The 72,089-nt window shown below is 34.8% G+C and overlaps 1 protein-coding gene across 1 annotated transcript; it reads left to right on the top strand.

Moving 5' to 3' along the window:
* The first annotated feature begins 41,036 nt into the window (after positions 1-41,036).
* LOC139849961 (protein FAR1-RELATED SEQUENCE 7-like) lies at positions 41,037-42,857 on the top strand. The gene is made up of 2 exons (XM_071839568.1): positions 41,037-41,439; positions 41,518-42,857. Exons 1-2 carry the CDS (start codon positions 41,037-41,039, stop codon positions 42,855-42,857), a joined length of 1,743 nt encoding a protein of 580 aa, XP_071695669.1.
* Positions 42,858-72,089: the final 29,232 nt, after the last annotated feature.

Raw genomic sequence — 72,089 nt, 5'->3', positions numbered from 1 at the left:
TTTTATTTACTTGTGTCTATTTCGTAAAACATTTATAAAATTGCATGTATTCTCATCCCAAAATATTAGATTTTAAAAGTGGGACTATAACTCACTTTCACAGATTTTTACTTCGTCGGGAAGTAAGACTTGGCCACTGGTCGATTCACTAACCTATACAAATATGTACATATATATCAAAGTATGCTCAAAATATATTTACAACATTTTTTAATACGTTATAATATTTTAAGCTTATTAAGTCAGATGTCCTCGTTAATAACCTACAACTAGTTGTCCATAGTTAGATGTACAGAAATAAATATAAATTATCTTGGATCAATCCACGACCCAGTGTATACAAGCCTCAGGCTAGATCACAACTCAAACTATATATATTATTTTGGAATCAACCTCAACCCTGTATAGCTAACTCCAACATTACTGTATATAGAGTGTCTATGGTTGTTCCAAAATATATTATATAGATGGGTCGATATGATATGTCAAAACATTGTATACGTGTCTATGGTATCCCAAGATTACATAATATATATTAGAATACATGAATAATACAATATAAGTTTGTTAAGTTATGATTTGTATAGAATTGTTACAATATTTCCTGTAGCTACAACAATCAAAAAATATCCAATCTTGTTTTACCCATAACTTCTTCGTTTTAAATCCGTTTTGAGTGTATCAAATTGCTATGGTTTCATATTGAACTCTATTTTATGAATCTATACAGAAAAAGTATAGGTTTATAGTCAGAAATATAAGTTACAAGTCATTTTTATAAGAGGTAGTCATTTCAGTCGAAAGAACGACGTCTTGATGACCATTTTGAAAAACATACTTCCACTTTGAGTTTAACCATGATTTTTGGATATAGTTTCATGTTCATAAGAAAAATCATTTTCCTAGAAGAACAACTTTTAAATCAAAGTTTATCATAGTTTTTAATTATCAAACCCAAAACAGCCCGCGGTGTTACTACGACGGCGTATGTTCGGTTTTACGGTGTTTTTCGTGTTTCCAGGTTTTAAATCATTAAGTTAGCATATCATATAGATATAGAACATGTGTTTAGTTGATTTTAAAAGTCAAGTTATAAGGATTAACTTTATTTGCGAACAAGTTTAGAATTAACTAAACTATGTTCTAGTGATTACACGTTTAAATCTTCGAATAAGATAGTTTTATATGTATGAATCGAATGATGTTATGAACATCATTACTACCTTAAGTTTAGTAGGTAAACCTACTGGAAGTGACAAGAAATGATCTAGCTTCAAAGGATCTTGGATGGCTTGAAAGTTCTTGAAGTAGGATCATGACACAAAAACAAGTTCAAGTAAGATTTTTACTCGAATTAAGATAGTTTATAGTAATAGAAATTGAATCAAAGTTTGAATATGATTATTACCTTGAATAAGAAAGATAACCTACTGTAAATAACAAAAGTTTCTTGATCTTAGATGATTACTTGGAATGGATTAGAAAGCTTGGATGTAAACTAGTAAACTTGAAAGGATTTTCGAAGTGTTCTTGAAGTGTTCTTCCTAAGATGATTATAGCTTGATTCTTGAAGTAATTTTTGATGAAGATGATGATTAGCTACTGGAAAAATTCGTTCATAAGTGTGTGTGTGTGTGTGTGTGTGTGTGTGTGTGTGTGTTGAGAGAGAATTAGAAAGAGAATTGGAAGTGAAATGGAGTGAATGATGAGTGGTAAGTGGTGAGTGGTGAGTGGGGTTAAAAGGAGTTCAAGTTAGTTGACTAGTTCATGGTAGAAGTTAAAATTGATTAGTCATACATGACATAATCAAGAGTGGAATCCCATGCTAGTTCCTATTGGTATATACCCACAGTAAGTAAGTCTAGAAGCTGTGTATAATACGGGTATGAATACGACTAGAATTCTTGATGAAAAGAGAATGGGAATGTAACTGTACCCATTTTCGTTAAGTATTAGTATTTTGATATATCTTGAAGTCTTCCAAAAGTATATTAATACATCTAAATACACTACATGTATATACATTTTAATTGAGTCGTTAAGTCATCGTTAGTCGTTACATGTAAGTGTTGTTTTGAAACCTTTAAGTTAACAATCTCATTTAATGTTGTTAACCCATTGTTTATTATATCTAATAAGATATTAAATTATTATCTTATCATGATATATTAATATATCTTAATATGATATATATATACAATTAAATGTCGTTACAACGATAATCGTTACATATATGTCTCGTTTCGAAATCCTTAAGTTAGTAGTCTTGTTTTTATGTATATAACTCATTGTTAATATACTTATGGAGATACTCACTTATCATAATCTCATGTTAACTATATGTATATCCATATATATATCATCATGTCGTTTTTACAAGTTTTAACGTTCGTGAATCGCCGGTCAACTTGGGTGGTCAATTGTCTACATGAAACTCATTTCAAATAATCAAGTCTTAACAAGTTTGATTGCTTAACATGTTGGAAACATTTAATCATGTAAAAATCAATTTCATTTAATAAATATAAAAATAGAAAAGTTCGGGTCACTACAGTACCTACCCGTTAAATAAATTTCGTCCCGAAATTTTAAGCAGTTGGAGGTGTTGTCGTATCTTCTGGAAATAAGTGCGGGTATTTCTTCTTCATCTGATCTTCTCGTTCCCAGGTGAACTCGGGTCCTCTACGAGCATTCCATCGAACCTTAATAATTGGTATCTTGTTTTGCTTAAGTCTTTTAATCTCACGATCCATTATTTCGACGGGTTCCTCGATGAATTGAAGTTTTTTGTTGATTTGAATTTCGTCTAACGGAATAGTGAGATCTTCTTTAGCAAAACATTTCTTCAAATTCGAGACGTGGAAAGTGTTATGTACAGCCGCGAGTTGTTGAGGTAACTCAAGTCGGTAAGCTACTGGTCCGACACGATCAATAATCTTGAATGGTCCAATATACCTTGGATTTAATTTCCATCGTTTACCAAATTGAACAACGCCTTTCCAAGGTGCAACCTTAAGCATGACCATCTCTCCAATTTCAAATTCTATATCTTTTCTTTTAATGTCGGCGTAGCTCTTTTGTCGACTTTGGGCGGTTTTCAACCGTTGTTGAATTTGGATAATCTTCTCGGTAGTTTCTTGTATTATCTCCGGACCCGTAATCTGTCTATCCCCCACTTCACTCCAACAAATCGGAGACCTGCACTTTCTACCATAAAGTGCTTCAAACGGCGCCATCTCAATGCTTGAATGGTAGCTGTTGTTGTAGGAAAATTCTGCTAACGGTAGATGTCGATCCCAACTGTTTCCGAAATCAATAACACATGCTCGTAGCATGTCTTCAAGCGTTTGTATCGTCCTTTCGCTCTGCCCATCAGTTTGTGGATGATAGGCAGTACTCATGTCTAGACGAGTTCCTAATGCTTGCTGTAATGTCTGCCAGAATCTTGAAATAAATCTGCCATCCCTATCAGAGATAATAGAGATTGGTATTCCATGTCTGGAGACGACTTCCTTCAAATACAGTCGTGCTAACTTCTCCATCTTGTCATCTTCTCTTATTGGCAGGAAGTGTGCTGATTTGGTGAGACGATCAACTATTACCCAAATAGTATCAAAACCACTTGCAGTCCTTGGCAATTTAGTGATGAAATCCATGGTAATGTTTTCCCATTTCCATTCCGGGATTTCGGGTTGTTGAAGTAGACCTGATGGTTTCTGATGCTCAGCTTTGACCTTAGAACACGTCAAACATTCTCCTACGTATTTAGCAACGTCGGCTTTCATACCTGGCCACCAAAAATGTTTCTTGAGATCCTTGTACATCTTCCCCGTTCCAGGATGTATTGAGTATCTGGTTTTATGAGCTTCTCTAAGTACCATTTCTCTCATATCTCCAAATTTTGGTACCCAAATTCTTTCAGCCCTATACCGGGTTCCGTCTTCTCGAATATTAAGATGTTTCTCCGATCCTTTGGATATTTCATCCTTTAAGTTTCCCTCTTTTAAAACTCCTTGTTGCGCCTCCTTTATTTGAATAGTAAGGTTAGTGTGAATCATTATATTCATAGATTTTACACGAATGGGTTCTCTGTCCTTTCTGCTCAAGTTGTCGGCTACCACATTTGCCTTCCCTGGGTGGTAACGAATCTCAAAGTCGTAATCATTCAACAATTCAATCCACGTGCGCTGCCTCATGTTCAGTTGTTTCTGATTAAATATGTGTTGAAGACTTTTGTGGTTGGTATATATAATACTTTTGACCCCATATAAGTAGTGCCTCCAAGTCTTTAATGCAAAAACAACTGTGCCTAATTCCAAATCTTGCGTCGTATAATTCTGTTCGTGAATCTTCAATTGTCTAGACGCATAAGCAATTACTTTCGTTCGTTACATTAATACACAACCGAGACCTTGCTTTGAGGCATCACAATATATCACAAAATCATCATTCCCTTCAGGTAATGACAATATAGGTGCCGTAGTTAACTTTTTCTTCAACAATTGAAACGCTTTTTCTTGTTCATCCTTCCATTCAAATTTTCTCCCTTTATGCGTTAATGCAGTTAAGGGTTTTGCTATTCTGGAAAAGTCTTGGATGAACCTTCTGTAGTAACCAGCTAGTCCTAAAAACTGGCGTATGTGTTTCGGAGTTTTTGGGGTTTCCCACTTTTCAACGGTTTCAATCTTTGCTGGATCCACCTGAATACCTTCTTTGTTCACTATGTGACCGAGGAATTGAACTTCTTCCAACCAAGATGCACACTTTGAAAACTTAGCGTACAGTTTTTCCTTTCTTAACAACTCTAGCACTTTTCTCAAATGTTCTTCATGCTCTTGGTCATTCTTTGAGTAAATAAGTATGTCATCGATGAAAACAATGACAAACTTGTCAAGGTATGGCCCACACACTCGGTTCATGAGGTCCATGAACACAGCTGGTGCGTTAGTTAAACCAAACGGCATAACCATAAACTCATAATGACCGTAACGCGTCCTAAAAGCAGTCTTCGGAATATCATCCTCCTTCACCCGCATTTGATGATACCCGGAACGTAAATCGATCTTTGAATAAACCGACGAGCCTTGTAGTTGATCAAATAAGTCGTCAATTCTTGGTAGTTTGTAGCAGTTCTTAATGGTAAGTTTGTTCAACTCTTGGTAGTCGATACACAACCTAAATGTACCATCCTTCTTCTTGACAAACAAAACAGGAGCTCCCCACGGTGATGTGCTTGGTCGAATGAAACCACGCTCTAAAAGTTCTTGTAATTTGCTTTGGAGTTCCTTCATCTCACTGGGTGCAAGTCTGTATGGAGCACGAGCTATTGGTGCAGCTCCTGGTACAAGATCTATCTGAAATTCAACAGATCGGTGCGGAGGTAGTCCCGGTAATTCTTTCGGAAATACATCGGGAAATTCTTTTGCGACGGGAACATCATTGATGTTCTTTTCTTCAGGTTTAACTTCCTCGATGTGTGCTAGAATGACGTAACAACCTTTTCTTATTAGTTTTTGTGCCTTCAAACTACTAATAAGATTTAACTTCGCGTTGCTCTTTTCTCCGTACACCATTAAAGGTTTTCCTTTTTCACGCATAATGCGAATCGCATTTTTGTAACAAACGATCTCTGCTCTCACCTTTTTCAACCAGTCCATGCCAATTATTACATCAAAACTCCCTAACTCGACTGGTATTAAATCAATTTTAAACGTTTCATCCCCCAGTTTAATTTCTCTCTCCCGACATATATTATCTGCTGAAATTAATTTACCGTTTGCTAATTCGAGTAAAAATTTACTATCCAAAGGCGTCAATGGACAACTTAATTTAGCACAAAATTCTCTACTCATATAGCTTTTATCCGCACCCGAATCAAATAAAACATAAGCAGATTTATCGTCAATAAGAAACGTACCCGTAACAAGCTCCAGGTCTTCCTGTGCTTCTACCGCATTAATATTGAAAACTCTTCCACGGCCCTGCCCATTAGTATTCCCCTGATTCGGGAAATTTCTAATAATGTGGCCCGGTTTTCCACATTTATAACAAACAGCGTTGGTATTACTTGCTCTGACACTATTTGTTTCGGCATTACTTGTTCCGACATTATTTGTTCCTTTAGTTCTATTAAACTTTGGTCCATAGACCTCACACTTTGTTGCGCTATGACCATTTCTTTTACACCTGTTGCAAAATGTCGTGCAAAATCCCTGATGATTTTCTTCACACTTATGACATGGCTGTTTTTGGTTTTTATTGCCGTTGTTGTTATTGAGGTTGTTGTTGGGATTGTTATTGTTGTTGAAACGGTTGTTGTAGTTGGTGTTGGGATGTTTGTTGTAGTTATTGTTAGGATTGCGGTTATTGTTGCGATTGTTGTTGTGGTTGTTGGGATAGTTGTTGCGATTGTTGTTGTAATTGTTGTTGTTGTTGTACTAGTGACTCTTGTCACCGTTTTCCTCCCACTTCCTCTTGAGTTGTTTAGTGTTGGCTTCTTCGGCCGCCTGCTCTTTAATTCTTCCCTCAATCTGATTTATGAGTTTATGAGCCATTCGACTTGCCTTCTGTATAAAAAGCGGGCTCGTGTGAACTCACATCTTCTTGAATCCTTACTGGTAACCCTTTTACAAACTCGTCGATCTTCTCTTCTTCATCTTTGAATGCTCCCGGACACAATAGGCACAACTCTGTGAATCGTCGTTCATATGTGGTAACGTCGAACCCTTGTGTTCGTAACTCTCTAAGTTCTGCCTTGAGTTTATTGACTTCGTTTCTAGGACGGTACTGCTCGTTCATCAATTGCTTGAATGCCGACCACGGTAGTGCGTAAGCAGCATTTTGTCCTACCTGTTCAAGATAGGTGTTCCACCACGTTAACGCAGTACCTGTGAAGGTATGCGTAGCATACTTAACTTTGTCCTCTTCAGTACACTTACTTATGGCAAACACCGATTCGACTTTCTCGGTCCATCGTTTCAATCTAATTGGTCCTTCGGTTCCATCAAATTCCAAAGGTTTGCAAGCAGTGAATTCTTTGTAGGTGCATCCTACACGATTTCTTGCGTCGTTAGCTGCATTGCTAGATTCAGAGTTATTGTTGGTATGTAGCGCAGCTTGTACTGCAGCTATGTTTGCAGCAAGAAAAGTACGAAATTCCTCTTCGCTCATATTCATGGTTTTTCGAGTAGTCGGTGCCATTTCCTTCAAAATAGCCAACTGAATCGAGTTAATCATACAGAATATTAAGAGTAGTCAATAGTATTTCGTAGCATAATATGAACTTATTTATAAAAGCTTTTTCTTCATATTAGCGTTTTATAAGTTTAAATTCGGGTACTACCTACCCGTTAAGTTCATACTTAGTAGCTAATATACAATTCAATTACTACAATTCCATATGAAAAACTGATTATAATAATATATCACATACAAATATTCTTCAAACTTACAACTTCGCTATATTACATATAACATGAAATATATTACACTTTGATACATGACAATTTTGAAGATAAATCTAGTTAATACGCAAGTTGTTCAGCAAAGGAAATAAAGACACGTAATTCATAAGTCCAGAAACAAGTCATGCATTCTGGTTTTACTAAGATGACTTCCCATCCTTGGTCTTGTGAAAAATAACCGTTATGACCATTGGCTAGGCAGCATGTTGTAATGTCGTCAAAAGGACAAGGGTTTCGCAATGTCCAACAGCCCCGTAATAATCTAAAAACCTTGTTTCTCACCCCAACTACTGAATCCGTCACTTGTGGAAAGGTTTTATTTAAAAGTTGTAACCCGATATTCTTTTTCCCACTTTGGTAAGAAGCGAACATCACTAACCCGTAAGTATAACATGCTTCTTTATGTTGCATGTTAGATGCTCTTTCTAACTCGCGAAATCCTATGTTGGGATATGTTGAGTCAAAATAGGTTCTTAACCCGTAGCGTAAAATTGCATTTGGGTTCCCCGCATTTAATGCTTTAAAGAAAACACGGCATAACTTACGGTCTCCCCAATGTGATATACCCCACCTATCAAAGGAAAGCCTTTTATAAACTAAGGCATTTCTAGAAAGTCTTTCAAATGTTTGACAAGTTAATTTCGCCATAACTAAATGTGCTGATGAACTCTGAAGACTCTAGACAAGATATCCTCAATCATATCCTCTGGTAGGTCTTCTAAAATATTCGGTTGTCTACCCTTAACGTCCATTTTGTTTTTATACTGTAAAATAGACAAGGATTAGATTCATAAAAGATAATTAACAAACAATACAAGCAATTTTTACATAGAACATAAAAGTACAAGCACACTATAATACATATAATACACAACGTGATTACAACTCCCTAATCTGAATCACTGGTTTCTTCTTCTTCGGACTTGGTTCGCTTTCCTAATTTTCCAGGGATATATGGTGTTCCTCTAATACGAGGCGTCGTTTTCCACAATGGTTTAGAAAAACCTGGTGGTTTAGAGGTTCCTGGGTTATTGTTACACTTTAGGAAATACGGATGTTGCCAATACATATAAAGCTCATCGAGGTTAGAATCGGGTTTCTCTATTTTTATACCTTTTCCCTTATTATTTTCTTTTGCTATATTAAATTGGGTCGAGGTGATTTCTATAACATCATCGGAATTCTTATCGGGATCTGATTCATCGGAAAATTGGTAATCTTCCCAATATTTAGCTTCCTCGGCAGAAACACCATTGACCATTTTTAACTTTGGTCCGTTGGTTGAGGATTTTCTTTTATTTAAACGATTTACTGTAGGTATCACTATTTCTTCCTCCAGAACCTCTTCTTCTTCTGTTTCCTCCTCTTTCGATTCATCCTCTTCTGGTTCCTCTTCTTCCGGTTCCTCCTCTTCCAGTTCCTCTTCGGGAATTTGTGAATCTTCTCAAAATATATTTGACTCTTCATTATTATTAGGTGAATCAACGGGATTTGTACTAGAGGAAGACATCTATCACACAATATCAAACACATTAAGAGGTTAATATATCACATAATATTTACAAGTTAATAATATATAGTTTCCAACAAAAGTGTTAAGCAATCGTTTTTTTTAAGAAAACACGGTCGAAGTCCAGACTCACTAATGTATCCTAACAAACTCAATAAGACACACTAATGCAAATTTCTTGTTCTCTAAGACCAACGCTCGAATACCAACTGAAATGTCCCGTTCATATTGATTATAAACGTTCCATATTAATTGATTTCGTCGCGAGGTTTTGACCTCTATATGAGACGTTTTTCAAAGACTGCATTCATTTTTTAAAACAAGCATAACCTTTATTTTATCGATAAAGGTTTAAAAAGTATTACGTAGATTATCAAATAATGATAATCTAAAATATACTGTTTACACATGACCATTACATAATGGTTTACAATAAGAATATATTACATCAAAAATAACTTTATTGAATGTAGTTTTTACACAATATCATACAAGCATGGACTCCAAATCTTGTCCTTATTTTAGTATGCAACAGCGGAAGCTCTTAATAATCACCTGAGAATAAACATGCTTAAAACGTCAACAAAAATGTTGGTGAGTTATAGGTTTAACCTATATATTTATCAAATCGCAATAATAAACCACAAGATTTCATATTTCAATATACATCCCATACATAGAGATAAAAATCATTCATATGGTGAACACCTGGTAACCGACTTTAACAAGATGCATATAAGAATATCCTCTATCATTCCGGGAAATCCTTCGGACATGATATAAACGAATTCGAAGTACTAAAGCATCCGGTACTTTGGATGGGGTCCGTTAGGCCCAATAGATCTATCTTTAGGATCCGCGTCAATTAGTAGATCGGTTTACTAATTCTTAGGTTACCAAGCAAAAGGGGCATATTCGGCTTCGATCATTCAACCATATAATGTAGTTTCATTTACTTGTGTCTATTTCGTAAAACATTTATAAAACTGCATGTATTCTCATCCCAAAATATTAGATTTTAAAAGTGGGACTATAACTCACTTTCACAGATTTTTACTTCGTCGGGAAGTAAGACTTGGTCACTGGTCGATTCACGAACCTATACAAATATGTACATATATATCAAAGTATGCTCAAAATATATATACAACATTTTTTAATACGTTATAATGTTTTAAGCTTATTAAGTCAGCTGTCCTCGTTAATAACCTACAACTAGTTTACCTGTCTATGGTATCCCAAGATTACAGAATATATATTAGAATACATGAATAATACAATATAGGTTTGTTAAGTTATGATTTGTATAGAATTGTTACAATATTTCCCGTAGCTACAACAATCAAAAAATATCCAATCTTGTTTTACCCATAACTTCTTCGTTTTAAATCCGTTTTGAGTGTATCAAATTGCTATGGTTTTATATTGAACTCTATTTTATGAATCTATATAGAAAAAGTATAGGTTTATAGTCGGAAATATAAGTTACAAGTCATTTTTGTAAGAGGTAGTCATTTCAGTCGAAAGAACGACGTCTTGATGACCATTTTGAAAAACATACTTTCTCTTTGAGTTTAACCATGATTTTTGGATATAGTTTCATGTTCATAAGAAAAATCATTTTCCCAGAAGAACAACTTTTAAATCAAAGTTTATCATAGTTTTTAATTATCAAACCCAAAACAGCCCGTGGTGTTACTACGACGGCGTATGTCCGGTTTTACGGTATTTTTCGTGTTTCCAGGTTTTAAATCATTAAGTTAGCATATCATATAGATATAGAACATGTGTTTAGTTGATTTTAAAAGTCAAGTTAGAAGGATTAACTTTATTTGCGAACAAGTTTAGAATTAACTAAACTATGTTCTAGTGATTACAAGTTTAAATCTTCGAATAAGATAGTTTTATATGTATGAATCGAATGATGTTATGAATAGCATTACTACCTTAAGTTTAGTAGGTAAACCTACTGGAAGTGACAAGAAATGATCTAGCTTCAAAGGATCTTGGATGGCTTGAAAGTTCTTGAAGTAGGATCATGACACAAAAACAAGTTCAAGTAAGATTTTTACTCGAATTAAGATAGTTTATAGTTATAGAAATTGAATCAAAGTTTGAATATGATTATTACCTTGAATAATTAAGATAACCTACTGTAAATAACAAAGGTTTCTTGATCTTAGATGATTACTTGGAATGGATTAGAAAGCTTGGATGTAAACTAGTAAACTTGAAAGGATTTTCGAAGTGTTCTTCCTAAGATGATTATAGCTTGATTTTTGAAGTAATTTTTGATGAATATGATGATTAGCTACTGGAAAAATTCGTTCATAAGTATGTGTGTGTGTTGAGAGAGAATTAGAAAGAGAATTGGAAGTGAAATGGAGTGAATGATGAGTGGTAAGTGGTGAGTGGTGAGTGAGGTTAAAAGGAGTTCTAGTTAGTTGACTAGTTCATGGTAGAAGTTAAAATTGATTAGTCATACATGACATAATCAAGAGTGGAATCCCATGCTAGTTCCTATTGGTATATACCCACAGTAAGTACGTCTAGAAGCTGTGTATAATACGGGTATGAATACGACTAGAATTCTTGTTGAAAAGAGAATGAGAATGTAACTGTACCCATTTTCGTTAAGTATTTGTGTTTTGATATATGTCTTGAAGTCTTCCAAAATTATATTAATACATCTAAATACACTACATGTATATACATTTTAACTGAGTCGTTAAGTCATCGTTAGTCGTTACATGTAAGTGTTGTTTTGAAACCTTTAAGTTAACAATCTCATTTAATGTTGTTAACCCATTGTTTATTATATCTAATGAGATGTTAAATTATTATCTTATCATGATATTATGATATATTAATATATCTTAATATGATATATATACATTTAAATGTCGTTACAACGATAATCGTTACATATATGTCTCGTTTCGAAATCCTTAAGTTAGTAGTCTTGTTTTTATGTATATAACTCATTGTTAATATACTTATGGAGATACTCACTTATCATAATCTCATGTTAACTATATGTATATCCATATATATATCGTCATGTCGTTTTTACAAGTTTTAACGTTCGTGAATCGCCGGTCAACTTGGGTGGTCAATTGTCTATATGAAACTCATTTCAAATAATCAAGTCTTAACAAGTTTGATTGCTTAACATGTTGAAAACATTTAATCATGTAAAAATCAATTTCATTTAATATATATAAAAATGGAAAAGTTCGGGTCACTACAGAAAGAAACTGATAAGATGGACAAACTCGCACAAGTATACATAAAGGAAATTGTATCTCGTCACGGTGTACCCTTATCGATTATTTCAGACCGAGATGCCCGTTTCGCTTCTAGATTTTGGCGTTCCTTACAAGAGGCTTTGGGAACACGTTTAGACATGAGTACCGCATATCACCCGCAAACCGACGGACAAAGCGAACGCACGATTTAAACCTTGGAAGAAATGTTAAGAGCTTGTGTTATTGACTTTGGAAAAGCTTGGGAAAAGCATTTGCCTGTGGCCGAATTCTCTTACAATAATAGTTACCATTCGAGTATTAATGCCGCACCTTTTGAAGCTTTATATGGCCGCAAATGTCGTTCTCCTATTTGTTGGGCCGAAGTAGGTGAAAAATCATCACCGGACCCGAACTCATCCATGAAACAACTGAGAAGATCGTTCAAATCCAAGCAAGGCTCAAGACGGCCCGTGATCGTCAAAAGAGCTATGCCGACATTAAACGTAAAGATCTCGAATTCCAAGTAGGTGACCGTGTAATGTTAAAAGTCACACCTTGGAAAGGTGTAATCCGTTTCGGAAAGCGTGGAAAGCTAAATCCGCGATATATTGGTCCTTTTGAAATCTTGGAGCGTGTTGGACCCGTTGCTTACCGTTTGGATCTTCTGACTCAATTGAGCTCAGTTCATCCCACTTTCTATATATCGAATCTAAAGAAGTGTCTTGCTGAACCAGAACTTGTCATACCCCTCGATGAGCTTACGATTGATGACAAACTCCACTTCATGGAAGAACCTGTTGAGATCATGGACCGTGAGGTTAAGACCTTGAAGCGCAACAAAATTCCAATCGTCCGAGTCCGTTAGAATGCTAAACGAGGACCCTAGTTTACTTGGGAGCGAGAGGATCAGATGAAGCAGAAATATCCTCACCTCTTCACGACTCTACCGTCTGCCTCAGCTTAAAATTTCGGGACGAAATTTTCTTTAACAGGTGGGTGATGTAACGACCCGACTTTTCCGACTTATAATGATATTTTATACTTTCACGAAACTGCGTATTTATGCTAACTGAGTTAGATTACATTTTGGGATCATAATTCATGTTAATTACATTCGTTAATATTTTAAAACGTGTTATTAAGTGCTTAATCACTTAACTTGATCCTCGAATGCTTTTATGACCATTAGTGTCACTTGTCGTTTAAAACACGCTACTTACTTGGTACACATTAAACTTTTGTCATAATTGGAGCGTTATGACTACTTAATCATAATTGTTATTTATTAATGACAATTACTTGGCTTGATGGTTTCTTAATTACGCTTAGTGTTTACTAATGCACACTAGTTAGTATTAGTGGGCTTAACACCTTAATGCACTTAGCTTATTAAAGGCCCACCCTACTCAAGATTAATGGACTAGTTTAGTGGGCTAGTTAATGGACTAGTTAGCCCATTTAATTAAAGACTAACCCATGTAAGTATTAAGACAAAATCCCTTATGCAAGCTTATGTACTATACTTACAACATTTAACCTTACATACCATGCCATCCAACATGCTAGCATCACCTTGTACCACCACCCATACAAAGCAAATGGTCCCCCCCCCCCAATCACCACCATGGTGACCGTCGGCCACCACTCCTACCATCACCACTTTATATTTTTTTCCCTTTTCTTTCTTTGTTAAATACACACACTTCATTCATTTTCTCAAACACACACTTCTCTCTACATTCTCACTCTAGAATTCTCTCTCAAATTGTAAGCTTCTTGAATATTTTTCTTTCTTTTTCTTCCTTATTCACGAAATCATCATCATTATTGCTCAAGGATTCAAGTTTTATGACTTGAATCTTCATATATCTATCTTGTAGATTCAAACTTTGATTTGAAAGTCTTCAAGAACATGAAGGATTCAAGCTTTTTAGCTTTGAATCTTCATTACCTTGTTAGATCTAAGTTTTATAACTTAAGATCTCTTTATTTATGTTAAAAGATCAAAACTTATGTTTATGATCTTCATGTAACTTGTGGATCTAACTTTTTACTTTAAAGATCTTCAAGAACATTAGAAATCCAAGCTTTCTTGCTTGAAGTTTCTACAAAAAGTTGGCTAAAAGATCAAGTTTATAAACTTATGATCTTCTTTAATTTGTTGTACTTTAAATTTGTAACTTGTGTTTTCATTAAACAAAGATACAAGCTTACTAGCTTGAAGTCTCATAAGTGTTGTTAAGAAATCCAAGCTTTCTAGCTTAGGGTTTCATTATTGTGTTTGATCTAAGTTATGTAACTTATGGTCATCTAACTTGTTTAAACAAAGGCTCATTAGCTTATGTTCATCCTACTTTGCAAAATCTAAGTGTCATAATTTAAGGTTTTGTAAAAGTTGAAAGTCTAAGTTCTATGATTTAGGGTTTCACCAAGAACATAAGATCTAGACTTTCTAGTCTAAGGTCTTCAATATTTAGCTAAGATCTAAGTTCTATAACTTAAGTTCTTGCTTATTTAGTTTGAATCAAAGTTTATAGCTTAATAGAACTTGTACTTGTGTCGAAACTAAGAACTTGATGTAACTTTGGTTCATCATCTTACTCAAACTCTCAAATGAGTTGTATTTCTTTTCTTAGTCTTGACATTGTGTGTTAATGGTTAAACCCTGGTTAAAGTGATGCTAAAACATCAAGAGTTGTACACTTGAGGCTTATACGCATCAAGGATGAGAACCGCGATGAGCATCAAACACCAAGAAACACACCGGAGCACTTGTTTTCTGTTTTTCAGGGTCCGATCAGAATCCTGGAATTTCTAGAAAGTTGATTTCCAGATAGTTCGGTTTGAGTAGATGACTTTTCGTTTAAGACTCTCCTAAATCCGATATACGGTTTAGGATTTATAGCCTTCCGAAAATCACTACGCCTTCGTAACGACGTGCTGAAAATTTCTGACCTACTCGCGCTTGAACCGTCGTCACGGTCAAACGACATCGATTTAGGTTCTGAAAATTGGATAGCGGTAAGTGGACTCACATACGGAGCCTTGACCACTGGCCACGTGTCATTTCAGTTTGTATAGAGGTCGTAGCAGCTGATCGAATTCAGCCTTTCGTTTAGACCTCTATTCTTGTTGAAAACTTACTTTATCTTTTACATATGATGATGATGATGATACTTAAAACTTAACTTATTTACTTTTAAACTTTTGCGGATGATTTACTGACTTAGTAACCATTGACTTAGGTTGAGGACCTTTCGGACCGACTTACTACTTGCTTACTTTTTCGTATCGACTTTACCGCACATTCACCGTGAGTTATAACTCCCTTTTTACTTTAACTATTTTTGGGACTGAGAATACATGCGTTTTTTATGTTTTACATACTAGACATGAGTACTTTAACTTTATATATGTGTGGGTGACATAACGGCACAAATTCTCCCCTTAGCTCGGTAACGTTTAGTCATTGGTTTATGATCCGGTGAACGCGAATCTTAGATATGCATCCATAGGGTTTGACATCCCCACTCGGGCTAGTTGCGCTAGCATTTAATGGGTGTTTAATACTTTGTCTGTTTTACAGCACTCGCCAAGTGTACTTTTAGGGGGTGATATATCATTTTACGTTAAGTTAGTTACCAAGTGCCCACGGTTAAGCATATACTTTCATACTGTTTTGAATACGAAATCTCGTGGTCTACAATACATTGTTGATTACAATAATACTATAGCTCACCAACATTCGTGTTGACATTTTAAAGCATGTTATTTCTCAAGTGCTTAGACGTTTGTTGCTTCCGTTGTATTAGACTCGCTGTTATAGACTTGCTGTGTTAGACTTCCGCTGTACTCTGCCTATTTAGAGATGTCTCAATCATGGAACTTTTACTTGCATTCGTTACTTATGCTATTTTCGAACTATGGTTTTGTAATGACCTTAGTGTAACATACTTACATTAATGCTTTATATTTGTAAAAGCACGTTATCCTTTGTATAACATTCGACGTTGATAAAAACGTTAACATTTATGAATGCAAAACTTGTTTTAAAACAACATATAGTGTTGTAACTGTGTAATGGACCTGTTGTTGATGATCCGTACACATTGATTTTGTACGGGGCATCATATAGGACCCATAAGCAATGGTATTATGTAGACTGATTTAATCCATTTTGTGCACATGTTTTGTTTTATTTTCTATACTGAATATCGATTTAGTTATTAATTAGTTCAATTTGATGATTTTATTTTTGATTTGATTTTAGATAAGTGTAAAATATCAGTTGAATGATCAAAATGGAACAAAGATATTTAGAATATTGTATATTGTATAGAGAGGTAGGAGATCAGGTAAGCTTCTCACCTTTGTAAATTCGTTTTCAATGCATGTTGATAACTCTTTATGCATTATCTGCAAGTTAGTTAATGAAATAAGTTAGCAATTTAGAGAGCCCTTATTAATTTAGAACTTACAGTGTTGTTGGTTCTGTATGGTTTAAAATAGTATATGTACTCCTATTTGGTATCCTATGTATATGGTTATTAAGTAAATGGGTTGAGTGGGTTAAATTAGCCAATACAAAATGGATGCTCTAAGTTAAATATTACACCTTCACACATATGGCTGATTAAAATGGTAAGCAACTCATATATTTTTTTTTTTTCAGAAATCTTATCATGTTAAGAATGAAGATGTGGCAACTTATACAACGATATCATTTACCATGTTGACTTTATTCTTATGTGGTGCCTTCAACTTGATTAACATCTTTTTGTATCAATGATGGATTCTTATATTTTATTTATGAAACTTAGTCACTTCTTTTTGCAATTGGTTCATTTTGTTAACTTACGAGTTGAATTCTGAAAGTATAATTTTATGTTGTTTGTTAATTTTAGGTTTATTCGCCTCTGACAGAAAGATTCAAGATAATGACACGGGTAACAATGACACGGGTAATACTGGAAGTTTTTATTCATGGCGCTTTAGATATTTTAAACTCATTGAACCAAAGCCCATTGAAAATCACTTAAAGTTCTTTAGATATTTATATGTTTTATTAATTCAATGTTTATAATTTGTAGAAGAAGATTAACTAAAAAAATTATAAAAAATGGTTAAAGAGAACTCAACATCTCTTTGATGGTGATATACAGCTTCTTAAATTGAAAGTGTTCTCATTCTTAACATTGCTTGAATTATGGTCTAATTACAAAGTTAATTTTTTTATGTTTTTAAAGGTGAAAAACGGGCGGCTTATTAAAGGTATAATTATAAAGTCAATTTTTATAGGTTTTCAAAGGTGGCAAAACGGACAGGTTTATTAAAGAGTCGTATCATGTTTGGGTCAAAACAGACGGGCTCATAAAACCCCTATAAGTTCACTGCTATTTTTTTACTTACATAATAACACGATTAGTTCACGGCTTATTAAAGGTTTAAATATAAAGTCAACTTTTTTTAGGTTTTGTATCTTTATGCTTATCTACATAAGTATGTGCAATGGTAAGTTTTAGCTACACAATAAATTATGCTTCTGTCTATTCAGATCGAGTTTAATTTTTTATAAACGATCTTTTAAATGTTTGATAGTCTCATGGTTCATAGTCAACCTCTTATGTTTTTGTTCTTGCAGCTAAATGAAGAACTAAGTAAAGTTGATGAAAAGCTTAAGAAAACTGAGTCACTTCTGGAATGCAAGGTGCATAGATTTGTTGTTCTTACTTAATTATATAAAGTTTTTGTTTTTTATATTTTATTAACTTCATGGGGGTTTTTTGGTTGATTGTTTGACTTTGAAATTTTACTTACTGTTACTTCTGGGGAATTGTTTGGTTGCGATGTCGTGATGATTGATATCTGTTATCTGAGGCTTATAAACCGAAAAAAATCAATCATTTATTGGCATGTAGTTGGAATTTTATATACTTTTCTGGTTGCTTGTGTTAAGGGGTGTGAGAGATGCAACTATATTTTGAAGTTTCTACCTTCAATGTTGGCATTTGTTTGTGATGGTTGTGGTTAGTTGTGATCATGTTTTGGTGTTGCATATCGACCTTTACATACTTATATACTAATTTTCGTTGTTCACTTGCTGTTTGGGGCAGAGTTTGTTGTCGTCGTTATTAAGTAAGTTTTCCTCATGCTTATTATTTTTTTCTTCAGTTAGTAACAATGTAATGCTATTTAGGTAATGTGGTATGTGATGCTATCAAGTTAGTTATTCTGCGTGTTTTAGTGATATTTAGCATAGATTCGTAGGTTGTTTTAGTTAAGTCTAATATGTGTTGTGTTTATAATATGTGGATGTGATCAACTGTTTCTTTGCTAACTAACCCTTACTGGGAACTTTTATTGGTGGTCACTTGAACCATTTATAGTTAACTTAGGGTGTTATATGCACACAGTTAATGTTAATGTAATAGTGGCAGTGACTCAGGGGAATTTCCATGGACACCTTTATTCATGACACTTTGTATCCTAACTACATTGAGGATAACTCTCAACTCGAGGCCTTTTTGACCCATTACCCAATTTCACTTGCCTACTCGGGAAACTACTTCTAAGGTTTGGATCACTATTTATTTTGTAGTAGGGGACTATAATGTTGTTTCATTTACTCATAGGTTAGGTTTTATAACTTATTAATATTTTCTCACCTTTTTTATGATTTGTTCAAGGATTTTTTATGGGCATGTTTGTGCAATATGTTGTCATATCATCATTCCTATTTATTTCATGATTCAGGTATGTTTGGCTGGTTGCAGCCATTTCATTGACTGATTTGTATACATCTTCATAATACTTGGCGGTGAACCTTGAAAGTTTGCAGAATTAGGAAGAGAAGCAGATGTTCAAACAATATGTTTTAAGCTTATACTTTGTAGTAGCCAACTTTTAAACACATTAGAAATGCTATGTTGGTTTTTGTGAAGAACTATCTATTTACAATTATCACCTTTATTGATAATGAGATCTATCTTTACAGATTCATGGAGGACCATAACACAGCTACTTTTCCTTCTAAAAAGTAAGTAAAAGACTCGCAATGTTCGTCTTTTCTGCGTTGAAATATGTTCTTTTTTTAGGATTATTTAAGAGGCAGTAATGTTTATATTATGTGGGCGCAGATACTATAGACTTCAAACATATCACCGAAGGAAAATTGAGAAGGCCATAAAAAGGGCTCTACGACAGCTGCAAAATCAGAACGTGTTGTGTTTAATGATTAAGAGCAACGGTGGTACGTTTCACTATGTATTTTGCTTAGTTATATCAATAGAAAAATGGTTCATATACAAGAATACTTTTCATACTCTATTTATCATACCGTCAATTGATATAACATGAACGTTTCCAGTTTCATTGATTAAGAGTCGCCGTGCAGCGCACGGGCTCTTAAAGGCTAGTAAGTTTATATAACGAACATGAATATATCTGGTATTTGGTATTGAAGGGTCATTCTCAATTATATGATAAAGAACGCTTATTAAAACGATGACGAAGTTGATAATTTTTTCACTTCATCATCCGACTCATAGAAGACTATTGTTTGGTACTGTGTTCCACGAGATAGGTCGTTCGGGTTTTTAATTGTTGACTTTGAGATTAGCTTCTATCATGTTCGTTATATTTGTTTGGTTTTCCCGATTTTTGTTGCGTTATTTGACTACTTAGGGTGTGCTATTTTTATAGTATTATTATTGTGTTGTTTGATTTTAAGTGGGAAACAACCATTCTACCACTTGACATGGGCGGGTTAAACATCGGCTCTTTCAAATCTAAAAACACTGCTCTCCTTGAAAAGTGGTGGTGGCGTTTTAAAACCGAAAATCACTCACTTTGGGCTCGTGTTATTAAAAATATTTACAGTAAAGAAGGTGGTCTCGAACCAAATTATCGTTTTCCTTCGAAACACAAATCTTCTTCGTGGTTTGTTATTATTTCATTAGGTTCAAACTTAAAAGTCAACAACTTTCAATTCAATTTCTGAACTCTTTTTAAAAAAAATATATCTGATGGTAAATCTGCCTTTTTTTGGGAAGATGTTTGGCTTGGATGCTCGAAACTCATGGTTAAATATAATAGGGTATTTAGGGTTGAGACAAATAAAAATGCCCTAATCCACGACCGGGTGCGGATGACAAATAATGGTTTCATTTTCTCTCGGTGTTGGTCCTGAGAAATCTTCGGTAGATTAAGCGGAGACCTCACTAATCTCACTAACGAGTTTTCTAGTTTTGTGAACATGGACGAATGGACATGGTCTCTTGATCCAAGTGGAGTTTACTCGGTTAAAAGTATGACGTCTCTTTTTGATCTTGAAGGCTGTCCGGGATTGCTGCACCATGCCAAACACTCGCGAACAAATGGGTGCCTCTTAAAGTTGGCACTTTCGTGTGGAGAACTAGGAGAAACCGCCTTCCTGTCCAGATTGAATTAGATAAAGGGGGCTTGGATCTAGATTCGACTCGTTGCCCCATTTGCGACGATGAGTTAGAAAGCGTTGATCATGACCTTATCTTCTGCAAAACGGCTTTCCACGTTTAGACTAGAATTTTCCAATGGTGGAATCTCGGCTCTCTGTCCAACCTCAGCTTGTCTAAGCTATTTCTGGGCAACGGATATAACTTCTCTACACCTTTCGCAAAAAGCGTTTGGCAAACGGTAGAATGGGTAACTGGTTATTCGCTTTGGAAAAATTGTAATGAGTCCATTTTTACCAAAAATAAAGCTACTAGTGCGATGATTGTCAACGAAATTCAACTACGTAGTATCGAGTGGATATCCAATCGTGCAAAAAAAACATCTATCGAGTGGCATCGTTGGCTTGTCAATCCACTATCCTTCGACTCCTACAATATTCATAGTTGGGGCACGGTTAACCGATGTCCTCTATTGGTGCGATACTTATGTTTAAGTTGTATTTCTTCCTCTGTTTAATGATCGCGTTGTAGATAGTGTTTATTATTTCGTATAGATGTCGCCTTGACCTCAAGCAGGCTCTCGGTCTTGTGTCTAAATGGGTTGGTTTAGTCTGCTTTGTCGTTGCGATTGGCAACATTGTGGCTCTAGGCCATCCCGGCTTGGTTACAAGTCTTGGCTCATACTAAGAGTATGCTCGTGTCTCTTGGGCTGCGTCTTTAATAGTTTTTTTTTTACCGGCAATTTTCGTGTCGAATACTCTCATTTGCGACTCACACACACTAGGTAGGAAACTCCAAGGATCATCCCGGGTTGCTCGGCAACTAATCACGGGAACCCGGGTTGCTTGGCAACTATTCGCAGTAAATCCTGAAGAAAACCTCCCCCTCCTCGGAGTAAAACTCGGGTTGCTTGACAACTAATCGCGGGCCCTCCTACTAAGGCATTAGATACCATTGAAACAATGCTTCGTTGGTGTCTTTGATAGTTTAGTAGTGATGTGCGTTAGATCTTTTGTAACCTTGTAAATTTCTTCATATTAATAAAAGCTGATGGCCTTTAAAAAAAAATTATTGTGTTGTTTGGTTATGTTGAGCGTATCTCAAAAGTGAATTTTTTCGTGATTTCTTTATATTTTTTAGTTTCTTGTTAGTTGTGTTTAATATTTTTGTATGTATCTATAGTTTTTATTAAAATCCTATAATGATGATGTCATTATTAGGCTAATTCTTTTGTTAAGAAAAAATATAAAAGAAAAAGAAAAAAAATCTAGGTCACTTAGATGATGTCATTAATCTTAAGTTTTTTATTATTAAAAAAAAGTTATCCTTATAGTAACTAATTATTTAATAACTTAAATAATGATGTCATTATTATTTTATATATTAATTACTTATTTAGAAAAAAACAACATAAAAACAAACAATATTTTTAAAACATGATCTTTTTGTTGAAGTATTTTTTGTCGAAATATTAAGCTTATGTTTTTATTTTAATTCATCTTTAATTATTTCCTAATTAAAGATACGTAATATATTATACGGAGTTTATATATATTAGATATAAATAAATAAACCCCAAGGATTTTCTTGGTGTATGAGGCGTAAAAGATGAGCAGAAACAAAAGGTCAAGTTTTAGTATTTCTTTTTTTTCGTTCGATAAAGATAAGATATACGGAGTATTTGTTTTCATAAAAAAAGGGTACTGTAGTAAGTTTTACTTCGATTTTCAAAATTACAAACAATATTGGATATTGTTTTCGGGTTACATACGAATTAGCATCCGATTGGTGTTGTAGTTCATTTATTCTGACCAAGTTAAGTATATCAATATGTTTGTAAAAACAACGACAAGTTTCTTAGTTGGAATCTGTGGTTCCAAGGGTCATTAAACTAAATGACTTTAACATTTACATTTACTTAATACCTAAAATATATTATTAAACTGTTTCGTTTAAACAAACCCGTAATATTACGGTTCATTTGACTAGTATATTAATTACTTGCTTTTAGGAAAGAAAAAAAACGTAGTACGGGTAGTATATGTATATCATTCCCGTATGTAATCTTATCATTTACAAAGCATTAAGTTAAACTCCCCGTAAAACGTTTAGGCAAAGAATGCAATGATGCAGACCACGTGGTACAACAGTTAATTGCATGAGTTTTGCCTGCCAGAACATAATCATTCATATACAGGAATAAGCAGGAATAATTTAATATTTATTTTTAATAAATTAAATACATAAGTAAATTAGAGTGAAGAATAAATATACAAATATACTCCGTGTATATATATATATATATATAAACTTTATATGGCATGGAAAAATGTGTTCTTAGGGCGTGGAAATTTGCTTAAATGTACAAGATTGAATGCAAGTATTTTTGAATCGTCGTGTGATGACCCAAAAAATTTCGACTTATTTAAACCAATTCTCTATATGATTTAATATTTTCGACATGATAAGCAATGAATTTTGACAAGTTTTAAAACTTTTGAAAATGATTTTTTTATATAACGGTTGACCACCCTGTTTGTCCAACGATTCACGAACGTCATAACATGTATTATATACATATTTTAATAAATATAAGAGTTTTCGATATATACGGAATCATGCGAATAATATTTATATACGAAATGATTAAAAATTTACTATTAAAGGATGCTATTTCAAATTAAAAAATTTACGTATTAAGTCATTTTATTTTTATGACATAATTTTTGTATTTTTTTTTTAAGAAACGAAATTAAATTAATAATGTACAATTTGTAAAGCACAACGTACAACGTGTAGCTTAAATAGTTGAATTTAAATTAATTCATTTATTATTCACATGAAAACGACATGATGAAAATTATTAATTATAAGTTACATAGAATACCCCTGAAGTATTTAATAAATACGACTTTTTAAAATTTTAATATATTATATTATTTTATTATAATTGTTATATTATATTTATATTATATTTAATCATGTCGACATATAAGAATCCAAAACCTCGGCATTACTATTTGAATTTGATTTACTTTTCAATTCATACTTGCACGTTCTTTTAATTCTTTAATATAAAATTACTATATTATATATTATATAAGTACATGTATATGCAAATATATGATCCACCAGTTTATATTATTACTTCATGATTCATCTATCATCTCTGTCTCCCATCTCAACCTTCAACACCACATAAGAACCATCACCACCTCAGTTCCTTTTGATTTTTAAACCGACGGCCAAGACAACCTTCACCTTTCACCTTAGAACCACCACGATCAAATCAACGACCACCTTCACCATGATCAACCCAACCATTCGAACACCCTTTTAGTTTGTTACTACTATTCGGTTCGTTCAACACACACACATATCAATCTATATCTCTCTGTATTATATTTATATTATTATTATTATTATTATTATTATTATTATTATTATTATTATTATTATTATTATTATTATTATTATTATTATTATTATTATTATTATTAATCCTAATATTATTATTAGTAGTATATATACATAAAATACTACGACGAGGTCATGAGCGTGTCACTTTCAAAATGGATTTTCATACGGGATAAAGCTAAGGAAACTATGGGTTATAGCTATGGAGGTTGTGGGTAATATTCATGGGTATTGTTCGCAAGTCAAACCTAGTGTTTATCATCTCTGTTGTGTCTACATACTTTCTTATAATATTGAATCTCAATATTGATACGTAAGCACTCATATCTTATCTTTTATATATTAATAATGTATCCATGTCTAGTGCTCGAGTATATATGTTTATGCATGCTTGTATGCTAAATTTTGTCGTTAAACAGTTTATGATGAATCACGAATTAAATACATATATTACTAATAAAAGGTATATGATATGCATGTTTTTGGAAAGCTGGCGAAAAATCAATAACTTTTCATTTAGAAATCGCGTAATTTCGGTGAACGAATCAAAAGATATGATCAACTGAATTATGATTGACGTTAATTGGAATTGCTTTTGAATCTGCAATTAATATTTAAACAATTTGTTTGTAAGTTTGATAAATTGGATTTTTGAATATTACCAACCGAGTAAATGAATCCTTATATAAGGCACGTCTCGTTTTGTTAAACTATTGTCAAAATTGACTTTTTGAAATGACTTTGGATAACTTTTGTATGTCGATCTCGAGCATTAGGATTGTGATACACTATGACCTGACCTAGCTTGATAGACATTTATTGACCAACATATGTTCTCTAGGTTGAGATCTACGGTTATTTGGTAATCCGAGTTTCGGTCACATTTTGGTGAACGACTTTATATGCTGCTAAGGTGAGTTTCATTTGCTCCCTTTTTAAATGCTTTAAATATTTTGGGCTGAGAATACATGCAATTTATTTTAAACGCAATGGATACAAGTACATACTTAATTCTACACTGAGTTTGAACCGAAAATCCCTTAGCTTTGGTAACTAGTAACTGCCAGTTATAAGAACTGGTGGGCGCGAGTAGTAGTATATGGATCCATAGGGCTTGATATCCCCGTCCGAGCTAGAGCACTAGCCTTTTAACGGGCGTATGCTATTTGAGAAGCATATACGTTGGTTTGCGTGTATTATTAAGATGATTATACAAAGGGTATAAATTATATATACGTTAAGTTTAGTTACCAGGGTGCTCAATTTCGTATAATATTTTGATAAACGTTTCGGATGAAACAACTGAAATCTTGTGATCCACCTTTATATACAGATTATGCGCAACATTAAAACTATGAACTCACCAACCTTTGTGTTGACACTTTTAAGCATGTTTATTCTCAGGTTTCTAGAAGTCTTCCGCTGTTTGCTTATATGTTATACAAGCTAAGTGCAAGGAGTCTTACATGGCATATTTTTCGAGGAAACGTTGCATTCACCAAATCATCACCATGTATCTTATTTTGACTGCATTGTCAACGGAAGTACTATTGTAAACTATTATTACGATGATTGTCTATATGTAGAAATCATCAGATGTCGAAAATCTTTGATTTAAATTTACATTTATGGTGTGCCTTTTCAAAAGAATGCAATGTTTACAAAACGTATCATATAGAGGTCAAATACCTCGCAATGAAATCGATGAATGATGTGTTCGACCATATGGATTTGGAGCGATCGTAACAGTTGGTATCAGAGCGTTGGTCCTAGTGAACCAGGTTTTGCATAAGTGTGTCTAACTGATAGTTGTTAGGATGCATTAGTAAGTCTGGACTTCGACTGTGTCTGCATGTCAAGAGTTTTGCTTATCATTTCTTGTCAAAAATTACCTGTCTATCATCTTAAGTCTAAACGCGTCTTATTGCATTAATTGCATAGATAGTGCATAGACAAAATTCATATCTTGGCATATCTATTACAGTAAACTTTGACTGCCATCTTCCAAAAATTTCTCCGTAATTTACGGGATTTTGGTATTATATATACATATGTAAATTATGTATTGAAGAGTACCAATCTAAATTCTATAATCTATTTCATATCAAAAATCATCTATCTAATTATACAAGATAGATTCCGTATCTAGTTCGAATTTCTTAAATTCCGACAGCTATTCCGATATGGATATTCACATGAACTCTGAAGAAAGTGTAACCGGAATGGATCAACCAATCAGCCATCACCTATTCTGGATGAATTGGGGATGGGTTCGTAGTCTACTTAATCATTGGAGACAAGAAGAAGGTGATCCCTTCCATCCACCACATTGCCCTCTTGGCGAAGAACCTGTTCGAGACACCATTTTCTCTCTCATTTCCAGAGTATCTCGTCACGATAATATACTATCTCAAATTATGGATCTTATTCATCCGCTCGTCCGAACTGCCAATCATCCGGGGGTAGTAGAAGAAGTCAACGAGCTTCGTGCCCGGGTAGTGGCTTTGGAGAATATGGTGCAAGGGTTACGAACACCGACAACAACACCAACAGTACCATTGCCACCACCAACAACATCCGCATCGTAAACCTCAACTTCACAATCTGTTCCACGGGCATCAACGTCATACGCACCGTATTTACCAAGAAATACCAGCAACAATAACCGATGAAGTATTAACTCATTTCCCCTGAAGAAATTTTATGTATATTTAATATATATGAATTTTGAAATCAAAATAAATCTTTTCGTACTAAGCTATTACATGTGAATCTTAACTAGTAGGTACTACTCGGTTAGTTCATATTACTAATATGCGATGATGTACATCCTTCCTTAACAACTTAACCATTGTTAACTACAATCTATGTTTCAACCCAATGAATTTCATTTCATAATAAACCAAGTGTATTATTCAATTACCTAATTGATTTTACATTTTCATTTTCGATGTACTCGAAATTTTCCAGAAAACATCTTCTGTTCCTTGTAAGATTCACAAAAAAAAAAAATTCCACGAGCATCAACATCCTTCACCGAGGAATATCAATAAGAATAAATAATGAAGTATTGATTTCATTAGTGAAATACTCCGCGAAGATTATGTAATCTCTAATGTTTTAGAGATTATTCATTTCTAATTCAAGCCAAAAATCAAATGAGCTTAATACGATATTAACTCATTAAATCTGTATTACATCCGAAGAAAATATACATACATATATTTTCATAAAAACGGTAATAAAAATTCTTTTGTACAAAGTATTAATTGTGAAATCTTTAACGGGTAGGTAATACTCGGGAAATATATAAGTTCACAATTAATATGTTATACTGTACATTCTTCAACTTTGATTCAAAAATTATTAACAATGCTCACAACGATATACAATCATTTTCATACAAATTCAATTACATATTCCGATATTGACGGATCAGAATCCAAGTCATAACTCTGAACCGGTGAAATCATTCTTAGATCTCTACATCTTTCAAAGCTATACTTTGACTTCAAAACTGTAAAAGATCCTTTAGTATTGTTTTTACCAAAAATAACCTTGCAATTACTTTTCAAAGTATCCAGTATTATCAACCATTCAACCAGTCAACGACAACCTTTCAGACTTGAAACTTTGGTATATACGTTTTTGTTACCGGGGAACCTTTTATATTCCACCACATTAACAGTAAATTTACCAACAACTTCATTGATCCTTGACCCTCTGAAAAATCATTATAATCATTGAAACCCTATCATGTACTCGTCTGCATCTTCTAACGATAATTGTCATATCAATACTGGGAATTAGCAATCAGTATTTCTAATTTCGCAGCAATTCTACGCCAACAGTTATATATAAACATATAATGTCTATCTCCTAGACTTACTTACTCCGAATGTGAAGTTTCTGAAAAAACACCCCAAACTGCAAAACTAGTTCTCCGAATTTTGGAAAAATGCTGATGAAGCAGCAAAAATTGTAAACGACCTTAACAGTCAAAAGTTTGATGATAAAGAATAGTATGGTGGTAAAGATGAGAAAAAGAGAAGATTTGAAACTGGAAAACGGATTGAGCAAACCATGAAGGAGGCTGTGGACAAATCACAAGGACGAAATCTACCTTTAAAGGATCCAAATGATTCAGTGTCTGCTAAAATCGTTAGCAAACACCTTACTCCTCATTCTAAACCTTCACAGACAGATTTTCCGCATCATCCTCTGATATTAGAAATTCTAAGATATCATTGTATCTTTCATTATAAATATCCTCGATATTTCTGGAGATATCTTCATACCTATTCTTATCGGAAATCATTCATATCTTCACACCATCTGTGTTACATCATAAAAGAAACTATTTTAGTTTCTAAAATCTAAAAAATTAAAAAAAAAATGGATGTTTTGAAGTAATGTTGGGAACTGAAGCATAAGTTAGTATAATATAATGACACTTGATCAACGTAATTATATTATAGTAAGTCATGCTGAGTTTCTAATGAAACGTGATAAAGGTTCACTGATCACACCCTCATCATGAACCATGTTACATAACTCTTTCATTCTATTTAATCTCTAAATATATCAAGAAAATACGTTTCTTGATGATTCGGTCTTTTCCAGATATTCTGGTAATTTGACAAATCAAGATCGTGTCATTACAATTTCTTTCTTAGAACATTAACTATGTTCATTCCGAAATGTATAGCTACGAATTCTGGACCATTATTCGCTTGACTTGAAGTCGGGAAGGAAAAATGAAAGAATGGAGCTCCTAAATATAAGGGAAAATATAAAGCCCGACAACAACACATAAATTACAAACCGTGCATATCGATACGTATTGCAACGTAAAGGCACGGGAGAATTAAAAACACTATAACCCCAAGGTAATAGTAAAAGTAAATAAATTCCTCCGGTGGTAGATGAAAAAGAAGAATGACAGATATGAAAGTTAGGAGTATATCAAGAATCAGAACTGGATGAAGCATTTTCACAATCTATTAAGAAGTATGAAATAAAGAAGAAGATTATAGGAGTGGTGAAAATAAATGGAACGGAAGAAGTCAATTTATAGCAAAATATCAGACATAGCAATAGAGGTAGATTATGCATTCAATCAAAGGAAATCTTAATTTCCTTAATTCCAGAAGAATCAAATCTTATTTAGATTATGAAGATTTTCTATTCCTTAAATTCCGAAATCAATTGTTACTACGTCAAGAGATAAGACAAATCTCTATTCTCCATTTCACTCTATTACGATAACTTCCCTCATACGCTTCAAGTAATCGAATTATTTTATCCATATTATTGAATGGTGATAAAACTCTATTTATCAACTCATATTCATCATGAAAACATTTTTATTGTTAGCCATGACGACCTCACTCAAATTTCGGGATGAAATTTCTTTAACGGGTAGGTACTGTGATGACCCGGAAAATTTTGACTTATTTAAACCAATTCTCTATATGATTTAATATTTTCGACATGATATGCAATGAATTTTGACAAGTTTTAAAACTTTTGAAAATGATTTTTTTATATAACGGTTGACCACCCTGTTTGTCCAACGATTCACGAACGTCATAACATGTATTATATACATATTTTAATAAATATAAGAGTTTTCGATATATACGGAATCATGCGAATAATATTTATATACGAAATGATTAAAAATTTACTATTAAACGATGCTATTTCAAATTAAAAATTTTACGTATTAATTCATTTTATTTTTATGATATAATTTTTGTATATTTTTTTAAGAAACGAAGTTAAATTAATAATGTACAATTTGTAAAGCACAACGTACAACGTGTAGCTTAAATAGTTGAATTTAAATTAATTCATTTACTATTCACATGAAAACGACATGATGGAAGTTATTAATTATAAGTTACATAGAATACCCCTGAAGTATTTAATAAATACGACTTTTTAAAATTTTAATATTATTATATTATTTTATTATAATTATTATATTATATTTATATTATATATATTATATTTAATCATGTCGACATATAAGAATCCAAAACCTCGGCATTACTATTTGAATTTGATTTACTTTTCAATTCATACTTGCACGTTCTTTTAATTCTTTAATATAAAATTACTATATTATATATTATATAAGTACATGTATATGCAAATATATGATCCACCAGTTTATATTATTACTTCATGATTCATCTATCATCTCTGTCTCCCATCTCAACCTTCAACACCACATAAGAACCATCACCACCTCACTTCCTTTTGATTTTTAAACCAACGGCCAAGACAACCTTCACCTTTCACCTTAGAACCACCACGGTCAAATCAACGGCCACCTTTACCATGATCAACCCAACCATTCGAACACCCTTTTAGTTTGTTACTACTATTCGGTTCGTTCAACACACACACATATCAATCTATATCTCTCTGTATTATATTTATATTATTATTATTATTATTATTATTATTATTATTATTATTATTATTATTATTATTATTATTATTATTATTATTATTATTATTATTAATCCTAATATTATTATTAGTAGTATATATACATAAAATACTACGACGAGTTCATGAGCGTGTCACTTTCAAAATGGGTTTTCATACGGGATAAGGCTAAGGAAACTATGGGTTATAGCTATGGAGGTTATGGATAATATTCATGGGTATTGTTCGCAAGTCAAACCTAGTGTTTATCATCTCTGTTGAGTCTACATACTTTCTTACAATATTTAATCTCAATATTGATACGTAAGCACTCATATCTTATCTTTTATATATTAATAATGTATCCATGTCTAGTGCTCGAGTATATATGTTTATGCATGCTTGTATGCTAAATTTCGTCGTTAAACAGTTTATGATGAATCACGAATTAAATACATATATTACTGATAAAAGGTATATGATATGCATGTTTTTGGAAAGCTGGCGAAAAATCAATAACTTTTCATTTAGAAATCACGTAATTTCGGTGAACGAATCAAAAGATATGATCAACTGAATTATGATTGACGTTAATTGGAATTGCTTTTGAATCTGCAATTAATATTTAAAAAACTTGTTTGTAAGATTGATAAATTGGATTTTTGAATATTACCAACCGAGTAAATGAATCCTTATATAAGGTACGTCTCGTTTTGTTAAACTATTGTCAAAATTGACTTTTTGAAACGACTTTGGATAACTTTTGTATGTCGATCTCGAGCATTAGGATTGTGATACACTATGACCTGACCTAGCTTGATAGACATTTATTGACCAACATATGTTCTCTAGGTTGAGATCTACGGTTATTTGGTAATCCGAGTTTCGGTCACATTTTGGTGAACGACTTTATATGCTGCTAAGGTGAGTTTCATTTGCTCCCTTTTTAAATGCTTTAAATATTTTGGGCTGAGAATACATGCAATTTATTTTAAACGCAATGGATACAAGTACATACTTAATTCTACACTGAGTTTGAACCGAAAATCTCTTAGCTTTGGTAACTAGTAACTGCCAGTTATAAGAACTGGTGGGCGCGAGTAGTAGTATATGGATCCATAGGGCTTGATATCCCCGTCCGAGCTAGAGCACTAGCCTTTTAACGGACGTATTCTATTTGAGAAGCGTACACCTTGGTTTGCGTGTATTATTAAGATGATTATACAAAGGGTATAAATTATATATAAGTTAAGTTTAGTTACCAGGGTGCTCAATTTCGTAGAATATTTTGATAAACGTTTCGGATGAAACAACTGAAATCTTGTGATCCACCTTTATATACAGATTATGCGCAACATTAAAACTATGAACTCACAAACCTTTGTGTTGACACTTTTAAGCATGTTTATTCTCAGGTTTCTAGAAGTCTTCCGCTGTTTGCTTATATGTTATACAAGCTATGTGCATGGAGTCTTACATGGCATATTTTTCGAGGAAACGTTGCATTCACCAAATCATCACCATGTATCTTTTTTTGACTGCATTGTCAACGGAAGTACTATTGTAAACTATTATTACGGTGATTGTCTATATGTAGAAATCATCAGATGTCAAAAACCTTTGATTTAAATATACATTTATGGTGTGCCTTTTCAAAAGAATGCAATGTTTACAAAACGTATCATATAGAGGTCAAATACCTCGCAATGAAATCGATGAATGACGTGTTCGTCCATATGGATTTGGAGCAATCGTCACACGTCGAAAGTAACAGTTGAGGGCATGACCAGTGGTAGGAAATATTGTGTTTGTTCGAATTCTTCGTGTGTGGGTTTTTTTCATGCATTGGTATAACAAATCTTTAAAAGGATAAAGCTTCCTTGAAGTCCCCAAAAGTTGTTGGTTATAAGATTGTTGGAGATAAAGATGGTGGTAGCCGTGTTTCCAAATGATCGAAGTTTAATAAGGATATGGGGATCATCGACGATTCATTGTGTCTACATGATAATGTGGATGATTTTGATTTTGCGGAAGCAATTCAAAATCTCTTTAAATACACTCAAGAAACCGAGCTCGGTTCGAAGGTCTTGGATGGCGGTGTATGTGTTCTGGACTTTTTTTTTAAAATGGTAATAATTTTAAACCAACTTTCAAAACTGGAAAAAATGAAAAATTCGTTGCAGAAATGGTAAAACCGAAGTTTGGAACCTCGGTTTTGCCATTTCCGAAGTTTCAAACTTCGGTTTTGTGTGGTCTGTCAGTAGAAACCCTAAACCGAAGTTTGGAACTTCGGTTTTGAAGGCTTTTCAGCAAAACTGAAGCTTCAAACTTCGGTTTTGCAGTCTGCATCGCCAGTCACAATTATGGACTGAAACCAGCAACCCTAGCCTCAATTATGGACTGAAACCTGCTAACCTATCATGTCAAAATCTGATTTATCATCTTTTTTCATTTATTTATATCACCCTTATCATGGACTCAAACACAAACATCACCAAGAACACAATTCAAGCATTTCAAAGTCAGTTTCAAACACCAACAACACAATTCAAACTAATCTTAATCAGTTTCATACATCAATAATTACAAAAATGTCTATAATTCGTCCATTCATGGTTCATTTTCTTTGGGGAGGGCAAATTTCATTCCAAAATGGTTGGCTTACTGGTGATAACACAACGATTAGAAGGAGTTTTGTGTTTGTGGCGACCCGACCAAAATCGTCATTGACGGCGTCGCTAACTGAGGTCCTGAAACGTGGTCGTAGTCCCTATATGAGACTCGTTTGACCAAAATTATGTCGCATTTATTTGAAAGGTACATGACTTGCAAAGTTTAGTTCACCAAACGGATCGACAACAAGTTTAAGTTTACAAAAGTCATAAAGTATAAATGAAATAACTTGCGACATAATTAGTTTAAAAATCACAGTTGCTATAAATAGCGTAAGTATGTAAACAATATGTTTGAATCCAAAGGTGCTATCACTAGCGTATGCATGTATGTATGCTTGACCCCAAGCAAGAAATCAGAGTGTATGCATGTATGCTCGACTCCAAGCAAGTATGAGTGTACGCGGAAGCATGTATCAAATAGCCAAGTATGAACCTGAGAAACATATAGAAAAACTGTCAACGAAAAACGTTGGTGAAATCATAGGTGTTTGTAAACGTTATTTTTGAACCACAAGATTTAGTATTCTCATAGTTGATTATCAAAATCGTTTGCATTCCAAAAGTATTGTTCGCGAGCACCCAATTATCAAGACTTAACGTTTCCTCCCATAGAACCCCATCACAATAGTGTTAGAACATACACTGTTTCTCAAAAATATATTTCATCCGTAGACGGTAGCGAACCGTCCGTAATGAGGGTTTGTCAAACCCGTATGGCCACACAATATAAGTTCTCGCTTACACCCTGCAAGTGTAACTAATGATAATCGAATTGAGGATTTTTGTTCTAACTCGCTGTGGAATGTTTGTTTCCTTGTACTTGTGTTCAAAGTATAAAAGTATGTAGTATAAAACTGTATATGTTTCTCATCCCATAATTTAAAAGTATAAAAGTTGTTGAAAGATGGGACTATGATCTCACCTCGAGTGCACGAGTATAAAGTACTTCACAAAGTAAACGTGTGCATGATAGTTGCTTAGCCTTGACCTAAACAAATAAGTTGTATCAATTAACCGGTTACGACACAAGGTCGGGTGAAATGTGTTCAATTAGTCCTATGGCTCGTTATGACTCGAATAGTATAGCATGTGAATCACGTTGTCAAGTTTCATGCAAGAATCAAGTATAAAAGCATGTTAGAACGATTGTATAAAAGTTTGGTTAAGTTTGACTAAAAGTCAAACTTGGTCAAAGTCAACGAAAAAGTCAACACGTTCGGGTCGGGTCCCGAACTATTTTTCTGAGGTTTTTAATCATATATGAGCATGTTAGAACAAGTTTCATGTGAATCGGAGGTCCGTAGTATGCCAAACATTTTTCGTATTTTGGACATGGAGGTCAGAACCTGACCACGGCATATGCCGCGCCGCGGCCAGAGGTGTCGCGCCGCGACATTAGGCGTGGCCTGGTACCTGGTCAGTTTCAAATGTTCAAGTCTTGGTCAAAACTTCAAACAACCATAAAACGCAAACCGTAAACAACTAGAAGGCGTATCTTATACCGTTGGAAAGCTCTTTTGACAAGGAACACAACTAAACATGTATCATCAATCAAAAACATCATTTTCAACAACCGATTTCTCGTCAAGTGATCAATAAAAGTCTACTTTCAAATTTTCAAGTTCATCAAATGCATTTTGAGTTTCGGAAATCCAATTCTCACATATGATATGCCGTTTTGAAGGTAATGAGGCATACATTACAACTAAACACTAACAATTAACATTCCATGGCATTCAAGCATCCAAAAATTCATGTCAAGAACCATCAACCCTAGTCAAACATCTCAAAATCAATAATCATGCTTTTGAAGTTTTCTTAATCAACCTACGCATCACAACGAAGCTAGTGATACTAGTAACACAATTAAAACATGAACTTTGACAATTTAACAACATTAACTCATCCAAAATCAAAGATTTAGCACACCCATTTCAAATGTTCAAACTAGTTACTCAAAACAACGAATCGAGCAAACAAAACATATATTCATGTTATACACGAGCCATAGACACTAACTAACACCATTTCAAGTCAAAAACATGAATTTAGAGAAAATCTAGAGTTTTAGAATTGTTACCCAAAAGAGATGAAGTTGGTATCAAATTGTAGATGATGAAGAGAGGATTCCAAATATGTAATTTGTTTTGTTGCTAGCTCCCTAAACCGAATTTAGATGATGATTTTGTGTTTGAGGTTGTGAGAGAATAAAAATGGAAGTAATGAAATGGGGAGGTTGGAATGAATGGGGGAGGGTGAAGGTTGACTAGTTGACCTAGTCATCTCTTTGCCCTCTTGGCAAGTTTAGTCCCTTAAGTTTCAAAGCGGGTGCGGGAATTAACCAAACGAATATTTTAAAAACGCTCAAGTAAACGAGTGATGTTATAATTAAATAACGAGAATATTATGAACGTTCGTCAACGGAAACTACGAATTTAAATAACGAAGGATATTATTAAAAAAAAAAAAAGACAGTGTTAAAAATAAATTTAACGAAAAAACGCGGGATGTTACATTACCTACACCTTAAAAGAAATTTCGTCCCGAAATTTAGTTGGAAGTAGTCGTTGTTTCTTCCTCGAGATCTTGCGTTGTCGGTTCTACGAATAAGTGAAGGTACTCCCTCGGGTATTTCAACGAACTTCGACAGTCGCGATTTTACGTTGGTTTAAAGTTTTGTTCCACGATTTATAGTTTCACCAACGTTACCTCCTTGGAAGTGAGGTTTATCGTTGATAGTAAGTTCATCGAAGAGGATAACAAGTTCTTGTCTCGCAAGACACGCCTTTAAGTTTGATACACAGAATGTAGGATGAACGGAATTTGTTTGAGTCGGAAGTTCGAAGCGGTAAGCAATGGGCACAACACACCCCAAAATTTCAAAAGGACTAAAAACATCGCGGATATAGCTTTCTACGTTTCCGAAATGGACTACACCTTTTCAAGGTGCGACTTTTAACGTCACGTGATTTTCCACATGGAATTTAAAAACTTTACGTCTAACAGTGGCATAGCTCCTATGGCGACTACGGTCGTCTCGAGCCCTTCTGAGGTTAAAGAAGTTTCTTGGTTGTTCCATGAATTAGCTCGGGTTCGGTGGTTTGATTATCATTAACTTGGTTCTACAAAAGGAGAATGACGTTTCCGGTTACATAAGATTTCAAAAGGTCTGACGTTAAGACTTGAATGATAACCATCGGCGTAAGAGAATTTAGTAAAGGCAATGACTTTTCTCAAGAAATTTTGAAGTCGATAACACGAATTCGTTTTATGATTTCCAAGGTTTGAATCGTATGTTTGTTTGGCCCTTCGAGATGCGTTGATGTGTTGTACTCATGTTTAAACGTGGTCCCGAGGCTTTTCGAAAAGCACTCCGAAATCTAGAAGTGAAACAAGAATCTCGATCTGAAATGAGGTACATTTCTGTAAGGTATGTTTGAACGGGTACATCAGGACTCGAAAACGTTAGTTAGAACAAATTTCTCAAGAAATTTGCGTCGCGAAAGATTTATCTGTTTCCAAAAACGTTTGTCGGAGCAAGTTCTCATCGGTCTCTGAAAACGTTCGTCGGGGCTATTCACCCTCGAGGCGAGTACTAGTATAACGTGAAGAGTCTATCTCTCCATTGAAAATTTAGAATCAAAGATTTCCTTATACGGAAGTACGAGTGTAATACGAGAGAAGTTTCCACCTCGGTGTGAGCATAACAGGTATATTGTAGTTCGTTGATAAAACTGTGCGAGGACGAGATAGTATTCATGTATAACGTATGTTTGAAGTTGAAAGAATTCGTCATTCATTCGGAAGCATAAATATGGTTCGACAATATTCGAAGGTGTGTCCCCGGTATGGTTGTTGTCAGTACTTTTGGAGTTTTCAGATGTCCAAACATGAATAGATGAAGTCATGTACATGGCACATGGTGGTGTTTAGGTTGATCGAGTCTAACCACCATCACGTGTCACTAGAACTTTGGTATGTCTTACCGTAATATAACCACGTTGATCGAGTGTCGTTATATTACGCTAACTCATACCTCCATTCCCACATCACTCCATAACATCAAGTTCGTGTAACTGTGAAGATCTAGAATGAACAAAGTGTAACGACGTCTCAAACGTGACTCGTATTAAATCGAAAGAATTTCTGCAATTCTAAAGAAGCGTTCCCCGAGGGAAGTGTATAAATGTTTGTTCACGTCAATGCGGTTCGAGTCAGACAATAACGTATTCAGGTATGAAAAGAGTAACGAGTCATGATAATGAGTAGTACGCAACCGTAGTGATAAATAGTGATGGCGATACTCATCTAGAGTGGTGGTGGTAACTTTACAACACTCGTGGATAGTACGCTGAGACGGGGTGGATAACAACCAAGGAGTCAGAATTCCCGAACTAGAGTGACTAACGAAGTCGTGGTCATCCGTACGCGTATAAACCTTGAATTCACGTGTGTTACCAAAAAGTGGCGGAATACGAGTTCGTATGATGAAGGTTGGGTACCGTTAAAAAGTTTGCCTAAGAATGATTCAAGTATAATGCACAAGTAGTCAAGTAAGTGCTATCTATAGCAATGTATGTCAGAATGCAATGGCTAACTATCCGGTTGTAGTCTAGATTCACTAATGCGTCCCAACGACTCTGTCAGACACACTAATGCACATCCTAGTTCCCTACAACCAACGCTCTAATACCATCTGTAGCGACAGATGGGGTAGAAACCCACCCAGTGCCTTTCCAGCTAACCGCTTGGTGACCACTTAGTGTACCTCAGACACTGATTTTACGGCCCGCATTTCTGCCAAACTGCCAACCCTCAAATTCCAAGGGATCGCAAGGGGTAAGAGCCAATGCCTCGTCACAGGTAACACTGTGAGAACCCCCTCTACGATTAACCCGCCAAAAAGCATAGTCCGTATGAGTGCCCGGCCTAACAGCCGGCGCGCGTGACTACCTTTACGGCTAAGGTTAAACCAGCTCTGATACCATCTGTGGCGACCCGACCAAAATCGTCATTGACGGCGTCGCTAACTGAGGTCCCGAAACGTGGTCGTAGTCCCTATATGAGACTCGTTTGACCAAAATTATGTCGCATTTATTTGAAAGGTACATGACTTGCAAAGTTTAGTTCACCAAACGGATCGACAACAAGTTTAAGTTTACAAAAGTCATAAAGTATAAATGAAATAACTTGCGACATAATTAGTTTAAAAATCACAGTTGCTATAAATAGCGTAAGTATGTAAACAATATGTTTGAATCCAAAGGTGCTATCACTAGCGTATGCATGTATGTATGCTTGACCCCAAGCAAGAAATCAGAGTGTATGCATGTATGCTCGACTCCAAGCAAGTATGAGTGTACGCGGAAGCATGTATCAAATAGCCAAGTATGAACCTGAGAAACATATAGAAAAACTGTCAACGAAAAACGTTGGTGAAATCATAGGTGTTTGTAAACGTTGTTTTTGAACCACAAGATTTAGTATTCCCATAGTTGATTATCAAAATCGTTTGCATTCCAAAAGTATTGTTCGCGAGCACCCAATTATCAAGACTTAACGTTTCCTCCCATAGAACCCCATCACAATAGTGTTAGAACATACACTGTTTCTCGAAAATATATTTCATCCGTAGACGGTAGCGAACCGTCCGTAATGAGGGTTTGTCAAACCCGTATGGCCACACAATATAAGTTCTCGCTTACACCCTGCAAGTGTAACTAATGATAATCGAATTGAGGATTTTTGTTCTAACTCGCTGTGGAATGTTTGTTTCCTTGTACTTGTGTTCAAAGTATAAAAGTATGTAGTATAAAACTGTATATGTTTCTCATCCCATAATTTAAAAGTATAAAAGTTGTTGAAAGATGGGACTATGATCTCACCTCGAGTGCACGAGTATAAAAGTACTTCACAAAGTAAACGTGTGCATGATAGTTGCTTAGCCTTGACCTAAACAAATAAGTTGTATCAATTAACCGGTTACGACACAAGGTCGGGTGAAATGTGTTCAATTAGTCCTATGGCTCGTTATGACTCGAATAGTATAGCATGTGAATCACGTTGTCAAGTTTCATGCAAGAATCAAGTATAAAAGCATGTTAGAACGATTGTATAAAAGTTTGGTTAAGTTTGACTAAAAGTCAAACTTGGTCAAAGTCAACGAAAAAGTCAACACGTTCGGGTCGGGTCCCGAACTATTTTTCTGAGGTTTTTAACCATATATGAGCATGTCAGAACAAGTTTCATGTGAATCGGAGGTCCGTAGTATGCCAAACATTTTTCGTATTTTGGACATGGAGGTCAGAACCTGACCACGGCATATGCCGCGCCGCGGCCAGAGGTGTCGCGCCGCGACATTAGGCGTGGCCTGGTACCTGGTCAGTTTCAAATGTTCAAGTCTTGGTCAAAACTTCAAACAACCATAAAACGCAAACCGTAAAACAACTAGAAGGCGTATCTTATACCGTTGGAAAGCTCTTTTGACAAGGAACACAACTAAACATGTATCATCAATCAAAAACATCATTTTCAACAACCGATTTCTCGTCAAGTGATCAATAAAAGTCTACTTTCAAATTTTCAAGTTCATCAAATGCATTTTGAGTTTCGGAAATCCAATTCTCACATATGATATGCCGTTTTGAAGGTAATGAGGCATACATTACAACTAAACACTAACAATTAACATTCCATGGCATTCAAGCATCCAAAAATTCATGTCAAGAACCATCAACCCTAGTCAAACATCTCAAAATCAATAATCATGCTTTTGAAGTTTTCTTAATCAACCTACGCATCAAAACGAAGCTAGTGATACTAGTAACACAATTAAAACATGAACTTTGACAATTTAACAACATTAACTCTTCCAAAATCAAAGATTTAGCACACCCATTTCAAATGTTCAAACTAGTTACTCAAAACAACGAATCGAGCAAACAAAACATATATTCATGTTATACACGAGCCATAGACACTAACTAACACCATTTCAAGTCAAAAACACGAATTTAGAGAAAATCTAGAGTTTTAGAATTGTTACCCAAAAGAGATGAAGTTGGTATCAAATTGTAGAGGATGAAGAGAGGATTCCAAATATGTAATTTGTTTTGTTGCTAGCTCCCTAAACCGAATTTAGATGATGATTTTGTGTTTGAGGTTTTGAGAGAATAAAAATGGAAGTAATGAAATGGGGAGGTTGGAATGAATGGGGGAGGGTGAAGGTTGACTAGTTGACCTAGTCATCTCTTTGCCCTCTTGGCAAGTTTAGTCCCTTAAGTTTCAAAGCGGGTGCGGGAATTAACCAAACGAATATTTTAAAAACGCTCAAGTAAACGAGTGATGTTATAATTAAATAACGAGAATATTATGAACGTTCGTCAACGGAAACTACGAATTTAAATAACGAAGGATATTATTAAAAAAAAAAAAGACAGTGTTAAAAATAAATTTAACGGAAAAACGCGGGATGTTACAGTGTTGACAACCAAGGTTAACTGTATGCAGTTAAACTAAATGGCGTATAATTATGTAGGTGTGAGTCAAAGATCACACACGTTTAAAATGTTCTTTGGGTTCTTTTCAATGGAAATGAATGGAAAAGTGAACTTACTGATGATAACACTTTGGAAACAATATATTTTTATTCTCAGAATGATCCAAATTACGAGGCTCAAATTGAAATTCAGTTTGAGGAAGTTTTTTCAACCACCCAAGGTTCGGGTTATATTGATCTTATTCAAACTTTGGAGGGTGGTCCATCAACATCAAACTACCATTCAACAGTTGTTGAAGATGAACAAGAATGAAGAGACGAAGTAGAAAATGTAGTAGACCCAGATGATGGTATGTCTACTGCAACCGATGATACAGTTTCTGAATATAGCGTTGAAGATAATGTTTCGGGTGACGAAGGTAGAGAAGAGCAAGTGGAACCACAATTGGAGCCTACCCCAGTTTCACGTTTTGGGTTTGTTAATGAAGGTGAAGATAGTAATAGTTTTTCATACGATGACGACCAAGAAGCTTCATGGGTTTTTTATGATAAGGGGATCGGTATTATTTCCAAAGGAATGGTGTTTCAGAACAAATCCGAACTTATTTATGCTGTTCAAAAATGGAATATACACCATAATAGAGAAATAGTTGTTACACAAAGCAAGCCGGGTTATTGGCAAGCACATTGTAGAACAACTAGCTCAAGTTTTAAGGGTCTACAAGAAAGATACCATTGTGCCTGGAGTGTTAGTGGTTCGTCTCACAATCGATCTAAGGTATGGAAAATAACAAAATAGAAAGATGAACACACGTGTTATGGATACGTATCAGAAAACAACAATCGTTGTTTAACCTCCAGCTTAATTGCTACTGAAATTGAACATCAAATATGTGTGAACTTTGCTTATCCTGTTGCCAACATCCAAGCCCAAATAAAAAATACATGGCATGTGGATATCCGTTACGGCAAAGCATGGAATGCTAGGCGTATTGCAATCGAACGATTGTTTGGAACTTGGGAAAGTAACTTTATTCATTTACCAAATTATGTAAATGAATTAGTTACTACCAATCCAGACACAATTGTTGTGTTTGAAAATAGACCTGAAATTTATGAAGGTTTCGACACCTTTAAATTTGTGTTTTGGGCATTCGGTCCAGCCATTAAAGCGTTTAAACTGTGTATTCCAATTATTTACATCGATGGCACCCATTTGAAAGGTAGTTATAAGGGTAAACTGTTAACAGCGGTTGCCAAAAATTCTAACAATCAAATTTTACCTATTGCCTTTGCCCTAGTTGATGAAGAAAGTAACGAAAGTTGGTCTTGGTTTTTGCAAATGCTCCAAGAAAATGTTATTGGAAACGAAAAGTTGTGTGTCATCTCTGATCGACACCAAGGTATCTTACATACAATGGGTGCTCAAACATATGGTTGGGAACATAGGTACTGCTTGCGCCACATTCGTAGCAACTTGTTGAGCAAATACACTAAAGTGAAATCGCTCAAACACTTGTGTTGGACAGTCGGTTCAACAACAAATCAAATATTGTACAAGAATGCTTTGCGAGCCATCAAACAAGCTAGTGTTGAGGCTTGGCAATATTTGCAAGATGCTGATGTAGGCAAATGGACTGTGTATAGGGACAGTCAGAGGAGTCGTTGGGGTAACACAGCGACAAATATTGCTGAGTCCCTCAACAATGTGTTCCGTCATGCCCGAATGATTCCGATCAAAGCTTGTATCGAATATACATTTGATTACACCAGACAACACTTCTACAATCAAAGTAGAGAAGCAAGGCTATGTAATTCACCACTTTCGAAGTTCATGTTCAACGTCTTTAACGAACGGGCAAAAAGAGCTCAACGTTACAAAACAACATATTATCATGAAGAACAAGGTATCTACAAGGTTCATTCAACTTATCAAAGAAGTGGAGAAGGTGGAACTGATTACACAGTGGAGTTTAAAAAGAAAAGGTGTTCATGTGGTATTTGGCAACACCAAACATTACCTTGCTCTCATGCCATTTCCGTATGTAGCCATCTAAACGAGGATATAAATAAACAAATTAGTAAAAAGTATACAACTCCAACATGGAGAGAGCAATATAGCGATCATTTTAATCCATTAAGAGATGCGAGCTACTGGACACATATAGAATGAAAAATTATGGCCGATCCATCAAGATTGATTAAGCACAGGGGGCGGAAGCAATCAAAAGGTATGAAGAACCAGATGGATGAACGTGAAAAGCAAGCTCCAAAATGTGGTATATGCAGAACTGAAGGTCACAACAAGAATACTTGTCCACGTACTAGAAACCCATAGGTTTTCATTAGTAATTTGTTGTATTTAGTTTGTTTATTAGTTCGCAGTAATTGAACTATGAACACCAGACTCTCAATTAAACAATAAATAAGAATTATTAGTGCAAGAATTGAGAGAACACGATAATGAAATATAAAATTGATAATGTTGATCCTGCAAAGATACAAGTTCAAAGCAAACCATACGACCCTATTTATACAGATAAACACCAAATCTAAAGATTTGGTTTCCAAAATAACTTAGCTATAAATAAGGTAAAGATAAACTTAAAAACTAAACTAATATGAAAATAACTCTAAAGTTAATCTTCTGAAGATAAAACCGAATCAAAACAAATCTTCTTAAACTTTAAACATATCTCCAGAATATTCCTTAGCTTAGGCATCAAGAAATCTCAAACCATTAACTTCAGTAAACATCATAGTCTGCAACTTCAGACTCTAAATCTCCAGACTCTAGCATACTTTTGACTCATCAGATTTTCATTTTCCCAACAATCTCCCCCTATCTGATGATGTCAAAACAACCTGTACACCTAATTAACCACCTTAGCATACTTCTTTTTCGATAAGCTTACACTTGTTCTTCATGTGAGGAATTTTCTTCAACATGGTTAGCTTGCTATACAAGTGATTCAAAATTGAACCCTAAAAGGAAAAGTTTGCTCTGTCTCACATCTGGATAATAAACTGATTAACATCTCAATACTAGCCCCTTCAAACTGATCAACCCTAATCAACATCCTTTGATTTCCATTTGTCTTAAACATCAAACCATCCAAATACTCAACATACTTATCATCAACAAACTCTAAATGTTTAGGGACAACATACCTTTCAACATGTCCCTTAGCTCTTTTTTCTTTCATCTCTAGATCAAACATTCCACAAAACACCTCATAATTCTTAAAACTTATAAACCCTTCTTCAAACACCAAATGTACCAGCATATAAACTCTCTTCAACACTTCTTTCACAACAACTTGAACTCCTGCATACTCTTTGATACACACAGTTATGCCTTTCCACTCAAAAAAACCCAAACGAACAATTTGATTTATTTTAACTCTTAACCTCCTATCTGGTAAGTGTGTCATTGTTAGCAGTAGAGTTACACCTTCAAATTCAGATTTATCAACCTCAACCTTGACAACATCACCTTCATATCTTCTGAATCTAAATCTTTTGTTCATCTGAGCCCTTAGATCACCCTCTGTCCTTTGCATAGAAGCAACCACAACAGCACTAGAACTCCCCTGAATATCACCAACACCACCAACAACAACCATTTGAGTATCACCAACACCCCTATCAGTTATATTCTCCCCCTCAACCTGATGCTCCTCCTCAATTTGAGTCCTCTTAGATTGCTCCCCCTCAACACTTGCAAACCTGCATCTGCAGTACCTGCATCATCTGACCTTTTTTTTTTCTCCCCCTTTTTGACATCATCTAAAGGCAGAGAAGATATGACCTTCCAAATTTCAGTCTGTTAATTTTTGAGAGAACAAATATCAGAAGCAAACCCAGTAAAGCATTGTCTCAGTTCATCAACACCAACCATTCTTTTCTCCAGCTCAGCCAACCTGTGATTAATTTCTATAACAGACCCTGAACCACCTGTACTAGTCAACCCCTGCACATCCCCAACCAACCTCATTACCTCCATCAGCTCATCTTTTGAAATAAAATTATTATTAAAGTTAAGATTATTAATCTTAGACTGCACATCAGAGAGCTTGTCATCAAACTCCTTAGTCAACTTGGTCAAAGCCTGATGCAGGCCAACCATGGTGACTGGTGCCTCAGTCTGAGAAGTAGTGCCAGAAGATAAGGGTAGAGTTGGTATGTCCTCACAGCCTTCCTGTTATAAAGAAAGCTGATCTTTGAACATAGAAGATTTTGAGGCATGTATCTCACCCTGTGACATAAGTGTTGTAGTGACCCGAACTTTTCCATATTTATATATATTAATTGAGATTGATATTTACATGATTAAATGTTTCCAACATGTTAAGCAATCAAACTTGTTAAGACTTGATTAATTGAAATATGTTTCATATAGACAATTGACCACCCAAGTTGATCGGTGATTCACGAACGTTAAAACTTGTAAAAACTATTTGATGACATATATATGGATATATATATATAGTTAACATGATACTATGATAAGAAAACATATCATAAAGTATATTAACAATGAACTACATATGTAAAAACAAGACTACTAACTTAATGATTTTTAAACGAGACATATATGTAACGATTATCGTTGTAAAGACATTTAATGTATATATATCATATTAAGAGATATTCATACATGATAATATCATGATAATATAATAATTTAAAATCTCATTTGATATTATAAACATTGGGTTAACAACATTTAACAAGATCGTTAACCTAAAGGTTTCAAAACAACACTTACATGTAACGACTAACGATGACTTAACGACTCAGTTAAAATGTATATACATGTAGTGTTTTAATATGTATTTATACACTTTTGAAAGACTTCAATACACTTATCAAAATACTTCTACTTAACAAAAATGCTTACAATTACATCCTCGTTCAGTTTCATCAACAATTCTACTCGTATGCACCCGTATTCGTACTCGTACAATACACAGCTTTTAGATGTATGTACTATTGGTATATACACTCCAATGATCAGCTCTTAGCAGCCCATGTGAGTCACCTAACACATGTGGGAACCATCATTTGGCAACTAGCATGAAATATCTCATAAAATTACAAAAATATGAGTAATCATTCATGACTTATTTACATGAAAACAAAATTACATATCCTTTATATCTAATCCATACACCAACGACCAAAAACACCTACAAACACTTTCATTCTTCAATTTTATTCATCTAATTGATCTCTCTCAAGTTCTATCTTCAAGTTCTAAGTGTTCTTCATAAATTTCAAAAGTTCTAGTTTCATAAAATCAAGAATACTTTCAAGTTTGCTAGCTCACTTCCAATCTTGTAAGGTGATCATCCAACCTCAAGAAATCTTTGTTTCTTACAGTAGGTTATCATTCTAATACAAGGTAATAATCATATTCAAACTTTGGTTCAATTTCTATAACTATAACAATCTTATTTCAAGTGATGATCTTACTTGAACTTGTTTTCGTGTCATGATTTTGCTTCAAGAACTTTGAGCCATCCAAGGATCCATTGAAGCTAGATCCATTTTTCTCTTTTCCAGTAGGTTCATCCAAGGAACTTAAGGTAGTAATGATGTTCATAACATCATTCGATTCATACATATAAAGCTATCTTATTCGAAGGTTTAAACTTGTAATCACTAGAACATAGTTTAGTTAATTCTAAACTAGTTCGCAAACAAAAGTTAATCCTTCTAACTTGACTTTTAAAATCAACTAAACACATGTTCTATATCTATATGATATGCTAACTTAATGATTTAAAACCTGGAAACACGAAAAACACCGTAAAACCGGATTTACGCCGTCGTAGTAATACCGCGGGCTGTTTTGGGTTAGTTAATTAAAAACTATGATAAACTTTGATTTAAAAGTTGTTATTCTGAGAAAATGATTTTTATTATGAACATGAAACTATATCCAAAAATTATGGTTAAACTCAAAGTGGAAGTATGTTTTCTAAAATGGTCATCTAGACGTCGTTCTTTCGACTGAAATGACTACCTTTACAAAAACGACTTGTAACTTATTTTTCCGACTAGAAACCTATACTTTTTTTGTTTAGATTCATAAAATAGAGTTCAATATGAAACCATAGCAATTTGATTCACTCAAAACGGATTTAAAATGAAGAAGTTATGGGTAAAACAAGATTGGATAATTTTTCTCATTTTAGCTACGTGAAAATTGGTAACAAATCTATTCCAACCATAACTTAATCAACTTGTATTATATATTATGTAATCTTGAGATACCATAGACACGTATACAATGTTTCGACCTATCATGTCGACACATCTATATATATTTCGGAACAACCATAGACACTCTATATGTGAATGTTGGAGTTAGCTATACAGGGTTGAGGTTGATTCCAAAATATATATAGTTTGAGTTGTGATCAATACTGAGATACGTATACACTGGGTCGTGGATTGATTCAAGATAATATTTATCGATTTATTTCTGTACATCTAACTGTGGACAACTAGTTGTAGGTTACTAACGAGGACAGCTGACTTAATAAACTTAAAACATCAAAATATATTAAAAGTGTTGTAAATATATTTTGAACATACTTTGATATATATGTATATATTGTTATAGGTTCGTGAATCAACCAGTGATCAAGTCTTACTTCCCGACGAAGTAAAAATCTGTGAATGTGAGTTATAGTCCCACTTTTAAAATCTAATATTTTTGGGATGAGAATACATGCAGGTTTTATAAATGATTTACAAAATAGACACAAGTACGTGAAACTACATTCTATGGTTGAATTATCGAAATTGAATATGCCCCTTTTTATTAAGTCTGGTAATCTAAGAATTAGGGAACAGACACCCTAATTGACGCGAATCCTAAAGATAGATCTATTGGGCCTAACAAACCCCATCCAAAGTACCGGATGCTTTAGTACTTCGAAATTTATATCATATCCGAAGGGTGTCCCGGAATGATGGGGATATTCTTATATATGCATCTTGTTATTGTCGGTTACCAGGTGTTCACCATATGAATGATTTTTATCTCTATGTATGGGATGTGTATTGAAATATGAAATCTTGTGGTCTATTGTTACGATTTGATATATATAGGTTAAACCTATAACTCACCAACATTTTTGTTGACGTTTTAAGCATGTTTATTCTCAGGTGATTATTAAGAGCTTCCGCTGTCGCATACTTAAATAAGGACAAGATTTGGAGTCCATGCTTGTATGATATTGTGTAAAAACTGCATTCAAGAAACTTATTTTGTTGTAACATATTTGTATTGTAAACCATTATGTAATGGTCGTGTGTAAACAGGATATTTTAGATTATCATTATTTGATAATCTACGTAAAGCTTTTTAAACCTTTATTGATGAAATAAAGGTTATGGTTTGTTTAAAAATGAATGCAGTCTTTGAAAAACGTCTCATATAGAGGTCAAAACCTCGCAACGAAATCAATTAATATGGAACGTTTTTAATCAATAAGAACGGGACATTTCAGTTGGTATCAGAGCGTTGGTCTTAGAGAACCAGAAAATTTGCATTAGTGTGTCTTATCGAGTTTGTTAGGATGCATTAGTGAGTCTGGACTTCGACCGTGTTTTCTTTAAAAATGATTGCTTAACATTTTTGTTGGAAACTATATATTTTTAACATATGAATATTATGTGATATATTAATCTCTTAACGTGTTTGATATTATGTGATAGATGTCTACCTCTAGAACAAGTCCCATTGACTCACCTAATAATAATGAAGAGTCAAATGTAAATTGGAATGATTTGTGGACTGATTCACAAGTTCCCGAAGAGGAACCGGAAGAAGAGTCGGAACCGGAAGAAGAATCGGAACCGGAAGAAGAATCGGAACCGGATGAAGAAATAGAACCGGTGGGGGAAATAATAAAACGGTTAAGTAAAAGAAAATCCTCAACCAACCGACCAAAGTTAATTATGGTCAATGGTGTTTCCGCCAAGGAAGCAAAATATTGGGAGGATTACCAATTCTCCGATGAATCGGATTTCGACGAGAATTCCGATGATGTTATAGAAATTACCCCAACTGAATTTAAAAAGGCAAAAGAAAATAATAAGGGAAAGGGCATAAAAATAGAGAAATCTAATTCCAACCCCGATGAACTTTATATGTATCGTCAACCCCCGAAGTCCTTAAGTTGTAACAATGACCCGGGAACCTCTAAACCACCAGGTTTTTCTAAACCAATGTGGACAACGACGGCTCGTATTAGGGGAACATCATATATCCCTAGAAACTTGGCAAAACGAACCAAAACCGAAGAAGAAGAAACGAGCGAGTCGGAATAAGATAGTTGTATTCGTGTGGTGTAATATATGGAATATAGTGTTCTTATGCTTTATGATATATGTAAAAATTGCTTGTATTAATAAGTATTTTTTTATGAATCTAACTCTTGTCTATTTTACAGTTTAAAAACACAAAATGGATAGACAACCCAATATTTTAAGAGACCTACCCGGAGACATGATTGATGAAATCTTGTCTAGAGTCGGCCAGAATTCTTCGGCACAACTATTTAAGGCGAGATCAGTTTGTAAGACATTCGAAGAACGTTCCAAGAATGTCTTGGTTTATAAGAGACTTTCGTTTGAAAGATGGGGGATATCACATTGGGAAACCCATAAGTTACGATGTGTTTACTTTGACGCATATATTGCGGGGAACCCAAATGCTATTTTACGCAACGGGTTAAGAAATTATTTTGACTCAATATATCCGAATATTGGACTTCGTGATTTAGAAAAAGCGGCTAACATGCAACATAAAGAAGCATGTTATGCTTACGGATTAGTAATGTTCGCTTCTCACCAAAGTGAGAACAAGAACATCGGGCTACAACTATTAAACAAAACGTTTCCACAAGTGACGGAGTCGGTAATTGGGGTAAGAAATGAGGTTTTTAGATTATTACGGGACTGTTGGACATTACGTAACCCTCGTCCCTTTGATGACGTTACAACACGCTGTCTTATCAACGGCCATAATGGTTATGTTGCACAAGACCAAGGATGGGAAGTAGTCCTAGTAAAACCAGAATGCATGACTTGTTTCTGGACGTATGAATTACGTGTCTTTATTGCCTTTGCCGAACGACTTGTGTACTAGCTAGAATTGTCTTCACAACTATCTTGTATCAAAGTTATTGTGTGCTATATTTCATGCTTTATGTAAAATAAGCGGTATTGTAAGTTTGTAAAATATTGTATAAAAGTTTGAACGCGAAATATTATTACAATCAGTTTTTCATATAGAATTGTAGTAGTTGAATTGTATATTAGCTACTAAGTATGAACTTAACGGGTAGGTACTACCCGAATTTAAACTTATAAAACGCTAATATGAAGAAAAAGCTTTTATAAATGAGTTCATATTATGCTACGAAATACTATTAACTACTCTTAATATTCTGTATGATTAACTTGTTTCATTTAACTATTTTGAAGGAAATGGCACCGACTACTCGACACACCGTGAATATGAATGAAGAGGAATTCCGTACTTTTCTAGCTTCAAACATAGCCGCAGTACAGGCTGCGCTACATACCAACAATAACCTTGGATCTAGCAGTACAGGAAATCGTGTAGGATGCACCTACAAAGAATTCACTGCCTGCAAACCTTTGGAATTTGATGGAACCGAAGGACCGATCGGATTGAAACGGTGGACCGAGAAGGTTGAATCGGTGTTTGCCATAAGTAAGTGTACTGAAGAGGACAAAGTGAAGTACGCTACGCATACCTTCACAGGTTCTGCGTTAACATGGTGGAATACCTATCTAGAGCAAGTGGGACAAGATGATGCGTACGCACTACCGTGGTCAGCATTCAAGCACTTGATGAACGAGAAGTACCGTCCCAGAACCGAGGTCAATAAGCTCAAGACAGAACTTAGAGGGTTACGAACCCAAGGATTTGATATTACCACGTACGAAAGACGATTCACAGAATTGTGCCTATTGTGTCCGGGAGCATTCGAAGATGAGGAAGAGAAGATCGACGCGTTTGTGAAAGGATTACCTGAAAGAATCCAAGAAGATATAAGTTCACACGAGCCCGCCTCCATACAACAGGCATGTAGAATGGCTCACAAACTAGTGAACCAGATTGAAGAAAGAATTAAAGAACAGACTGCTGAAGAGGCCAATGTGAAGCAAGTCAAAAGAAAGTGGGAGGAAAACGGTGATAAGAATCACCAATACAACAACAACAGCAATTACAACAATAATCGCAACAATTATCCCAACAATCGCAACATCAATCGCAACTACAACAAACGGCCCAACAACAACAACAACAACAACAACAACAACAACAACAACAACAATCATCCCAACAACAATAATAACCGCAACAACAACAACAATCAGAAGCAGCTATGCCAAAGGTGTGAAAAGAATCATTCGGGGTTCAACACCAAATTTTGCAACAAGTGTAAAAGAAATGGTCATAGCGCGGCGAAGTGTGAGGTCTACGGACCAGGGGTTAATAGAACGAAAGGAACAAATGGTGTCGGAACGAGTAATGGCGGAGCAAGTAGTGTCGGAGCAAGTTATGCCAATGTAGTTTGTTATAAATGTGGAAAACCAGGCCACATTATTAGAAATTGCCCGAACCAGGAGAACACGAATGGACAAGGCCGTGGAAGAGTTTTCAATATTAATGCGGTAGAGGCACAGGAAGACCCGGAGCTTGTTACGGGTACGTTTCTTATTGACAATAAATCTGCTTACGTTTTATTTGATTCGGGTGCGGATAGAAGCTATATGAGTAGAGATTTTTGTGCTAAATTAAGTTGTCCATTGACGCCTTTGGATAGTAAATTTTTACTCGAATTAGCAAATGGTAAATTAATTTCAGCAGATAATATATGTCGGAATCGAGAAATTAAACTGGTTAGCGAAACATTTAAGATTGATTTGATACCAGTAGAGTTAGGGAGTTTTGATGTGATAATCGGTATGGACTGGTTGAAAGAAGTGAAAGCAGAGATCGTTTGTTACAAAAATGCAATTCGCATTATACGAGAAAAAGGAAAACCCTTAATGGTGTACGGAGAAAAGGGCAACACGAAGCTACATCTTATTAGTAATTTGAAGGCACAAAAACTAATAAGAAAAGGTTGCTATGCTGTTCTAGCACACGTCGAGAAAGTACAAACTGAAGAAAAGAGCATCAATGATGTTCCCATTGCAAAAGAATTTCCCGATGTATTTCCGAAAGAATTACCGGGATTACCCCCACATCGATCCGTTGAATTTCAAATAGATCTTGTACCAGGAGCTGCACCAATAGCTCGTGCTCCTTACAGACTCGCACCCAGCGAGATGAAAGAACTGCAAAGCCAATTACAAGAACTTTTAGAGCGTGGTTTCATTCGACCAAGCACATCACCGTGGGGAGCTCCTGTTTTGTTTGTCAGGAAGAAAGATGGTACATTCAGGTTGTGTATCGACTACCGAGAGTTGAACAAACTTACCATCAAGAACCGCTACCCACTACCGAGAATCGACGACTTATTTGATCAACTACAAGGCTCGTCTGTTTATTCAAAGATTGACTTACGTTCCGGGTATCATCAAATGCGGGTGAAAGAAGATGATATTCCAAAGACTGCTTTCAGAACACGTTACGGTCATTACGAGTTTATGGTCATGCCGTTTGGTTTAACTAATGCACCAGCTGTGTTCATGGACCTTATGAACCGAGTGTGTGGACCATACCTTGACAAGTTTGTCATTGTTTTCATTGATGACATACTTATTTACTCAAAGAATGACCAAGAACACGGTGAACATTTGAGAAAGGTGTTAGAAGTATTGAGGAAGGAAGAATTGTACGCTAAGTTTTCAAAGTGTGCATTTTGGTTGGAAGAAGTTCAATTCCTCGGTCACATAGTGAACAAAGAAGGTATTAAGGTGGATCCGGCAAAGATAGAAACTGTTGAAAAGTGGGAAACCCCGAAAACTCCGAAACACATACGCCAGTTTTTAGGACTAGCTGGTTACTACAGAAGGTTCATCCAAGACTTTTCCAGAATAGCAAAACCCTTGACTGCATTAACGCATAAAGGGAAGAAATTTGAATGGAATGATGAACAAGAGAAAGCGTTTCAGTTATTGAAGAAAAAGCTAACTACGGCACCTATATTGTCATTGCCTGAAGGGAATGATGATTTTGTGATTTATTGTGACGCATCAAAGCAAGGTCTCGGTTGTGTATTAATGCAACGAACGAAGGTGATTGCTTATGCGTCTAGACAATTGAAGATTCACGAACAAAATTATACGACGCATGATTTGGAATTAGGCGCGGTTGTTTTTGCATTAAAAACTTGGAGGCACTACATATATGGGGTCAAAAGTATTATATATACCGACCACAAAAGTCTTCAACACATATTTAATCAGAAACAGCTGAATATGAGGCAGCGTAGGTGGATTGAATTATTGAATGATTACGATTTTGAGATTCGTTACCACCCGGGGAAGGCAAATGTGGTAGCCGATGCCTTGAGCAGGAAGGATAGAGAACCCATTCGAGTAAAATCTATGAATATAATGATTCATAATAACATTACTACTCAAATAAAGGAGGCGCAACAAGGAGTTTTAAAAGAGGAAAATTTAAAGGATGAAATACCCAAAGGATCGGAGAAGCATCTTAATATTCGGGAAGACGGAACCCGGTATAGGGCTGAAAGGATTTGGGTACCAAAATTTGGAGATATGAGAGAAATGGTACTTAGAGAAGTTCATAAAACCAGATACTCAATACATCCTGGAACGGGGAAGATGTACAAGGATCTCAAGAAACATTTTTGGTGGCCGGGTATGAAAGCCGATGTTGCTAAATACGTAGGAGAATGTTTGACGTGTTCTAAGGTCAAAGCTGAGCATCAGAAACCATCAGGTCTACTTCAACAACCCGAAATCCCGGAATGGAAATGGGAAAACATTACCATGGATTTCATCACTAAATTGCCAAGGACTGCAAGTGGTTTTGATACTATTTGGGTAATAGTTGATCGTCTCACCAAATCAGCACACTTCCTACCAATAAGAGAAGATGACAAGATGGAGAAGTTAGCACGACTGTATTTGAAGGAAGTCGTCTCCAGACATGGAATACCAATCTCTATTATCTCTGATAGGGATGGCAGATTTATTTCAAGATTCTGGCAGACATTACAGCAAGCATTAGGAACTCGTCTAGACATGAGTACTGCCTATCATCCACAAACTGATGGACAGAGCGAAAGGACGATACAAACGCTTGAAGACATGCTACGAGCATGTGTTATTGATTTCGGAAACAGTTGGGATCGACATCTACCGTTAGCAGAATTTTCCTACAACAACAGCTACCATTCAAGCATTGAGATGGCGCCGTTTGAAGCACTTTATGGTAGAAAGTGCAGGTCTCCGATTTGTTGGAGTGAAGTGGGGGATAGACAGATTACGGGTCCGGAGATTATACAAGAAACTACCGAGAAGATCATCCAAATTCAACAACGGTTGAAAACCGCCCAAAGTCGACAAAAGAGCTACGCTGACATTAAAAGAAAAGATATAGAATTTGAAATTGGAGAGATGGTCATGCTTAAAGTTGCACCTTGGAAAGGCGTTGTTCGATTTGGTAAACGAGGGAAATTAAATCCAAGGTATATTGGACCATTCAAGATTATTGATCGTGTCGGACCAGTAGCTTACCGACTAGAGTTACCTCAACAACTCGCGGCTGTACATAACACTTTCCACGTCTCGAATTTGAAGAAATGTTTTGCTAAAGAAGATCTCACTATTCCGTTAGATGAAATCCAAATCAACGAAAAACTTCAATTCATCGAAGAACCCGTCGAAATAATGGATCGTGAGGTTAAAAGACTTAAGCAAAACAAGATACCAATTGTTAAGGTTCGATGGAATGCTCGTAGAGGACCCGAGTTCACCTGGGAGCGTGAAGATCAGATGAAGAAGAAATACCCGCATCTATTTCCAGAAGATTCATCAACACCTTCAACAGCTTAAAATTTCGGGACGAAATTTATTTAACGGGTAGGTACTGTAGTGACCCGAACTTTTCCATATTTATATATATTAATTGAGATTGATATTTACATGATTAAATGTTTCCAACATGTTAAGCAATCAAACTTGTTAAGACTTGATTAATTGAAATATGTTTCATATAGACAATTGACCACCCAAGTTGATCGGTGATTCACGAACGTTAAAACTTGTAAAAACTATTTGATGACATATATATGGATATATATATATAGTTAACATGATACTATGATAAGAAAACATATCATAAAGTATATTAACAATGAACTACATATGTAAAAACAAGACTACTAACTTAATGATTTTTAAACGAGATATATATGTAACGATTATCGTTGTAAAGACATTTAATGTATATATATCATATTAAGAGATATTCATACATGATAATATCATGATAATATAATAATTTAAAATCTCATTTGATATTATAAACATTGGGTTAACAACATTTAACAAGATCGTTAACCTAAAGGTTTCAAAACAACACTTACATGTAACGACTAACGATGACTTAACGACTCAGTTAAAATGTATATACATGTAGTGTTTTAATATGTATTTATACACTTTTGAAAGACTTCAATACACTTATCAAAATACTTCTACTTAACAAAAATGCTTACAATTACATCCTCGTTCAGTTTCATCAACAATTCTACTCGTATGCACCCGTATTCGTACTCGTACAATACACAGCTTTTAGATGTATGTACTATTGGTATATACACTCCAATGATCAGCTCTTAGCAGCCCATGTGAGTCACCTAACACATGTGGGAACCATCATTTGGCAACTAGCATGAAATATCTCATAAAATTACAAAAATATGAGTAATCATTCATGACTTATTTACATGAAAACAAAATTACATATCCTTTATATCTAATCCATACACCAACGACCAAAAACACCTACAAACACTTTCATTCTTCAATTTTATTCATCTAATTGATCTCTCTCAAGTTCTATCTTCAAGTTCTAAGTGTTCTTCATAAATTTCAAAAGTTCTAGTTTCATAAAATCAAGAATACTTTCAAGTTTGCTAGCTCACTTCCAATCTTGTAAGGTGATCATCCAACCTCAAGAAATCTTTGTTTCTTACAGTAGGTTATCATTCTAATACAAGGTAATAATCATATTCAAACTTTGGTTCAATTTCTATAACTATAACAATCTTATTTCAAGTGATGATCTTACTTGAACTTGTTTTCGTGTCATGATTTTGCTTCAAGAACTTTGAGCCATCCAAGGATCCATTGAAGCTAGATCCATTTTTCTCTTTTCCAGTAGGTTCATCCAAGGAACTTAAGGTAGTAATGATGTTCATAACATCATTCGATTCATACATATAAAGCTATCTTATTCGAAGGTTTAAACTTGTAATCACTAGAACATAGTTTAGTTAATTCTAAACTAGTTCTCAAACAAAAGTTAATCCTTCTAACTTGACTTTTAAAATCAACTAAACACATGTTCTATATCTATATGATATGCTAACTTAATGATTTAAAACCTGGAAACACGAAAAACACCGTAAAACCGGATTTACGCCGTCGTAGTAACACCGCGGGCTGTTTTGGGTTAGTTAATTAAAAACTATGATAAACTTTGATTTAAAAGTTGTTATTCTGAGAAAATGATTTTTATTATGAACATGAAACTATATCCAAAAATTATGGTTAAACTCAAAGTGGAAGTATGTTTTCTAAAATGGTCATCTAGACGTCGTTCTTTCGACTGAAATGACTACCTTTACAAAAACGACTTGTAACTTATTTTTCCGACTAGAAACCTATACTTTTTTTGTTTAGATTCATAAAATAGAGTTCAATATGAAACCATAGCAATTTGATTCACTCAAAACGGATTTAAAATGAAGAAGTTATGGGTAAAACAAGATTGGATAATTTTTCTCATTTTAGCTACGTGAAAATTGGTAACAAATCTATTCCAACCATAACTTAATCAACTTGTATTATATATTATGTAATCTTGAGATACCATAGACACGTATACAATGTTTCGACCTATCATGTCGACACATCTATATATATTTCGGAACAACCATAGACACTCTATATGTGAATGTTGGAGTTAGCTATACAGGGTTGAGGTTGATTCCAAAATATATATAGTTTGAGTTGTGATCAATACTGAGATACGTATACACTGGGTCGTGGATTGATTCAAGATAATATTTATCGATTTATTTCTGTACATCTAACTGTGGACAACTAGTTGTAGGTTACTAACGAGGACAGCTGACTTAATAAACTTAAAACATCAAAATATATTAAAAGTGTTGTAAATATATTTTGAACATACTTTGATATATATGTATATATTGTTATAGGTTCGTGAATCAACCAGTGGTCAAGTCTTACTTCCCGACGAAGTAAAAATCTGTGAATGTGAGTTATAGTCCCACTTTTAAAATCTAATATTTTTGGGATGAGAATACATGCAGGTTTTATAAATGATTTACAAAATAGACACAAGTACGTGAAACTACATTCTATGGTTGAATTATCGAAATTGAATATGCCCCTTTTTATTAAGTCTGGTAATCTAAGAATTAGGGAACAGACACCCTAATTGACGCGAATCCTAAAGATAGATCTATTGGGCCTAACAAACCCCATCCAAAGTACCGGATGCTTTAGTACTTCGAAATTTATATCATATCCGAAGGGTGTCCCGGAATGATGGGGATATTCTTATATATGCATCTTGTTATTGTCGGTTACCAGGTGTTCACCATATGAATGATTTTTATCTCTATGTATGGGATGTGTATTGAAATATGAAATCTTGTGGTCTATTGTTACGATTTGATATATATAGGTTAAACCTATAACTCACCAACATTTTTGTTGACGTTTTAAGCATGTTTATTCTCAGGTGATTATTAAGAGCTTCCGCTGTCGCACACTTAAATAAGGACAAGATTTGGAGTCCATGCTTGTATGATATTGTGTAAAAACTGCATTCAAGAAACTTATTTTGTTGTAACATATTTGTATTGTAAACCATTATGTAATGGTCGTGTGTAAACAGGATATTTTAGATTATCATTATTTGATAATCTACGTAAAGCTTTTTAAACCTTTATTGATGAAATAAAGGTTATGGTTTGTTTAAAAATGAATGCAGTCTTTGAAAAACGTCTCATATAGAGGTCAAAACCTCGCAACGAAATCAATTAATATGGAACGTTTTTAATCAATAAGAACGGGACATTTCAAGTGTGATATTGGCAGCCTGTGCAAGAAGGTGTAAGGATGGAATATTTTAGGTGGGTAGTGGCAGACTTAAGTCTGGGGTAGCAGTTGGCTTGGCCATTTCAGTAAGTTGTTGAATTTGGTTATTTGAGTCCAGGATTGGGACTTCTTCATGTAAGTCAACTGAGTGGGTTTTCTCAGTGATTGTAATGTGGGTATCCAAGTTAACTAACCTACCAGGTTCAGGTGTGGTCAAAGCACTCCTCTCACCAACCTCTAGCAGAGATGGTGGAGCAGTACGTGCAGCACTCTTCCTAGTGAATTTTTGAGGTGAATCCACAAGTGCTGTAGTATCTAAGGATTAGATATGGTGGTATTCTCAGTATGAACTGGTGGGTTCATAAGGTGGGTTAAGTGGATAATTTGCTCAGCAGCAGTGGGTGAAGATGGGTTAGAGTGAGGTGGGATTTCCTCACCCATGTCTTCAGCCTGCTCTATTTGTGAAACAACATGGGGTGGAGTTTTTGTGGGGGTAGAATCTGATTGCTCAGATTCTAAAGATGGTTGACCATTGTTGTGATCTCTTGCAGACCCTGATTGCTCAGATTCTGAAGAAGATGCCCCTGCAGACCCTGATTGCTCAGAATCTGTAGGTTAGTCTGCACGGCCAAGATCGACCCAATGCAACATAGCAGGAGTAAGAGCTACCTCTTGATCATGCACAATGTGGCTGTGAAACATTCTAACACTACATTCTGGAATAAAAGTATACTCATACACACGAAACACTTTAAGCCCATCATACAAAGCAGGTGTCATTGCTTGTTCAAACATTAAACTTAAAAACCTGATAAAAGGCACATTATGATCTCTTGGAGTTTTTTTATTGAGAACCAAGAGCTCATTGAAGATTAACCGTGCAAAATCAATATTCCTTCCTGTGACTATTGCATGAAACAGATGTGCCTCATAATCATTAACCTCAGTCAGACTACCACATTTGAAGCTCAAACTTCTAATGACACTCGATAACAAAAACATCCACCTTGGAGAGAACATACTAATCTTTACAGAAGAATTAGTTACAGGCTGACCAACCATAGGAAAACAAGATCTCACTGCAGACCTTAACACAGTTCTAACAAAGTTATCATGTACAGGAAGATTCAAAGCAATTCTTAAGTGATTTTCTGTAATAGTTAAAGAATTGTTACCATCTCGATAAGTACCAGTGATAGATCTAGCTTCTCTGTTTCCAACACAGGTATACCAAAATTCACCTAACATCTCTGAAAACATGATAGTTGTCTTGAAGAAAGCCTCCTTTAAAGGATGATTTCGCATGAACAATACCAAATCCTCATACCCTTCATTAGCAAAATTTGCAGGAATAGTAGCACAAGCAACCCTATTGTTAGCTGAAACCTGCACATCCTTCTCTCCTCTGATTATACACTCTATAAGCTTTAGATACAAAAGAATATCCCATAAATATACCTTCATCAGATTTTGGCCTCATCTTATCAAGCTGATCTCTTTGATTTAAAATATAGCACTTACACCCAAATACATGGAAGCATGGTTGCAAAAACTGGGAGAACTCGGCGAGAACTCGGAATTTCATTCCTGGCGAGAACTCGTTTTGAAATCGGTCAAAAAATCGGCCAACGACCAAAAATCGGTCAAATCTCGGAAAAATCGGTCAATTCTCGGAAAAATTGGTCAATTCTAGGAAAAATCGGTCAAATCTCAAAAAAATCGGTCAAATCTCGGTAAAATCGGTCAAATCTCGGAAAAAAACTCGATAGAATCCCAAAAGTCAACGAAAGTCAACCGCCGATAACTCCCCGAGTTCTCCCCGAGTTCTCCGAGTTCTCGTTTTGGAGACCCTGCCGAGAACTCCCCGAGAACCGATTTCTGCAACCTTGCATAGAAGTAATGAATAGTAGGCACCTTTTTATGGTATAACTCATAGGGAGTTTTGCCATGTTTCTTCACAATCAAGGATCTATTTTGAGTATAACAAGCTGTATTAACCGCCTCTACTCAGAACCTTAGAGCAACATTTGATTGACATAACATGGTTCTGGCTGCTTCAATAAGGATTCTATTTCTTCTTTCAGCAACTCCATTTTGTTGTGAAGTTCTAACAGCAGAGAAATTTTGACCAATTCCAGACTCTTCACAAAAATCAATTAATGTAACATTTTTGAACTCAGTACCATGATCACTTCTCAATTGTTTAACAAGAACACCTTTTTGAACCTGCTCTCTCTTGATCAAATTGATGATTTCTTCAGGAGCATCACTTTTTGCAGCTAAGAAAATAACCCATGTAAATCTAGAATACTCATCAACAATTACCAAAGTATATCTTTTCCCACCCAGACTACTAGTGTTCATTGGACCAAACAGATCCATGTGAAGTGGATCACTAATAGTAGCTAGGGTTTTAGAGGGAAACTTTGTTTTGGTTTGTTTACCCATAATACAAGTAGAACAAGGTTTATCTTTCTTAAAAGGTTGTTGAGGCAGACCTCTTACAAGCTTCTTTTTGGAAAGCTCATTAATGTTTTTAAAATTAAGATGAGAAAGCCTTTTGTGCCAAAGCCAATTAAGTTCAGGGACAGTCTGAGAGTACATACATGTTTCAATTCCAGCATCAACAGAATCTAGATCCAGCATATACACATTTTGAAATCTCCAGGCTACAAGTGTTGGCCTTCCTTTTAGATCATAAATAATACCAGCTTTCTTTCTTATTCTGATTTCACAGTCTTCATCAGCAATTTGGCTCACACTTAGCAGATTATGCTTCAACACTTCAACTAAAGCAACTTTCTTAAATGAAACACTTCCAGCTATAACAATACCATAACCAATAGTCTTTGCAACAGAGTTATCACCATATCTAACAGAATGACCTTTTTTTTCAACAAACCCTACAAGATGCTCTTTGCACCCAGTCATGTGTCTTGAGCAACCACTATCCAAATACCACATGTTACCCTGTTACACAAGACACAAATAAAAGAGAATGGTTAGTTTTTAAGGGGAACCCACTTTTCAGTGGGTTCAATTGGAGTACCCTTCACTCTCCAGACAAAAGCTTTGTTTCCAATCCAGATCAACTTATCCTTAACTGTTTTCAAAACACCTTTATTTTCACAAGCTTTAGGTTTCCATACCTTCTTAAGTTTCTCAGGAAAGCAAGATGTTCTTTTAACTGAAGATTTTTCTTGACTCTTTATTTTTCATTGAGTTTTGAAATTTTCTTTTTGAATTTTTGAATTGTCTTAGCTTGTTTTGACTTTGACCTTCTTTTAGTTGACCTATTTGGATCTGAACACGTGTCAATGTCAGAGGATGATTCAGAATTGTTCTTGCAACTTGACTCTTGGGTGTCAGACTCTAGGTCAGAACATACACTATTGCTATTAGAGACTAAACTGGTAGAGTCTGAAAGTTTCAAAAGTTCAAACTCTAGTGGATTCTTGCTTTCAAGTATTATAGTCTCAGAAGGCTCAACAGGATCTAAAGATCTTACAAAAGCATTGGTTAAAATCTTTTTGTCACCATCAAATTTTACAAAAGTATTTGGTAAAATGTCAGGTTTGAACATACTTGGATCAACTTTCACATTATTATTTAATATGTAGTTTTCACCTAGTATAGCTTTGACATCATTAGGAATTTGTTTGGCAATAGCATCAGAATTCTTTTTGGAAGATACACACCAAGATTTACAAATTGTTTCATAGTGTTTTGACCTTTTCATTGACATTCCTAATTCAGTATTTAACCTTTTAGTTTCTTCTGTGTATGCCATTTTATAGGTGTCAAGTTCAGCCTCACATTTTTTTAAGTCTTTAATTTCAACATCTTTGTTTTTGATGGCATTTTTAAGATCAAAAATTTGTGTTCTTAACCTATCAATATATTCTAAGCACCACTTAAAGTCAAGTAACAAGTACTGAAACATTCTCACTTTTTAATTATCAAGATAGTTTACAAAGTTTTGTACCTTATAGGCAGAAACTTTATTACAAGTAGTATCCTTATCCATCTTCTCAACAACTTTCAGATCTTCCTCAAACTTGCTAGAGCCACCATCCCTTTCAATTATAGCCATAAGACACTTATCCTCTTCCTCATCAGATGATGAGTCTTCATCTTCCCATGCTTCTGTGTACAAAGCCTTTTCCTGTTCTTTGTTCTTTGATTTTTCTGCTTCACTCTTTAACTTCATGTACTTGAGCTTATACTTTCTTGCTTTGTCAACAGACTTGTTGGTATTTGAACCTCCTTCACCCTTAGACCAGCAATCAGCAGCTATGTGTCCTATCTTGCCACACTTAAAGCATTTAGCCTTCTTTGGATCAAAAGTACTCTTGCTTTTGCCCTTCTTGTAACCAAACTTTTTCTGCTCAATCCTTTGAGTCAGAAGAGCCAACTGATCTTCCAGATCTTTAATCTCCTCATCTTCATCAGAATCACTATCATCATCAGAAGTTTCATCACTTTCAGATTCAGCCTTACTAGAGTAACTAGAGAACAATTGCTTATTCTTCTTTGTGGTAGCCACCAATGCAGCTTCTGGATCTTTAGCAGTTTTTTTAGCATTGATCTTGTTCTTTAGTTGTGTTTCCTCAAAGTTTGACAGTATGCCAAACAATTCACTTAACTCATAGTTATCTATCTTTTCCTTGATTACCATAGATGTAATCACAGATTCAAAGTTTGAAGGTAACAGTTCAATGAACTTTTGACACAACACTTGTTGTGTTTTCTGTACCCCAACACTTTTAAGATCATTTATCAGAGCCTGAAATCTTGAATGAAGATCACTCAAAGATTCTTTAGGCTGAGCAGCAAAATTTTCATAACATCTAATCAGATTCTTTTTCTTCTGAGTCTTAACAACAGTGACTCCTTCATAGTCATTAAGCAACAGATCCCACATAGCTTTAGCAGTCTTGGCATGACTGATCTTTCTTAGAATTGGAACAGTAACATCATTTCCAATAATACTCCTTATCTTGCTATCAGGTTTGAATTTTATGGCTTCTGCCTCAGACCACCTTTCTCTTGAGGTTTCACGAAAATAAGCAGGTTGTGCAGCAACAGTATCTGTAGCAGGAACAGCATCAACCATTGCACCAGGAATAATGGGTCCTGTTGTGAGAACTTGTTCAGCTTCTTCATGAATGGATCCTAAAAACCATAGGACTTTCAACTTCCAAGTTGCAAAATCTGTGCCATCGAATATTGGCACACCTTTTCCAGCCATGACAGGGGTTGGAATGGTACTGGTAGACATTTTGATGAAAATATGGATCGTTTTAAAAGATTACCAAGAATTGGATTTACACATTTCCCGCTCTGATACCAGTTATTAGTTCGCAGTAATTGAACTATGAACACCAGACTCTCAATTAAACAATAAATAAGAATTATTAGTGCAAGAATTGAGAGAACACGATAATGAAATATAAAATTGATAATGTTGATCGTGCAAAGATACAAGTTCAAAGCAAACTATACGACCCTATTTATACAGATAAACACCAAATCTAAAGATTTGGTTTCCAAAATAACTTAGCTATAAATAAGGTAAAGATAAACTTAAAAACTAAACTAATATGTAAATAACTCTAAAGTTAATCTTCTGGAGATAAAACCGAATCAAAACAAATCTTCTTAAACTTTAAACATATCTCCAGAATATTCCTTAGCTTAGGCATCAAGAAATCTCAAACCGTTGACTTCAGTAAACATCAGAGTCTGCAACTTCAGACTCTAAATCTCCAGACTCTAGCATGCTTTTGACTCATCAGATTTTCATTTTCCCAACATTGTTGTACTTTGTTTCTTGTAGTTTGTTTCTTATGAAGTAACTTTAATTTATAAAAGGTCTAGGTGCATAATAGTATTCACCATGACTATCATACATCGTATCGAACTCTAGTGCGTCTTCAAAAACTTCAAATAAAACATACAACTCGATGTTGTCTGAAAGTATACACGCTTTCCCTACTAATGTATACCATTCTTCATCATAGCACATTGCTTCGGCTTCACTTGCTCCTGCTTTGTATTAGTATATGTCCATTGAACGTGGATTCTTTGGTAGCTTTTCTCGAAGAAACTCATTCAACTTCTCCATATTAAAGCCCCGAACATCTACGTTATCAAACGTCATTTTAGGCCCTTTAGAGAGTTCCGTTTTACCATCGTTCCATTCAAAATCACAACCATGATACACGTCAATTGATACGTATTTCGGATTCATTTTTTGTTATGTATTTATGAAACAATCACAAATCACTTTTATAAGCCCGAATCTACATATAACCGAAGTTATAAAGTTCGGTTTCAGACCTATCAGAAAGAAGCATGCAAAACCGATGTTTGAAACTTCAGTTTGTCAGGTACTAGACATGTCATAAAAAGCAATTAAAGAAATGTTACTGTTACCTTTTACTGTTCGGCAGCTTTTACTGAAACCGAACTTTAAAAGGTCGGTTTTCCAATTTTAACTACACTATATAAACCGACATCTATTACAACAAATAGATGTATCACTCTATTCTCCCTTCTCCAAACATAAATTTTTAATTTTGTAAACATAAACATGTCACCAATTCCTGTTCAAATTAATGTCTATTGGAATGGACAGTTTTCAACACAAAAAAAGTTTTACTATGGGTACAAATATAAGTACTTTCAAAATGTGGATGTTAGTCAGATGACAACAATTTCGAAGGTGTTTGAGTGGCTCAAAGAAAACATTACGATTGAACATTCGGGCGTGATGTTTTGGAATGAATGTAAAGGAAAATTCGAGGATCTTTGTGAGGAAGATGAATGGATTATGATAAAAAAAAACGAAGCAATTGTGAAAAACCAACCTCTTCCATTGCATCTAATTTAATTATGTGTTAAATTTCTATGTGTTGTTTTAAATTATATATTTTTATTTTGAAAAAAATGTAACCGTGATTCCGATATTAATAAAAGTGTTGTTCAAAAAATTTGTATTTGCATCTTACTAATATTAATATTTTATTTTTTGTAATGTTATTATATGTTTTTAAAGTAATTTTAGCGTATGAAACTGTAAATTAACTATCAAAACCAAGTTATTTATAAAATTAGTGTTTAAAAAAAAAATACCAAAACCGAAGTTTGGAACTTCGGATTTGGTAAAACCGAATTTCCAAACTTCGGTTTAGGGTTTCTGCTGACAGACCACCCAAAACCGAAGTTTGAAACTTCGGAAATGGCAAAACCGAGGTTCCAAACTTCGATTTTACTATTTTTGCAACGAATTTTTCATTTTTTCCAGTTTTGAAAGTTGGTTTAAAATTATTACCATTTTAGAAGAAAAAAAATGCATTCATGTGTTCTGGCTCTATTGGTCTGGGCTCTTCCTCATCGTACTCTTCCTTTCTCGTTTAGGAAAACCGGTTAATTATCAAGTTGTGGAAGGAAAAGTTTTAGATAGATCGTAAAAAGCAAGAAAGTGAAGAATGGAAGCGGTTGATGTTGGTGGTGGTATTATGGTGCTCTTTTGTTGTAGTTTCATGTTGATGTTGTTTGGTTTTGTTCTTGTTCTTTATATTTGTTTGTTAGATTGTTAGCTTGTCGGTTTGGTTTGGGTTGTTAAATCGTTAGGTTGTTAGTTTGTTGGCGTGGCTCGTAGTCAAATAGTGTTTACTTAGTTTGTTTCATTTTCAAGCTTCGAGGTCGTCGGTGTTTTTTAGCTCTTAATTTTGATAGATGCTTTCTATTCGAAAGCGTCTTGATTTTTATAAAGTTTAGCCTTTTCAACCAAAAAAATTATTTTATAAAATAACAAGACGGTTATTATACATGATAGGTGCCCTAGAATGAGTAGGGAGTTACATTTACCTGGAGTTGGTCACGATCTCCTACTGATGAACTGCTTGGTTTGCTGCAGGATCTTATAAATGTGTTTATGTTGTTTCGACCTAATATTTGAATTAACGACTCATGGACATGTTCGTTGGCAAGTAATAGGATACTCACAACTAGGTGTCTTTCTTCAATCATTACCAAATCATTAGTGCTTCCAGGCACAGCAAGACTTGAAACTCTCATTAATAATATAATTTCAAAAAAGTTAAGATATTTGTGTGGAGGACTATTAGAGGAAGAATTTTGATCCGGGTGGAATTAGATTGAATTAACCTCGATTCAACAAGATGCCCAAACTGTAATAATGATATAGAATCCATTGATCACGCAATCAACTTGTGTAAACTAGCTTCTAATGTTTGGTTTAAGGTCTTTATCTGGTGGCGCTTAGGCTATCCATCAAATCTATGTTTATTTGAACTTTTCAAAATCAATTGGTAAGCTCCTTTGCGAGTTGTCATTCGGTCAACTGGTTGGTTAGGATCAAGGTTGTAAAAGACGTGACACGGGGTCGAGACGGTGAGGTCCTAAAATGGTCGAGACGTTCGAGACGGGGTCGAGACGGACGTTGACCAAAGTTGAATTTTAAATATATAAGTATATAAATGTATATATGTGTACATATTTTAAAGTCAAAAACTTTAATTGACTAATTTGTACTCATGATCGCTATCATGATCACTATCACCGTTAATATAATACAGAAAATTCAAACTAAAATACGACAAATTTGATCGATTTTACCGACTTTATGGCTTTTCGGTATTTTCAGAGACTTTGACCTGATTTTTTCCAACTTTGACCCGAATTTTGACCGTTGTCTGTCATATTAGACGGTTTTCTTCGAGACGAGACGGGCTAGTCACTAAACAGTCGCAACGGGCGTCGCAACGGCTCGAGACGGGGTGTTCTGCAACACTGGTTAGGATATAATATGTGAAAACATCGCAACCAAACTACTTTTGAAAAATTAAAACTGAGTAGGCTTCAATTCATAGTGAAATTCAACTTTGGAGCTACTAGTAGATTTCCAGCCAATTAAAATAGGCTTCAATTCATAGTATAATTAATGTGATTTTATGGCGTTTAAAGCCCGATGCTCTACTTCTTTGCTGAAATCTTTGTGCTAAAGGGTTAGAGATTAACTCTATTATGTGTCCAGTTTGTAACCAAGGGATCGAACACCGTTGTCATTTGATTTTCGACTAATCGTTGGCGTTTGAGGTGTGGCATAAGGTGCGATTGTGGCTTGCTTTTGGGCTTCCTGTATTACATTCTTGGAATGATTTCATTTATTAGATGGAGGGGTACCAAGCGCCTTCAAACAGTATGGATCGAATAATCACAGCGTAACTACTCTTCTTTGGGCATTATGGCGCTTTCGGAACGACGTCGTCTTTAACGGGTTATTATTTAGCAGAAATAGTCTTTTGATGTAATTAGATTATTTTCATTTTGTTGGCTTAAAAACCGGAGTGATTTAGTTTTAAATTGAAGTTTGTGGCTTCATCGGCCTTTATAATTCTCTGTTAGCACTTTGCTAGAGAGCGTATTTTTTATATAATCAATTTTTACCTTAAAAAAAATAATAAAGAAAAGAAAAGGCTTCATTGCAAAGTTCGATTGGTCGATTGGTTCCTTAAGCCCATAACTTTTGATTCATGTACTTTAGCTCTTACGGGCGTTGGCTAATTTGTGGAATGAACATGCTAGAGTGGGTTAATTTCCGTGTTAGTTCAAGCAAGTTATTGTGTATATGTATTGTTGATAGTATAAGCCTATAAGTCTATAAGGTGGTGTTGATACCATGGTTGCGCAAGCCTTATGTGTAACATGTATTGTACATTCGTTAATATAATAAATGATAGATATATACTTGTTGTCTTTAAAAGAAAAACTTTATAATATACGTATACATTTTGATATAGTTTGAAGGATTTTTCATTTCAAATTGGAAGAATCCTACTTCTTTATCTTTTTTTTTTTTTTTTTTCCTTGTCTAAAAGCATTCGAGAACATAGTCTTAGGTTAAAGAAAGTCTTTGAAAGAATCTATTTACTTTAAGGGGTTTATTTTAAGGGAAAAAACTTACCATATAAAAGATCAACAAATCAACAATTAAGGGAATTTAGTCTTTGGGAAATAATTTGAACTACATTTAAAAGTGTCATACCGTTAACGGGTTAAGTATTTCTCATAGTTATTGATTACTGATTATTAAATATTAATTTATTAATTGTAATTAACTATAATTATTACTCCTATTATTATTATTACTCTTATTATAGTTATATTATTATTATCATTATTTAATATTATTATATAATACTTATTATTATTTTGAATTAATTAAATTGATATAAGTCAAAGGGAAAAACTAATACTCCTTCGTTAGTTTTAGATTGACGTTGCTTAAGAAAAAGTAGTGATGTTATATAAATGGTTTGTATTTTGAAATGTTATTCGAAGGAGATCTTACACTACTATTTTATGTCACACACCATTAAATGTGAGTTAAAGTGATGTGTGATATAATGTATTGTTAAAACGTGATGTTTTAAGGATCATCACCTAATATAATTAATTTGATGCTAATTTTGAGTTCTAATGTCCTTTATTCAAAGCAATCGACAACTTAAAATATGAAAACTTTACCTCGCGAAATTTGTTCAAACATTATAATATACGAAAATTATACATAGATGTTATAACTACTATCACTAATCTATAATCTATAATCTATAATCTATAATCTATAATCTATCTATAACATATTATAAATCAAGGGAATTTTGATGACGTGCCTGCCTCTCATTAAAAGCTGATGTGGTATCCTATGTGTAATTATCTCATTAATCCAGTTTAATTTTCCTGCTTACATGTTAATTCCACGTCGGTCTAAAGAATAATAAAAAAAAAAAACCCTAAATTCGGTTATTCAATCAATCGATTATCCAAAATCGAAGATTTCTGAAAACACACCGGTCATTCAAGTAAACTAATCACACAGGATCAACTGATGATCAATCGTTTATTCTATCGAAAATTATGAATCTTAATTCGATTACGGTATAGAGTTCTTTACAAAATCAAAAGCATCAAATCGTTAATGAATCATTTCTTCTATCCGAAATTATTCATCAAAATTCGATTACGGTATATCAATTCTTCACAAAATTCTGCCTCAATCGAAATTCATGTTCTTAAATTTTGTTTCTAACCATCGATTGCTGTATGTACAGATGTTGGATTCGAAAATTGTCTGTCGCCGTGCAATCACAAATATCATCAAATAAGACGATTAATCCACATGTTCGAATAAGGTACGCAATCCATCATTGTGAAACCTTTATCTGATACGATAGTTTTCCAAAATCTGAAACAAAAAACATCGTTAAAGATGCTGTTTTTTGTTTTTTTGTAAGGCAACCAACTTTATTAATAAAACAAAAGACCAATTACAAGGATGGCCTGCATATGATCAGCACCATCCATTCTCACGACTGCATACAATTACAAAATAGATACTCAAATGGCTAATACAATTAGGATGCTAAGGTAGTAACCTAAAAAGAAAAGGCCAAATTATACATTTGCGAATATTTGAGGATTAACTAACCAATTATGCCAATCAATCTTCTCTTTTTTTGCATCTCTTCGCAATCCAATCAAAGCTTGTAACTTGGATATTGTTAAGGGCAACCGGAGGATTCCAATCTTTGTTCTTAAAAATCTTTTGATTACGGTTCTTCCATATAAGATATCCACACGTCCAACGCACCGCTTGCCAAATTTTCGCACCCAAGTCCGACATCGTATTTGCATGAATATAATTGAAGATCTCCCCCCTACTTAGATATGATGTAGAATTTAAGCCCCACCAACGAAAGACTTTTTCCCAAATTTCGAATGAATTTTTACAAAAACCAATAGAATGGTCAACCGTCTCAACATCGTCATCACAAACAGCACATCTAACCGAGTGGAGGTCAATGCCCTGTTTGTTAAGCTCCGTTAAGACGGGTAACCTTTTCTTTCTCGCTCTCCACACGAACACCTCAACTTTTTTAGGCACCAAGTTATTCCTTAACGTTTCTTCACAATTTGAACCCGCAACAAGAATTTTTGAATTTAAAATATCAGATAAAACCTTGGTTATGAACGTCCCATTATTGCTTAACAACCATCTCCATCAGTCTGATCTATCTGGCATAAGTGTGACATAATCGAACAGACTACAGAGATTATTCAGCTCATCTAGTGATCGGCCAGTTGGATTTCTCGACCATTGCCATGTAGCTTCGCATCTTGAACCGATCCATGTCAGCCTGTCACAAACTAACGCATTACTCAATTCCTCTAACCGAAACAACCTGCAAAAAGTGAATATCAAGGGCTCATCGGTTAGCCAACAGTCATTCCAGAAGTCTGTATTCGAACCATATCCAATGTTTCTGCAAAAGGAGCTTCTAAAAGTGACACCAAGTTCATCAATGTCACTCCCAGAAGCTACGATATTTGACCAGCATGTATTACCAGAAATTCTCAGACTCAGCCCCCCCGAAGTAAGCCCCCCGAACCCCCGTAAATATTTTTGATGACCCTAACCCACAAAGCGTTGGATTCGGTTTTGAACCTCCACCACCACTTGTCGATTAGAGCCAAATTTTTTCTTTTTAACGCACCAATATTTAATCCCCCGTCCTCGAAAGGAAGGAGAACATTATCCCATTTAACCCACGGAATTTTTGTTTTATTTCCCGACCCGCCCTAAAAAAAAGTACGTCTCACACACTCTAGTTTTTTAATCACACATTGCGGGGCGCGAAAGAGAGAGAAAAAATACAACGGCAAACTATTGAGCACCAATTTGACAAGAGTCAAGCGACCTCCAAAAGACATCGTACGTGCTTTCCAATTCGCGAGACGCTTTTCAAACTTTTCGATTACCGGTTTCCAACTTAATGCTTTGTTCATTTTCGCACCTATTGGTAGACCATAATAAGTACATGGAAAGGAGCCCACCTTGCAACCAAATAAGTTTGCCATACTAACAACATCTTGATAAACAACATTAACCCTAAAGAGATGGCTTTTATTGTAATTAATCTTGAGACCCGATGTGAGTTCAAAACATTTAAGGAGCATCATGAGATTATCAATGTTTCCGCCACTCCATGACCCAAAAAAACACCGTGTCATCCGTATATTGAAGATGTGAGATCGGGACTTTATCTTGATCTATTTCGACACCACTAAAAAGGTTTCTATTTACCGCAGATTTTGCCAACAAATTTAGACCTTCAACCGCAATAATGAATAAAAATGGGGATAATGGATCTCCTTGACAAACTCCCCTCTCAAGCTTAAATTCAAGAGTAGGTGACCCATTAATAAGGATGGAAATAGATGCAGATTTTAGACACGATAATATCCATCTTCTCCACTTAAAGGCAAAGCCTAAGTATTCCATCATTTCTAAAAGGAACTCCCAACATAAGCTATCAAAAGCTTTCTCAAAATCTATTTTAAAAACAATACTTTTTGAACCACTTTTCTTAAGATAGTCTAACGTCTCATTTGCAATTAAAGCACCATCAATAATGTTTCTACCCTTTATGAACGCACTTTGTTCAAACCCGACTAAATTTGGAACTACTTTCTTTAAGCGGTTTGAAAGGAGTTTAGCCACAATTTTAAAATAGCTTCCTATTAGACTAATCGGGTGAAAATCGTTTAAATTAAAAGTCTCCGATTTTTTTGGAGCTAAAGTAATGAAGGAAGCATTACATCCCGTCGAAATCTCAGCATTCGTCCAAAGGATTGTATCGCGGCTATAAGATCTGTTTTAATTACATCCCAGAATTTCTTGTAAAATCGTAAGTTGAAACCGTCGGGACCCGGCGCTTTGTTGCTCGCACATTCGTTAACTGCACTCCAGATTTCGGTTTTGGAAAAAGGTGCCTCAAAGTTGCACCTATCGGAATCTGTAAGGTGCCAATCACACCTTCTGTTATCAGCATCTGATCTACCTGCATCATACATTCTGTTCTCAGCATCATACCCAACTGAATTAGTATTAACAGTTCGAAAATCAGGCCCTGGCCCA

Source organism: Rutidosis leptorrhynchoides, chromosome 5, assembly GCF_046630445.1.
Source record: "Rutidosis leptorrhynchoides isolate AG116_Rl617_1_P2 chromosome 5, CSIRO_AGI_Rlap_v1, whole genome shotgun sequence".
In the NCBI taxonomy this organism is placed as follows: Eukaryota; Viridiplantae; Streptophyta; class Magnoliopsida; order Asterales; family Asteraceae; genus Rutidosis; species Rutidosis leptorrhynchoides.
Note: the sequence above shows the minus strand (reverse complement) of the source record. Positions and strands in the feature narration are given on the sequence as shown.

Coding starts and splice junctions, on each gene's coding strand:
- LOC139849961 (XM_071839568.1), top strand. CDS start 41,037: ATGTCTACTGCAACCGATGATACAGTTTCTGAATATAGCGTTGAAGAT. Junction 41,440..41,517: donor TTGTGCCTGGAGTGTTAGTG/GTTCGTCTCACA, acceptor GATACGTATCAG/AAAACAACAATCGTTGTTTA.